The sequence below is a fragment of the Lactuca sativa genome, chromosome 5 (assembly GCF_002870075.4).
Source record: "Lactuca sativa cultivar Salinas chromosome 5, Lsat_Salinas_v11, whole genome shotgun sequence".
NCBI classification, from domain to species: Eukaryota; Viridiplantae; Streptophyta; class Magnoliopsida; order Asterales; family Asteraceae; genus Lactuca; species Lactuca sativa.
This window is the reverse complement of record NC_056627.2, coordinates 342321963-342394051: the sequence shown is the minus strand read 5'-3', so window position 1 is coordinate 342394051 and position 72089 is coordinate 342321963. Positions and strand designations below refer to the sequence as shown.

At 36.5% G+C, this 72089-nt stretch overlaps 1 protein-coding gene and 1 pseudogene across 1 annotated transcript; both read left to right on the top strand.

The window, feature by feature from the left end:
• The first annotated feature begins 34655 nt into the window (after nucleotides 1-34655).
• On the top strand, nucleotides 34656-36718 carry LOC111916505 (AP2/ERF and B3 domain-containing transcription factor RAV1-like; annotated as a pseudogene).
• A 2172-nt stretch (nucleotides 36719-38890) lies between these two features.
• Nucleotides 38891-41197, top strand: LOC111916523 (expansin-A6). Its single transcript, XM_023912190.3, has 3 exons — nucleotides 38891-39107; nucleotides 39351-39669; nucleotides 40472-41197. The coding sequence occupies exons 1-3, from the start codon at nucleotides 38963-38965 to the stop codon at nucleotides 40779-40781; spliced, it is 774 nt and encodes a 257-aa protein (XP_023767958.1). The 5' UTR covers nucleotides 38891-38962; the 3' UTR covers nucleotides 40782-41197.
• Nucleotides 41198-72089: the final 30892 nt, after the last annotated feature.

Genomic DNA, 72089 nt, shown 5'->3' with positions numbered 1-72089 from the left:
CAATTTCATATTTATTTATCTTTGAAATCGAAAAATTCAAACTTGAAAAAAAAAGTCAAACTCAATTTTAAGTGAATAATCAATGAATTTGAGGCTAAAATTAGTTTATATAAGTTGGACATGGGTTGTGGATGTCGAAATCAAGCTTAACTTGGGGTTTTTATTTCGAGTCGGGTTGTATTTATGTTCTTGATTTCGAAGGTTACTGTCAACACTTCAATGATGTTTGACTGATTGTGGATAGAGAACGAAGGACTGGATTCGACTTATGGATTTGTGAACAAGTTGGAAAAGCTATGGATTTGAAGTTGATGTCAATGTCGAACAATTTTGGTTTGATGGACAAAGTCAAGTTCGACATATGTTTTGGGTTAATTTCTTTGGTGTCGAACAAGAAATCTTTTTGGGGTTAAAGGTCAAAAGTGATAACGAAGGCTGTTAACATTTAATTAATTAGGTAGAAGTCGAATATTCGTTATTTGAGGTAAAATTTTGAGTTTAGAAAAGGACATCAAACATGGCTTTGTAGTTGGAGATTAGTTTGATATCGAATGAGTATGGTTGAGAATCGATGGTCATTGAAATGGTATTGTGATTGGGAAGGTCTCAAAATGACTAGTTGATGTCGATGGTACCTTCGTTGTGGGTATCAACAAAGCTATAGTCAAAGGTCAATTGGATCGCATCTGAGAACAAAGGCTCGAAATGGGAGTATCGACTGGGAATGATTGATTCCGAAGGTTCGAAATGGGAATCATTGAAGGTCCCTTATTGCATCTGATCTTCGAATTACAGTGGAGAATAAACAAAACTTGTCGATTCGAATCCCAAAATTTTCAATGAAATGACATTTTTCACCCACCTTCGAAATGGGGACAAAAACTTGAAAAATGGTGTTAAAAGCTGAATTTTTCATTTCGAATCCCTACAGTTTATGCGAATTGGTAGAATTTACCCAGTTCCGACCTTGGGCTGAAAAATCTGAGAAATGAGAATATTTTCGAAACATGCCCCTGCAGTTAATGCGAATTGACACTTTAAGCCAAGTTTTGCAATTGGGGTAAAGTTTCGCATCTTAGGCTATTTTGGGCACATCGGGTCACTGCAGAATTTCGAAGTTGACAGTATTTACCCAAATTTGAGAAATTTCGTCAAGGTAGGTCCGAGAACGAATTCGAAAATTGAGATATCTTTGGATTTTCCAAATTTTTACAAAACGTTTATGCCATATGTTAAGGGGGAGTTTTGGATAGAAAAATTATGAATTGATCGCTTTCTCATTCCTTTTTGTTTTTATAATCATTTTCTTATTATAAAAAGGGGGAGATAATTAAATATGAGAACTCAAAAGTTGAATTTTTCATATTACGTAGACTTAAAGACCAAAGTGATCTTGAGCAATTGAAGTTTATGAAGTGATTTGATTTGAGATTCGGAAGTGATTAGTTCATGATGGGTTTGGACTTATTGAAGATTTTTGGGGTGTGCTTTTAGGCTCAAATTTTGGTAATCTTGTTGAGGTTTGGATACTCCTAATTTCCTTTTGATGCTCGGTTTGTATAGTTTCACACCCTAGAACCCGGATTGGAAGGTCATTGAAGAATTGAATATTTGAAGTTCATTTTTACATGTGGCATGCTTGAGGCTTGGTTTGTGAAGTTGCTCGATTTTGGAAGATTGAAGCGGGTCATTGTGACATCCCCAATTTTACGGCCAGAAAATACTGATTTCGTTTATGCTTTTTAAAATAAAATCAGAGTAATCCTTTTAAAAGATGTTGCAGAATTTGTTCCCAAAACAAAACATGATAAAAAATTTTATCAAAACCTTTCTTTAAGAAATATATAATTTCCTTTTATATCAAAACCTCGGGATGTCATGTTCCGATACAAATCAAAAGCATAAACAAGACATTATAAGCCTTACACAGTTATTTACAACTACTGGCCTATAATCCAAAAATCACACATCATCATCATCCGACTATGCTCGAGGTCCACTACCTGTAATATAAAAAGCTGAGTGGGTCAGGCTTGGAAGCCTGGTGAGCATATAGGGTTTTCAACCCACAATAAATAATAAACTCTTTAAGTTTATCAATCAACAAATAATTTATTAATTTCATCCTCCTAAAACAACCCTATTTACCCATACCCGTTATCCTTACCTTACGTCCCTAAAACAACTATCACAAGGGACCTAGCCTAAGGATTTTCATTAGGGGTGACAACTTTGCTTCGGGGGTTCCTCAACAATTATGTCAAATAAGGCAACCTACATGGTGACAACACTGCTTTCCTCAGCAATTTATGTCAAATAAGACAACCTAACATAAAACGACCAATAAGGTGACAACATTGCTTTCTTCAGCAATTTATGTCAAATAAGGTAAACACCGGGGTGACAACATTGTTTTCCTTCAACAATTTATGTCAAATAAAACAACCACCAATAGGTGACAACATTGCTTTCTTCAGCAATTTATGTCAACTAAGACCACCTGACATAAAACAATCAGTATGGTGACAACATTGCTTTCCTCAGAAATTTATGTCAAATAAAACAAACACCGGTGACAACATTGTTTTCCTTCAACAATTTATGTCAAATAGGCACGAAGTCACATCGTCGCCAAGGTTTATACAACAGGCACTAAGTCAATAGCTGCCAACATACTAAATCCGTAGCTACCAACGTACATTTATATTGTACTAAATTCATAGCTACCAACATACATCTATATTGTACTTCTATCCCTCATACTTTATCTACCCATGTTTTACCCATCAAATTTGAAGATAAAATATATATACATTTTTAAATCATTTTTGACATGTATAAAACATTCATTTAACACCCATCTCGAATAAACAAACAACATATATACACATAGCACGTATTTTATATAAAATACTTCATATCTTTGTGTAAGATGAAAGTGACTACACACTCACCTGATTTAATGAAAATCGGGTAGCAATTCGTTTCCTAAAACGATCGTTTCTAACAAAACCGGGAGTTTTATTGAGAAACCGAGCTCTGCGAAAGGTCGGGCTTCAAAACCGAAAAGATAAATTATAGGGGTATGAACTCACTTTGATAAGCGGTGATTTGGGTAGCGTTTCGTTTCCCGTAAAGAGTTTATTTAACGAGAAACCGGCTAAAATTGGGCAGAGTTTCGACAGGAGAGAGATTACTTCTCGGGAATATCGGGGCTTCGAGCCTTGCTTAGGGTTCGAGACTTAATATCAGGGCTTTAGGGGTTGTATATGAGGTTATGGGAGTGGAAAATGTGAAAGAGGATGAAAATTGGGGTGAAAAAGTGTAAAAATTCGGAAGCCCTCGCATGCATATATATAGTCCGAAGGTTCGGACCCGGAGCTATGCGAAGCTGACACGCGTCGAACAGGTGGCTTACTTCGGACCGAAGGCTCGCAAGGTGCTAGGCTCGGATTGGATCACACCTCGGTCCAATGGGAAGGGGCCACGTGCCAAGAAGGGTGTCCGAGGGGTGCTCCGGGGCATCTCATGTGAAGCTGTTGGCTTCTAAGTGGACCTCGGTTGCGGTCCAATCAGGAGGTGCCACGCATGGGTTCGGTCCACTCAGCAGCTGCCACGTGCGAGGGTGACGTGGCATGTGAAATTGCCCGGTTTTTCCCATTTTTTCTTTTTTTTTTGTGCCAAACTTGCGAAAATCATAACTTTCGCATACGAGCTCCATTTTTGACGTTCTATATACGCACGCGTAGAGAAAATTATGCTCTACAACTTTCGTTTAGACTTCGCGGCTAATTTTGACTTTAATTTTTTTATTATTATTTTGAACAGACCGGGACAGGAAATCCGTTAAAAATTCATAACTTATTCATCCGACGTCCGTTTTCGTCAGACTTTTTACCGTTGTGTTACTAATGACGAGACCTTCAATTCTCATTTAGGTTGTGTCGGCTAAAAATCACTCAATCTAAAATTCGAGTTTTTTAGCTATCTACTGCTAAGTTGAAACTTCGAAAAATCATAACTTCCTCATACGAAGTCAGATTTAGGCATTCTTTTTATCGAACTTCTCGGTTTAACGAATACTACGACTTTCGTTTAGATATCTAAGGATAAAAAGTAGTTTATCAAAAACTCACTATTTACGACATTCAGCACCATGTCGGTTTTGTCGCGAAACTTCGACAGGTCATAACTTCTTCGTTATAACTTGGATTTCGACATTCTTTATATCCCCGAAATCCTTGTTTCGACCACTACAATTTTATGTAAAGATATCGGGCTTATCTCACACTTTAATTTTGATGCTTATTTTTATTCTTAATTAATTAAGCCCTAGTAATCAAGCATAAAACACATAAAACACATAGAATTCACATAATTCCTTTTTCATTTCTTCAAAATGAGTTACAAAGGTTAACCTTGACTATCACCTTAATATTAATGCCTAGCCTAGAAACACGGGCATTACAGTCATCCATTCACAACTTTGAGGGGGAGAATGTTGGAGTGCAAAGTTATGTATGTATGACTTTGTAATGGTTGAATCTTGTAGACCCACTTGCATGTGGTAGTATTGCCTTGTGACATGATATATATATATATATATATATATATATATATATATATATATATATAGAGAGAGAGAGAGAGAGAGAGAGAGAAATGTAAACACCTCTATATATAGTGGGTTTCATACTACTTGTAGAGGTGTGCCTGAGAGATGTAACATTAAGAGTGTTAGTGTGAGCTATTTATTGGTCTAGATCTAGCTTATACTTTTTTATAACACCTTTCATGATCGAATACATCTCTTCGACACCCAAATCACCGTGTTCTTTGTGTTCATTTTAAATTTTCATGCCAAAATAATGCTCTTAATTGACATCAAAATAACTTATCTCCACCTCCTTTTTAAAGATCCAATGGAGTTCCTATTCCTCCTCAGTTTTGTCGTTTCCATTTTACTATAGAGTGAGACATATAAATTAGTGATGACTTATTGTCCTGTATGGATAAGCCATCTAACTATAAGGAAGTGATGACAGACCCAGAGGCTACCAAATGGGAAGAGAGCATGGAGAGTGATATTCAGTCCATGTATGATAACCGAATTTGGAATTTATTTGATCCAACACCTGGCCTTAACGTCATTGGGTGTAAATGGATTTTCAAGAAGAAAACCAAAATGAATGGGTATGTGGACACGTTCAAAGTTAAACTGGTTGTGAAAAGTTGTACTCAAAGTCAAGGGATTGATTATGAGGAAACCTTCTCACTAGTAGCTAATATTAACTATATTAGGATATTACTTGCCATAGTTACCTTCTATGATTATGAAGTATTACAAATGTATGTGAAGAGAATTTTCCATAACAAAAAACTCATAGAGTATGTGAATATGGCAAAACATGAGGCTTTCATAGATCCTAAATATAAAAATAAAGTTTGTAAGCTTCAAAGGTCCATCTATGGACTTAAACAAGCATCTCACAACTGAAATCTTTGCTTTCATGGAAAAGGTAAAAGAGTTTGGATTTTCTAGAAGCTAAGATGAGTCGTGTGTATATGTCAAAGTTAGTGGGAGTGTTTTAGTCCTCCTAATATTGTGTGTATTAAAAGAGAGTGCCCACAGTGACAACAGTTGGTAATATTACTATCAATACTATGATCCTTTTGGGTTACACACAAGGATAAAAAAAAATAAGCAACTAATGACACGATAAAATTATAAGGACTAGGTTTTTAAATTAATTAATTCTTTAAATAATTAAATGAAATTTGGAGATCTAGAAGGTTTTAGATAGAGGAATTTAAAAGTCAGATAATCACCAAAGATAAGGACAATTATTATTTGACTAACTAATTATATGTTAATGGTTTAAATCATTCCCTATAAATAAAGTAGTCTTAGGCTAGATATGATGATGATTTTCTCTCTAGAAAACCCTAGAAATCAGCAAAACCCTTCTGATCTCGAAACCATTCCCCTTATCCTCCTACGCAACGCGTAAGGAGTTCTATGTGACATGTCGGCGTCAGATCAAGTTTTTGGTTTGTGGCACTTAGCGTGTTCATCCATGGGGATAATTCAGATGTTGCTAGTATGTTCCTTGGGTGCGACTATGAAAGCGTAGCTCTTTGTTGGGCTCTTAGCACTCACCATTTAATCAAGATTTGTGAAGGATTCAAAAGACTATAAATAAATGTATTCTAGTTTCATTCTCTTAAGGTTTAAGTTGCAATTAATTGGTTAAACATGGATCCATGTCTGGTTTATGAGGTTACTGCTTTTTGTTGCTTCTAGTGTGCACCTTTGTGGCCTTTTAGAAACTTCATGACCCAACATTGGTATCAGATCCACTTGTTCACGTCTATTGCACCTAGGATTTTCGTTCTTGTTCTAGTATTCAATTTGCATACTATTTATCAAATTAGATCATATTATTAGAAGGTTTAATTTGTTTTAAATAACTTGGATTTACACTAAAAAAGAATTAGATTTTTCTAACTTTCGACGATTACGCGACTCGTACGGTTTCCTACGCGACACATAGACAACGCAAAAACCAAAAACCCTAATTTCAAAATAGCAACGTGACTTGTTTGTGAGATGAGAAGCATAGGACTTCCTACGTGGTGCATTGGTCATAGTTCATTGTAGTTGTATATTTTTTATATGTTTCGAGTATGCTTTGGTTATTCTTGTTGCATCTGACTCGAATCTTGTGCAAATTGTTCATTTTACAAAAGTTGAAAATCACCTTTCTTATTGGTTTAGTTAATTGATTAGATGTTTATTTAATTGATTAAAATTCAAAGACTGAGACCTTATCGATTGAATCCTTGTTAAATGAATTATTGAAATTGCTGCATCGCATGTCCAATTTAAATTAATAGACATATAATTTAAATAGTTTAAATTCTCTTATATACATACATACATACATACATACATACATACATACATACATACATACATATATATATATGACATGAAGTACAAACATTGCATCCTCGCATGTTTGAACGCATTGTTAGTCTTATCGTGACTACGCTCACGTACTCTAATGTTATAAGGAAGGTATAAAGAGGTCTCAATCTGATTCTAAATGAGGCCGGTTTTTAAAAGCTTAATGTTTACCACTCTCGTCATCTTCTTGCGTTTTGAGTGGAGTTACTGAAGGGTTTGATAGGACGATGTGTAACAACCTGTTATTTCGAATCAATGTAGTAGTATGGATCAATTTGTAGTTCTTTAGAAAATAATAAAGAGAAATTTTTGTATACTATGTGCATTTACATAATCGACCCTCAAAAATGAAATGTTAAATAAACTTGTTTGGGATGAAGATAGTGGTAGAGATCGTGTCAAGGATTCCAAAAATATAAAGAACGGCCAAATCCGAGTTCTAACGAAGAAGTTATGACCTATCGAAAATCTGCGACAAAACCGGCAAAACACTGTTTAACGAAAAAAGTTAGTTTTCAATAAAATGCTTTTTAGCCTTTGTATCTAAATGAAAGTTATAGTATACCATAAACCGAGAGTGTCCATAAAAAGAACGTCTAAATCTGACTTCGTATGAAGAACTTATGATTTTTCTAAGTTTCGACACAACAGTACGCAGCCCGAAACTCGAAATTTAGATCGATCAACTTTTGACCAAAACAACCTAAACGAGAATCGAAGACCTTATCAAAATAAATCCAACAGTAAAAAGACAGACGAAAACGAATGTCAGATGAAGAAGTTATGAATTTTTAACGGACTTTTCTAGTCTCGACCTGTTAAAAATATAACTTTAAAAATTAATTTAAAAATTAGCCGATGGAGTCTAAACAAAATTTGTAGAGCATAGTCTCACCTACGTGTGGATATAAAGAACGTCAAAAACAGAGTTCATATGCGAAAAATATGAATTTTTGAAGTTTGGAAAAAGGAAGTACGCCCCGTGTACAAGAGTACGCCCAACGTACTCGGAAACTAGGCCTCGTATTGGCCACGTCACCTCTTTCTTCACATGCAACACGTATCTCGCTCAATCAATACGTCCGAAGCCAGGTACCCACTACGCCCCGTGTACGAAAAGATTACGCCCAGCGTAATGGAACTAGCTTCAACGCATACCTCGTAGCCTCGCTACGTCCAAAGATCGGATAAGACTCAAACTAGTATGCCCCGCGTATGAGAAGTATGCCCAACGTACTAAGGTTTTCAGTTGTACGTACAACGTACATGAATATTACGCCCAACGTAATACTGGACCTCAGCATCCTATAAATAGGATGCGAGGCCTCCAGGTTTTGTTTAGAATTTTCAAATCCTCTCTCCACTTAAGCATTCATTTAAGCCCATCTAAACCCTTTGAAATCCTGGGAACCTCCTTACCACCTGAAGCAAGCCCCGAAGTCCTTAATTTTAAGCTGAAACTCTGCCCGCGTGAAGCCGACTTTTCATCAAGTAAACTCTTTTCTAAAAACGAAACGTTGCTCAAATCACCACCTATCAAGTGAGTTTATACCCCTATATTTTCACTATTTTTATATTGTTTTAGGGGGGAAATACAAGTAAAATACAAGGAAATCTTGTATAAATACCAAAATTTATTCAAATAATTTACGATTATTATTTTTACTAAAATAAACATACTATTTTACACGTTCAAGATTTCATATAAAAACAAACATATAAACTATAATAGGTATAGTTTATGAATCATGCATACTTATGAATACAGTTGATGGAACTTGTATAAAACAAAAGTCCTAAAAATTATAACCAGAGTCTCCTTGAGGGAGAGTGTGACACTTGTGTATAGATCTATACGAGACTGACAATCCCGCACCAAAGCTGCTTGCAACAGCTAGGTTGGCAGACATGTGATGACAATTGTCGTATCATATTTCGATGCCTGAAGAACGTCGTGTTTCAAACGAGACTTAGGTCATCAAGCATGGTTATGATAACTCACAATTTGGTATTAAATAATACGTTTATTGTAAGAATAAGTAAACAACTTCACATAGTTTTGTATAAATAAAACTATAAATGGTGAATCTAGATATTTAGAACTTCATACAAGTACAAATACAGAATATTAGTCTAATACAGAAAAAAAAAACTTGCTTTTCATGGTTTTATGGGAATCTAAAACTATATCATACTATTTCAGAACACAAATACATATACAACAGAAAATATAGGATTTTCTGGGGAAAACATATTTACATTTTTCGAAGGAACAAATTACAAATTTTAATTACAAACATGCTTATGAACTCACCAACTTAATTGTTGACACTCTTTTCAAAACTACTTTATTTTTCAGGAAATCGATAAACAGGTACCCATAAGTTTTGAGGAAGACAAAGTTTCATATAATTATGTCTTTTAATTATACTTTTTTGGTGTCAAATATACAATGATTTGAACACGAATGTAAAGTTATATTTTATCAATGTAATAAATGTTGTATTTTGATTACTATTGTACATTGTTGTAATACTACATATGAAGTCATCCATCCCCGAATGTTTTCACCATTCAGGTTTGGGGGTGTGACACGATGTATCAAGTTAAAATTGTAAACTTAAAGTATTAAAACAAAATCTTGTTTTTAAAATAAGTAAGAACATAAATCATACGCTAACCATGAAAAACACATATTTTTCTTTATATTTTTTTTGATAGGGCGTGTGCGGTTTACCGTCAAAACAATGTGAAAATATAATTGAAGATTTTTCAGGAAATCGATAAACATGTACCCACAAGTTTTGAGGAAGACAAAGTTTCATATAATTATGTCTTTTAATTATACTTTTTTGGTGTCAAATATACAATGATTTGAACACGAATGTAAAGTTATATTTTATCAATGTAATAAATGTTGTATTTTGATTACTGTTGTACATTGTTGTGATACTACATATGAAGTCATCCATCCCCGAATGTTTTCACCATTCAGGTTTGGGGGTGTGACACGATGTATCAAGTTAAAATTATAAACTTAAAGTATTAAAACAAAATCCTGTTTTTAAAATAAGTAAGAACATAAATCATACGCTAACCATGAAAAACACACATTTTTCATTATATTTTTTTGATAGGGCGTGTGCGGCTTACCGCCACGTCAATACGCGATTAATTTGAGTTGGGCATCACGTGTGTTTTTGCATGATTGATTTACCATTTGGATTCATGATCCTCGGCTAATCCATTCATTAATGTTAGATTAGTGTGGAATAGATTAACATGCTATTTACATAAGTCAATAAATCTCGAAATATCTAGGAGTTTCATAAAGATTGAAACTGGTGAATAGTTGAATACCTAAATAGCTTCTTGATGTGATTTTTGGCGAATCCACTACACTTTGTGGATTGAAATATGGATCCTAGCCTTATTTAAATAGATTTAAAATTGTCTAATTATTCTTTAAGGATTAATAAAACAAATTAGGATAAACCTTTTATTGAATGATGTCTATACTCAAAATTTATCCACTAAAATTTTATTGATATAAAATCTCTAAAAGGATAAGCTAAAAGGAAAGATCAATCTTGTCTAGATTTGTAGCTTGAGAATCGTTCTCATTAACGAAAAGAAAGATCGTACCTTTGATAAAGCTCTCCATGAGGTTCATCCAATTATTTTTTCTTTAGCAGTAGGAAGGAGAAAGTGTCAAATGTATTTTGTACATTGATAAAAATGAAGCCACATGGAATTCCATCATGTTGGGAGTTGACTATGCTCATATAACCAACTATCTAACTTGTGCATATAACAAGGTGATTTTGATTTTAATATGAACAATTTGGAAAGATCCATCATTGAGTTACATTGCATGTTGAAGACCTTTTGGAACTAACATGACCAATCATGGAAACTCCAAGATTCAAATGCTCTTATATTTGCTATCATGAATAAAGTGTCAAGAAGAAGAAAACTAATTGTCCATGGGTAGAGGATGGTTAAACTTGGTATACCAAACCATGACACCAAATGCTAGGGACAAAAGGAAGGCTTATTCTAGGACATATTATGACAGACTATTCGTTTCCAATACAAGAAAAGGACTAAGAAATCATTAATTCCATATATATATATATATATATATATATATATATATATATATATATATATATATATATATATATATATATATATATTTATGTATATAAGAGACTGAAAAATAGAAAATAAATATTGATTAAAGATAACGAGCCCCTACTACCATCCTTATGATCAGGAGACACCTCATTCTCATGAGTATTTAGTCTATAATCAGATTAATGAAACCATAACACCATTGGAGTGATTACTTCTAACCCCTTGAATGTTTCATTAAAGGATAATGTTGTGATATTCTTCGGATCAGCTCCTTCTCTGTGAGGGATGGAAATGAAGGGCCTGAGAATCATAGAAAAGAAAATAAGATCGTCAGTCGTCGTCCGGGAGGTTGTCCCGGAACGAGGCTCTGACGATCAAGTTAGTTTGTTGTTCTAGTGAGAGAGTGAGAAAGTATGAGACAAATGGTTAATGTTGTGAATGTCGGTCCTTTCTCTTGTAGAAGAAGGGGCCTTTTTATACCTGAAATTAGGGGGACAGAACCCTGACCATATTTTCTACTTTTTCAGGTTTGGTAGGGACAGACGACTTCCGATTGGTAGATCATGCCCCATGAGTGGTTGTTTGCTATTGGTGCAGGCTTGCCAGGAGATCAGTCTGAGCGTTACACATGTCGCTTTGGAGGATGACCGGTACTATTTTGCTTGACACTGGCTTTGGCACTTGGGCGCCAAGGAATTAATACGGGGTTACGACTGGCGAGGGCTAGGACGCGGAGTTACGCATACACCGTCTTTTACCCAAGCTTTCTATCAAACTGACGGTTTCATTATACCTAACATATTCCTAATGGGATACATCAACAAGTCCCCTAGGCTAGTAGACGTCCATTTTCTTAAGGTAACTGAGTTGTTCTAGTTTGGATTTGGACACACGTTCGTTGGGGATGGCTTTTTGACAACTACTGATGTGACGGAGGCATTTTCGCAGGCGTTTTTCATCATTGTAACCGATTGGACTTCCCGCCTGCATTTAAAACTTCCTCCATTTGAGTCTGACCCCCTTTTTCTGGTTCTTTTCACTTCTGCTGCTTCTTTTTCTTTTCTCTCCTATTTCTACTCTTCGACGGACAACGGCTGACTCAAATACTGGAATCATTCCTTCTTCGAGCGATTTCATCGCTCTTCAAGAGTAGTTTGGTTTCCTTCCTGAACATAGTGTGGAGTATCCTCTGAAGGGGGCTATAATTGCTCGCCCGCTGGAAGGGGAAGTTGGGGTCCTTGTTTCGATCTTCGAGGCTGTTCTGAGGGTACCAACAACGGACTTTTTTGACAAGATAATGTGCCAATATGGATGTCGTGTAGACGACCTGACTCCAAACGTTGTCAATAAGATTATTGGCTTTGAACTCGTCTATCTGACCCTTGGAGTTCTGCCACAATTTTGGGCATTCAAAGCTTTCTTTAATTCTTCTACTCAGTCCGGTGTTTGGACTTTTTCCCAAGGGTGGGGTGTTCATGCCTTCATCATCAACCAAAAATCTTTGAAGAAGAACTGGCAAGATCGGTGGCTCTAGAAAAATCGCAACCTTATGGGTTTTGGCTATCCTCGCTTGACTACTTTTTTTGATCGAGCGTTGGAACTGTTTGGTGCCAGCGCCACTGTGGCCCAAGCACTAAAGACCATTTGTGTCAATGGAGAGGACTGGCAAGATCATATGTTGGCTGCAGTTAAGAAAGACGGTAAGTACCTCTCCTCCCCCCCCCCCCCCTTTGGATTGTTGTTTTCTTATGTTTTTTTGTGTGTTTTGTGAACTATGTTGGCTTGTCTCTTGTTTTTAGGTCACAATAGGATCCTTCCCTTTGAGATGGTGCTAAGGGGCCACTTTCAGGGTACCTGTGAATATCAGGAAGTTCCCTTGGTTGAGACGCTCCCTCCACCGGTCAGGACCGGTCGTGCCTTGGCTCTTGTCGGCCCTCCTGTTGTTTCCCCACTTGGTTCTGTTTCTACCGTTGGCCAGATGTTGGTTGACACACCTGTTAGTGGTGTTTCTCGCGAAGATCCCTTGCTTTCTTATACGGGGGAGGATGAGGCGTCGACTGGGCTGGCTCGGCGTAACACTCGTGCAATTTCCAAACGGTGATTTTCCTGGATGGATTCCCCAATTGTAGAGTCCAAGGAGGACAGCTCCTTAGAATGAAGACTTCTCAAGAGTTTCTTCCTTTGGGGGGAGGACTCCGTGGTGGTTGACATCCCCGATGATGACACTCCAAAAAAGTCGAAGGGGATGAAAAAGGGGGCGACCAAACTGCCCTGTGAACCCACAGAAGAGCCGGTGGATATTACTGCTCTTGGTGAGGATGTTTTTGGCATTGACTCAAACCTTGTTCACGAAGGTGTTCCGGACCCCAAGATCCTGCTCTTTACTGGGGATAGTACTACCGGGGGTCCTGCTTCTACTCTTCCGACAGCGTCGACCATATATGTTCTAGGGTGGGGAATAACCCAGGAGTCTCTCCTTTTACAGCATGCAGCAGCGTATGATTGGGTTTGCCATGCTTTCCTCATGCTATCGTTGAGGCCTTGGAGCTCCTTTCTAATATACATCTTTCAAACGGTCTTTTATATGTAGCTATGCAGGTTGGTTCGTACATGACGGTGACTACCTCTCGCCTTCCTCAGGTCAGTTCCAGTTCTAGTGAGCTAGCATTGATTAAGTCCGAGCGGGACGAACTGAGGGCAAGGTTGCTGGAGTTAGAGGGGGAGAAGCGGTCATTCGAGGAGTGTTGTCTTTGGGCGGGGGAGAAGGTGTCTTTGGAGGAACAAGTAGCTACTTTGGATGGGTCGGTGGAACGCTTTTCTCACCAATTTAAGGTCTTTGTGGAGGAGAAAAGGGTGTTGGAGGGTCAGGCGGATTGTTCTAACAAGAGGCTAGAGGAAGAGATTGCGAGGAAGAAAGTTGCGGAGTAGAATTTAGGGTGATTGCTTCAGAAGGGTATTATCCGGGTGGTGGATAAGGTTGTCGAGAGTGCTGAGTTTGTGTTAGGAGTTAAGCAGATGAAGATGGCATGTGTGGCCGCCGGCATGGAGAATGGAAAACAGGTGATCCGAGAGCAGGTTGCCACCAAAAAGTTTGTCTCCAAGGAACCAGATGCTACTGTGGAGCATGCTCAGGCGATGCATGTTGCTATACAATATTTCATGGAGACGGACTTTGCCTCTTACCTTTGTCTGGGTGAGCTGGACATAGGGGGCTTTCTTCAGATGTGTGATGATCCTGACTCTAAGGAAGGCCATCTTGAAGGTGGCATTTCTCACGCCGGACCTTCCTCCACCCCTCAGTAAGTGATGGCTTTTACCCTTTGTTGTTGTTTGATGTTTAAGATAAAATTTGCATCTTCATGTTGAGTTTCGAACAATTTTTGAAACAATGTCTAATTTTCTTCTTTGGCCCTATGTGGTCGTTTGAAAATCCTAGGAGGTTGTCCGGGTTGAACAATATGTTCTTTTTGTTTTGTGTATGTTAAGTTTGCTTTTATTTCATCACGTTTCTTCCCCCTTTTTGTTGTCTTAGATGGTTTGTGTTGGCCAAACTTGGTTTGGATTCTCCTAGAGGTTAGTGTTAGCCTTTGGGGGTCTTGGTCGTGTTTATCGTTTGTTTAACAAGCTTTGGGGGCCAAGGCTTCTGATCTAATGGGATCGGCGCACACCCTCAGGTTAGTCTCTGTGATTCGAGGCTTTAGTTAGCATGTAGGTGCGAACTCTGGCTGGTTCTAAGCCCTGGGTCAAGGAGAGTTATACTATGACCCTAGTCTTCTAAGCAAGATCGAGGTCTTCATCTCTGGGTCTAAGAGCACAGGCATTATGTATTTCGAGGGAAAGGTTGATCCTTTAAGGCCTCTTACTTGTCGTGATCAGGAACTGTAGCTCTCCTGACCTCGTCGACATGTTTGTTAGGGATAAGTGATGAGCCTTTGAGGCCTATGATTGTGTTTTTCTCATTGGTTTTGTGTTGGGTGGCACGGGTGATCAGTCTGTTATTATTTTCCATTTGTACGAAAGTATGTCGATACTCGTTCGCTACAAATTTTCTTTTCATTGCATATTTTTGGTGCCTTGGAGGCACCTACATTGTCATATAAGTATCGGAAGTCCGATAGTTTTTGCTATTCTAGGTTTAACTCATGGGCTGACTAGTTGGGGCGTGATTATCCATTAGGAGTTTGATCATTTGGCCCCTTCCCTTGATTCCCCTCGAGCTAATGCTATTGGCTTAGGATATGGGGCTCCCAAGTCATTGGGAAAAATTCTTCTTCTTCGTCTTCCTTGGCATGTGTCCTTTGGCGGCTCGAGTCCGTGAGCTTTCTAGCGTTCGTGCTCGTGCACGAGTCGTGATTGGTTGTTTCTAGGTTGGTTGTCTTTTGGAAGATGATTTTTAATTTCCTCCATTCTCCAGTTTTGGTCGCTTGGTCATCATCTTTGGGCGGTTTTACCTGCTTCTGCATGAGTTTTTCTTTGCTAGCTCTGTTTTCTGTGAGGTTATTGACTTGGTGTCGTCCTGGGGAAGCCTCTGCTAGATGCGGACTCTTATGGCTGTAGTGAGTCTCCTATCTACGTTCTATTTTTTGAGGTGATTGCCTATCTTCTCTACTCCGGTACCGGCGGCTCCTTGTTTGTGTTTCCAGTCGAGATCCATGACTTCGCTCATGTGTTCCTTCGCTCCCTTCTTTTCCATGCTCTATGACCTTGATGCCCTAAGTCGTATAGGCATGCTCAGTGATGTCCAACCTCGTTTGGTGTTCATGATGACGATCCTTGATGTTTCTTGAGTAGTAATATTGTTGTTATCGCCCCCACCCCTCGGGTTGTTCGTTAGGGGTTGGCGTCCTTTCCTCTTATCTTGAGTGTGGGTGTTCGTTTTTTTGCACTTGACCGTATGGGTGTTAGTTGTTTTCGTGCGCCACTTTCTTAGGATGTGCGCAGTAGCCTAAGCAGCGATTGCCTGAAGTGGTTATTCCCATGTGTTTAGGGTTGTTGTTGTTGTTGAGCCGTTTGTTGTTCTAAACTTCACTGTGCCATGTATTGCTGATTGGATGACTTGTAGCCGGAAGAGATCAGGTTGCCCTAGGATCATATCGTCTTCACACTTGTGTTTAACTACCGAGAAATCAGTTATCCTTGTTACCTGTTCCTTTCCGTCGTGGCTGAGTAGTGTCAACGGGAGGTTTATGGTCCCGTGTGGCCATAATTTGTGTCCCGTGAAGCCAATGAGTGGGGCTCGGATTGGTGGTCTTAGGCTTCTCTTCCAGGATGGCAGGAGTCACTCGAGGCAATGCTTGTAGAGGACGTTGGTGCTGCTACCTGCGTCGTACAGGACTCGCCAGATCTGATGTTGTTATATGAGGGCAAAGATTATGATTGGATATGTGGGGTCCCAGTTGGGCGCTCATGGGTCTTCCGATGAGAAACTTATGTTGAGAGTATTAATAGGTAAGCCGTCAACGCCATTGGTTGGAAGTCGACGTCTGGCTCTGTTCCCAAGGCTTGTGATTGCGAAGATTTCTTCCTTTTTGATTGGTTGTTTGTTCGTCTCCTTCTGGGTTCTCCCTCTTTCCGTTCGGCTTCGAACTTTAATCATAGAGTCTTTGTGAGTTATGTTAAGTCTCCACTCAGCCGCTTGTATTCTACTTCTTTTTTGAGAATCACGCACTCTCTAGTGTCGTGGGTTTTGCTCTTATGATATTCGCAATATTTGCTTTTCCCCTTTTCTGTTTGCTGAGGGGTTTTTTCCATTGCGTTCACTTCCATATTATGGCTCCTGGGCTCATCCTTGACGAATGGGCAGAATCTAAGAGATGAGTGTCTCGAATGTTTGTTATGCTTATCTTGGCTTCCATTGTTGCGCTCCTTATGGCTATGGGGTTAGTGGGAGCTGGCTGATTTATGTTTAAGGTAGGCGTTCAGTATGGCTTTTGGATTGGCTTGTTTACGTTCTTCTCCCTCGATATGCATGAGGTATTTTTCGACCCTGTATTTGAGCTCGTCGCTAGATTTTGGCATTGTTCCTTGCATTTTCCTTGACAGGGGGCCTGGGAGTAGCCCCTGGGCGAAGGCGCCCGTGACTAGAAATTCCTCATGGTCGGGGACGCTCAGGGTCGCGAGGGTAAACCGATCATAGTATGGTCAGGTGGATTCTCCCTCTTTTTGCTTGCATGTCATGATAGAGTTGGCATCTCCTTTGACTTTCCTCAATTGCATGAAGTTGTGGATTAAAAGGTACCTAAAGTGTTCAAAACTGGAGATACTTCTCGGATGTAGTGCCCTGAACCATTTGCTAGCATTTCCCGATAGTGTGATCGGGAAGTAGGTGCAAGTGAATCTCTTGTCCATCCGAAGGGATGTCATGGTCCACTCATAGGTGTCTATGTGTTCGTCAGGATTCGTCGTACCGTCATACTTTGGGATGTTTGATATCATGGTGTAATGCGATATTTCATATTGTAATAGCTCTTGGCAGAATGCCAAGCTGATACTTGTTACGAGGTTGTTCATATGTGGGTAGTTGAGTGCTCTGCTAGCCATCTCATGTTGTACGTGGTATGGCCAGTTGTACCCTTGGCCATACTCGTAATGGTACATGTGGTTTTACATGGTTGCTTGAGGCATATAAGATATTTGCCTAGGGTATGTGTGCATTAGTTGATTCGGTTGTGAACTTGACTCTGTTAGTCCCGTAGTGTGTGCTTTCATCCGCTGTGTTGGCATGCTTTGAGTGTTGTGGGTTTGTGTCTTTGTTTGAGGGTATATGCCTTAGTAATGGTATGAATATGGGTTGAACGGTGGTTCCTAGGAGAATAATGGGATATGCGACATGGCGGCCGTTGGGGAAGAATAGTGGCCTGCTGTGACATCCCCAAATTTACAGTCATTTTTAGAAAATTTATTTATGCTTATTTGAAAATTAGAGTATTCATAATATTGCAAAATTTTCTCCCAAAAAACATGATAAATATTTTATCAAAGCATTTCCGAAGAAATGTATTTTGTTTATATTAAAGCTTTGGAATGTCATCGTCAATACAGAAACAACATAAACAGACCTTACATTCATCACGTCCTCTTGGTGCTTGATAACAGGAATTGGGGAATCAGGTTGGGGTTCCATTCATGAATTGAGGTCAGTTTGGGTGCTCAGTCGAGTGCGTGCGCGACTCTGTGTGTTCAAATTGATAGATTAGGGGTAAGGCATTGGGCTGCGTTTGTGTTGGGGAGAAAGTGTTGTAAGACTGTAGGGGAGCTGTAGCATTCACTAATGGTTAGTTAGGGCGAAAGTCTTGTAAGACTACGGGGTGTGAGTGTTGTAAGACTACGAGATAGCCCGTAGCATTCACTGGTTCCTAGACAGCGGTAAGATGGTGACAAATCTGTAATTGCTCTCGGGTTTCTTCGGTAAAGGGTATCGTAGGAAGTGATTGGGATCATTCGAATGGTTAGTATTACAAGAGTATTCTTTAGGATTTCTATAGCTGAGTGATCATTGTGTTTGGCTAGCAATGGGGCGCTTGTATTGTTCAGCGCAGGATTTGGGCAGTTCATGCTAATTGAGGAAAATGGATCAGAGATCCATAAGGTTTAAGAGGTGAGAGAGCATCTTCGGGTCCAAGTGGGGGAGAAATATGAGGATGCTTAGGCCTAGGTTGTGTTGGTGGGAGTTCAGGAAACTCCCAACCGCTGGTCAGAATCGCCTTGATTATGCATAGTAGGCAGTGGGAATTCTTAGGCATGACCTGAACTCCTAATGGGTTACAGGATTCGGCTCGAGAGGTGCGATGTTGTGATGGTTCGAGTGTGGTGAGGCCATGGGTGGTAAGTATGGTCGGATAGAAGTAATGTAAGGCTGCGATAGGATCGTAGCATTCTTCGGTTCGAAGAAGATTATTTATGTGATGGTCTCGAGTATGGAAGGGGAATCGGTTCGTGCCTAGGACACGTCGGCAAGGTTTTTCAGGGAATTATTCTCTGTTCTAGGTTGAGGGTCTTTGGGGTCCGCGGGCGAGCCGGGTGATTATGAAAATTCAAGTTGAACTAGCAGAGGTTGTTGAGTCAAGGGTTTGGATCTTGAGTTGTAGTACATGTAGGTAATCAGTGTGTAACGCAGAGAGGCTGAGGCTGGGTAGCCTGGTTGTTGGACTCTTGGGAACTTGGTGGTTGGACCAGGTGCGAGATTGGGAGTCTCGGAGATGGTTTGAGTATACCTATTTATCTTTTAGGTAAAAGGGTTGGTAATCAAAAGGATGTGGTATGAAATGCAGGTGAAAATTCGTAGATGTTGGGTTATGAGTGGGTATCGAGTCGGTCTTGGGTAAAATCTCGATTTGGGTATTGAGCACGTTCTGTGTAGGTTTTTTGTTTCAGTGTAATAATAATTTGGGGCATCATTATGCCAAAGGCAACAATCGTAGGGTTCAAGAGTAAGGAATGGGTTTAGTATGACGCCGGATGAGCCATTATGGTGTGTCTTTGGATGGTACGTACTATCTGTGGAGGGACCACAACATGTTCGGAAGCAAGAGAAGTGGATTTGATGGCGGGGTGGTGTGGAGAAATTTTCGTCAGTCGAGATCTTCTTTCGGGAATCGTGTGGGGCTATTGTGTGTTTTTGTCTTTTAGCCCAACAATCAGATAGGAGTCCGGTGTTTCGAGTAGTTGACAGATAAGTTGGGGATCAAGGAGGTTTCGACTGCTTTTGGAAAGCAGCAATTGGCAGTAGGATGAGTTGGAATGGTTTCAGTGATTTGGGATTTGTGTGTGGAGTCACTTGTTATTCGGGGTATATACTAAGTCGTTGTAGTTGGATTATATTATCTCAAATTTCATCTGAGTCTAACCGTTTTAGGGATGAATTTTTTACTCGAAAGATTATCTGAGCCTTCTGACAAGTATAAGTGTTCTGTAGCTGTATATGGTCAGTGACCTTATTTCATTCGAAGCGTTTGTTGGTTCGAATCTCTACGAGGTTAGCATGGTATCGGTTTGGTGTGAGAGATCTGACACGGAGTCAGACCATTAAGACTGTAGGTTTCGGAATCCAGGCGAGATAGGATTGAGTTTTATTCAAAAGATTGAGGATTCGTTCTTCACCGGACTTGAAGAACTATTTCGAGGATGGTTTCAGTGGACCCGGATCGGTCGTTGTATGATCATATTTGGACGCATTATGATTGGTTGTTTTCGTTGAGAGTTGACATGGGTTGTATCAGCGTGGGCAGTCAGTTAGGAAATTAGCCAGTTAGGAAATTAGGCTAATGATGATTTCGGGTCTCAGAAAGGTAAAGGTGGTTGCAAGAGCTGAAGGTTTGGTTAGTGCCTTCGGGATAATAGTTTCATTTGGGTTTTGGTTATTTTGAGAAAGTAGTCATATGCGCAAAATCTTCATTTGTGTTCCTCAGGTTGTTTGTTTTGAGATGAGTGTTTGTAAGGAGCGACATTGAGGACGAAGTCTGATTCAAGTGGGTGAGATTTGTAACGCTTGGTCCATGCATTATTCATTTCTCAAAAATATTGGAGTTTTTGTGGGAACTTGACGGGTTGGGGAGCTCCAACTCGTTGTGTTGAGAATTTTGTGTCTACGGGTTTTATTGACTCAACTTGACGAGTCGGGGTGTCCCAACTTGACGAGTTGGCGGCTGTGAAAGAAACCCTAATTTTAGGGATTGGTACCCTATTTAAAGACCTTAATCCTCTTGGTTGGCCTCTTTACCAGCCTCCTTGTCCATAACCCTAATTTCGTGTGATATCCTTCAAGGTTGAGTGTATGAGCTAGTTGTGAGCTTGGAGAGTGGGTTTTTGGTGTTCTTTGGAAGGGGCTTGAAGATTAAAGGTGCTTGGTTTCGAAGGAAGGCTTTGGATCCAAAAACTCTCCATTTTTTGTAGTTCTTTAGAGGTATAAAGTCGAAATGTTGTTCATCTATTACTTAGATCTCTTCATTGGAAGTTTATTGTCATATTTGACTCATTTTTGGATTGTTCACGGGGTTGATCATTTCATGAGGTTATCACTTTAGATTTGGATGTTTGATGGTCTCTCTTGACTTAAAGTTGCAAACTTTATTGGATTCGAGGCCTCGTCCATGCATTAAGTTCTCTATTGTATGAGTTTTAGAGCTTCGTTTGGCAAACATGAACGTAAAGTTGGGAACTTTACATGGTATTCTAGCCCTACAGGACCAGATCTATATCTTGAAGCATAAGATTCAATGAAAAAGGGTTGGATGTGTTAAGAGGTGGATCAACTCGATGATAGAGGGACTCAGCGAGTTGGTGGGTCAACTCGGCGAGTTGACTTAGTTTTTCCCAATCTGTGTTGTTTGTTTTGGGTTTTTAGCATTCTCACACTCCTATGGTGTACATGCAACCCTATAAACATTGGATCTATGTTTTCTCTAAAATACATGAAAATAAGAATTTCCAAGGTTTACATCCTAACTAGCATGGCATGGGGAACTTGAATCATAAAAGTACTAGTAGAATGACATACCTTTTAGTAGTGGTTGATTCCTTGGAGTTTGAGAGCCTAGCACCAATAATGTGGATGCCTCAAATGGAAATCACAAATCACCACAAACTTTGGAAAACTCTTGAGAGAATAATGCACACTCTTGAAATGGCCACCACTCTTGTACACACACAACTAGTGCCAAATCAAGTGCCAAGGACTCCTATATATAATGCGGAGGATTAGGGTTACATCCATGTAAACCCTAATACCCATGACTCTTCCTTTCCAAGGATCCATGGGTTAAAAGCTCCATGGACCATCCATGGACTCCCATGCAAGCCTAGCCCGTTCCAAATGAGTATTAGCCCACACTATATAAAATACAAGAGCCCATATTTAATTAGTCACCTTTTTTATCACCAAAATAATTCTAAATTAATTTATGATCAATACTAATTAAATAATATGATTTCATATTAATATATTATAACTTATAATATATTAACAAATCATAAACATATTATTCTCAAAAGGTTATCCAAATCGTTCGGATGAAGTGCGACCCAAATGGACCATGTCGGGTCGGGTCAAGTGTATCTCAAATATTGTTATGGACTTAGACACATTATCCAACAGTCCCCCACTTGGATAAGTCTAATAACTATATTTGCAGATATGACTTCAGGAACCAACCGGCAATCATAGCTCTCAAAACTCTGTTGAACTATGAAGCGCCATTTTAGATAAGTGATCATACAATCATCTATTCTCATGATATCAGCCAGACAAATACATGGAACAATGTTGTACTTATTGTCCAACAGTCTGTTTCCCGATTTCCAGTTTGTTTGACATAGAACTAAATTGAACACATCAATTAGGTTCTGACCGGGCCCGGTACATAGTTCAAAACAAAATCATCGAGGGGCCCAGATATCGCTTCTAATCCTCCAAGGACTAAAAGGAACAGATAAACTTCGACTCATATACTTGTTCTACTACTTGTTGAATTATACACAAAGGCACATTTTATAACATCAAGTTACTGATGCGTTTTCGTGCAATCAATGTACAACCAACTCATAGGTAACAACTCATATCTCTAGGTTTGAAGACTTATATGATATTACCGTCTCACGATCACTCGAGATAAATTCCATGAAGTGATGCAAGTGAGCGTGGGTTTATTCCAATACTCAGAACTTATGAGCACTCATGAATGTTGTAGCAACCATTGCTATGGCTAAACACCTTTAGTCCTCTACAAGCCCAATTCATGACAGTCTTTATTCATACCTACTTCCGACGTATGACCGACTGTGGAATTTTGAATAACTTAGTCATTCGGAAAGAATAACCTAGCTAATATGGAAGTCAAAACATGAAAGGTGAAACACAAGAATAATTGAATCCAATATTGTCTCAGCACTTATGAATATGAATATAACACATTTTATTCATCACCATATTGATTACACATTATTCTGTTTCGATTTATCAACTTAACACTTGAATTAAAACAATATCGTCCCATGCTCCAAGCATGTACGCTATGTTTTTCTAAACAACAGTTATGCCATACTCCAAGTATGCAAACTATGTTTGTCTATGATCTTTACTTTGTGAAATAGATCAATTGAACATGGTTTCAATGATGCTCATTTCACAATCCCAAATCCTTACCGTAAATGTGAGAATATCAAATTCTTGTCGTAATCTGTTAGATTTTAAACTCATATGCATTGATCCTCTTGCAATGACTATGCACAAAAGTCACAAAGACCTGGCAACAGACATTACAAAGTATACGAGTAGAGATCAATTCCATGGATACGAAGTCTCATATTCAAAGTACATTCCTTTGAATATCCTTCTTGCATAAAAGTTTCTAACTTTCTCATAGATTCTTATAATCCAACTACCAATCTGGAAAACATTTCCATATTCCCATTTTGACTATCACTTCTGAACAAGAGCTACCTCTTTTCAGAATATCTCAATATGGCCCTTTCCAAAATTTAACATCGAACTTCCAACTGTCCATGAGCAACCAATCTTAGGTAAACCTCAGATTGTTCTCGAAAATTGCTTAATCATTTCACTCATATCCGGTTCTATCCCCTTTTCACTCTTAATGCTCTAGTCATTTTGAAAATTTAGAACGGATAGATATTATAGCACATGTGATCGATCCTATACCCGAAGCATATGGGACACGATTCATAATGTCTCACATAAATACATGATACTAGATCAGTCTTTTGCTACAATATTTTTATTTGCCATGTTTTCAAAAATCGACTATGAAGAGGGATGTCGTAATCATAATCGAATTTTTTTGAGAACGCAATATATATATATATATATATATATATATATATATATATATATATATATATATATATATAATTCCCTTATGTTGAACCATTCCAACATAAAATTCATATATATATATATATATATATATATATATATATATATATATATATATATATATATATATATATATATATAATCATTTGAGAACTCAAATTTTCCTGAGAACCCGAGAACCGATTGTGAGCCTTTAGTTCAAATATTATGCCTTTCAACTGAAAAGCTACATCGAATGATTTATGAAAATCTTGATTGAGTTATTGCATGTTCTTCATTTATCTTTTATTCTATTAGTTTTCATTTCAAATTTAGTAAGGTTGATTAAATGGTCATGAATTTTAGTGCTTTAAGTTCTTAGATACAATGAATAAAATGAACATAAATTCGATCGGTTTAGTAAGTCACTTGATTAATGATGAATATTAAAAAAGATATCATGATTAGTTTTGATATATATATGGATCAAAACAACATAGTTTAGAGGGTTCTATATATAACCTTAGGTACATAACAACCACATATTCCCTAAGCCCATATATATATATATATATATATATATATATATATATATATATATATATATATATATATAATCATTTGAAAACTCAAATTTTCCCGAGAACCCGAGAACCGATTGTGAGCCGTTAGTTCAAAATAATAGAAGGCTAGGATGCTCGATGGTGTTTTTCTAAATAGTTTGAAAAAAAAAGACACGGGGGCATCATAATTATTATGAATAAGGGGCATTTTAGTAAAGAAATAATTAAGACCCCTTTCTCTCTCTCTCTCTCTCTCTCTCTCTCTCCCTCTCTCTCTCTCTCTCTTCATCCCGCCTCAATGACATTCCTCACCGATGGTGATATTATCTTCGACAAAATTGGTGGAGCTCTCGATGATGCTCGTCTCCGGTACAAAGCATCTGTCACAGCTCTCCGGCTATGATCGCTCCTGGAAAAATAAATATCAAATTTGGAGTTGTCAATTGTTCTCGTAATGCTCAGGAATAACCAAATCCTAACACAAGCATGTCACCAAATCTTCTCTCCTGCCGATTATCCATCGTGATTTTGTTTGGTAGAGACTTTCAATTATCGAATTCGAAGGATGATGGTTAGATCTCGTACTTTTGTTATTCACTATATTTACTGATTTTCTCTATCCCTCATGTTCATCTTCATCCCAGATTTAGAGATGAAATCTCCGAATCTCACCTCTACATCATAATTCTTACTATGTTTTTGTTCTATGATTTCAATTTCTAATTCTCGATGGATTTGAATTTGTGGTAAAGGGCTCGTTAGGTCATACATTTAAGGATCTTACCTCTTATATCATTAGAAATGGAAAATTATCCGATTAAATGTGTTTGAAGTGATCCAACATTGGATCTCAAGTTCATAAGATAAAATTTGATGGATCTACGTGGTTGACTTTCTTTGACTGCAATACAGTGAACATTATGTCTTATTTCCTTTTACTGACTATGAAAATTCCAACAGTTTAATCTCCTATTCACTCAGATTCCAAATAGATCTTTACAATGCACAATGCAGCTAATAAATCAAACTCTTTCTTTCTTTTTTTAGTGACACCACACCTGGAGTTGTAGATGATGCATTCAACACGTTCTTTAGTGAAATTGGAGTAGGAAAGCATGTTCCAAGAGCAATATTTGTTGATCTTGAGCCAACTATCATTGATGAAGTTAGAACAGGAACTTATCGCCAACTCTTTCACCCTGAAAAACTTATTTTTGGAAAAGAAAATGTTGTTAATAACTTTTGTAAATTTGTATGCTCCTGCTGTTGTTCCACCTGAACTGCTCGTTAAAGGTACAATATGTAGTTTGCTAATATGTCTAGTTAATATAACTGTATACCAACTAAACACAGTAGTTTATTTGTCAGTGTGCGCTGTCTGCATGTTGCTAATAGAAAGTATTAGCTATCGTACACAAAAGTTTATATAATTTATTAGGAAAACCTTTTCAGAAATGTAATGTATTCATCAAATTTTTGGCACATGTGTATGTGTCCAACAAGTATTAGCGTTAGCAGCTACCTTATATTTCTTGTTGCATTCTTCTAAAGTATTATCATCTGATTTGCTAAATGTTGACATATGGGACATGAAAAATTCACTTGTTTTAGAAAACAAGTTTGCAGTTGGGGCCTTTTCATCTTCTGTGAGGGTTTGGCTCAGCTTCCTAAAGATTGCCTTATCTTGAGATGCTTGTCCATAATGCCTTAGAATTTCATGAAATTCATAATCTTATCTATTCATCAAATCAAATATATACTTTAGCCAAGAGGATGCTTTAACTCATGTACTTTAGGCAAGAGCCAATATAACTTATAAGTTCGTCTCTTACTATTATAGAACATTTAGCTTGTTAGGACAATTGTTATTTGTTTTTTTAATACAACTATATCATGCATAATTTCTGGAGCCACTTTTATTGGGATTTATATTTATTTTTTTTACTCATGTACTTTGTGTCTATCTCTCTTTATATATATATATATATATATATATATATATATATATATCATTTATCTTAATGTGTGTGTTTAACTGTGTCTGTGTTTCTTGATCCTAAATGCAGGCCTTACACAATATGTTGAAGGAGCGATTCTTTCAAACCAAATCCTCCCCTCTTGTTGTTGATGACCGGCTGAGCTTCAACATCTAAATGGTGAAGAATCAAGACTTGATAAGTGTATACGATAAACACAACACCTCAACTCTATGGAATTTGATGATAATCAAGACTTGATAAAGTAATTCCATTCCTTTACATGATTCCATCATACCAATTAAATGTGATTCACATGTAAATCACATATGAATTTTCATGTGATTCACAAGTGAATCACATATGAATTACATATGATTCACATGTAAATCACAAGTGAATCACATGTAAATCACAAGTGAATCACATATGAATTACATGTGATTCACATATGAATCACATGTAATTCACATGTAAATCTTTACATGTGAATCACATATGAATTACATGTTATTCACATGTAAATAACATGTAATTCACCTATGAATTACATGTAAATCATATGTAATTCACATATGATTCACATGTAAATCACAAGTGAATCACATATCAATTACATGTGATTCAAAAGTGAATCACATATGAATTACATGTGATTCACAAATTAATCATATATGAATTATATGTGATTCACATGTAAATCACAAGTAATTCACATATTAGTCACATGTAAATCACAAGTATTTAAGTGTGCATGAGTTTCTGCTAAGAAAGAGGCACATGTGAATTTCTTGACTGACCCGACAGAAGGAAGGTCAACCCTTAGACCGACTGACATTTTGATTTTTAGATGGGTCGGAGGGAAACATGCATGGGTGGACCTTACAAGGGGTATCCCCTCTCGTGGGCTTAAGGGTGGGGGGTTTCACGGCAGTACTGGCTGCTTTAAAAACTGCTACAGGCAAAGTCAACAAACATGAGAAATCATGCATGGAAAATCATCACGTGTTCATACCATTTGCGTTTGATACGTTTGGTTTCCTCGCACCGGATGCGGTAGAGCTTCTTAATAGAGTACAACGAATCATGCATTGCAATGGTATATCCCCTAGTTCTATGAATGTAGTCTTTAAAAGATTGAACTTTGCTATACAAAAAGGCGTAGCGACGCAGCTTGTTGCCCGTTTGCCATCTCACTTGTTGTACGATGATAATTAAATTTATTTAAAGTTTAGAGGTTAGTTCCAAACAAATCACAAGTGAATCACATATGAATTACATGTGATTCATAAGTGAATCATATATGAATTATATGCGATTCATATGTAATTCACATATTAATCACATGTAATTCAGATGTAAATTACATATGCATTTTTGTGAGTGTTCTTGCATTAATTAAGTTTTTTTAATTTTCTAGTAGATTTTGAAGAATTTGTGGAAAATATTGAAGAGGTGAAAAGTGATAAATTAAAGAAAATATGAAAATTTTGATATGAAGAAATGATAACAATGTGAATCTTCGTAACATTTTTTATTTTTTATTTTGTATTGAATAAAATACTTGTACTATTATTTTATAGATTGATTAATAAAAATGAGATTTTTTATGATTTACTTACAAATATTATAGTATAAGAAATATGCATATATTCATTTGAAAAACATATGCATATATGCACCTAAAATGTTGAGATATTTTTGTTAAAAAAAATAGATTTTTTTTTTAAATAATTTAGTTTTTATTTATAAATTTAATAATTTTTAAAATTTATATTTTTTTAAAAAATGCACATTTTTTAAAAACAAAATTTGCAGTTTTTTTTTTTTTTAAAATTGTAGTTTTTTTTTTTTTTGAAAAACTTGCACTTTTTTTGAAAAAAATTGTAGTATTTTAGAAAAAAAATCAATTTTTATGAAAAAATTAAAGATTTTTTTTTAAAATAAAAACTTCAGTTTTTCTTTTAAAAAAAATTACAGTTTTTTTAAATGCAATATTTTTTTATTAAAAAAATTGCAGTTTTCTTTTGAAAAAATTGCAGTTCTTTTGAAAAAAATTCAAAATTTTAAAAAATTATGCTTTCCAAAAAAGTTAAAAAATCTGCAATTTAAAAAAAAAACGAATTTTTTTTTATATACAAAAAATCCGAAAATTTGTTTTATAATGTTAATTTGAGAGCTTTTTATAAATATTTGCAATAATATAAAAAATTAAGTTGGATTGATATGATGACGATCATGCCTTAATGAATTAGTTTTGATTCAACGCTCCACTTTTTGTTCTCGAGTTCTCGGGAAACTATGAGTTCTCAACCGATCATATATATATATATATATATATATATATATATATATATATATATATATATATATATATATATATATATATATATATATATATAGGAATGAGTTCTATGGAAAACAAATAACTAGGGCAACATACGCTGGAACCAATAATCAAACGACACGTGTCCATTTCTTTATTCACAAGTAATGTATTGTGTAAGTTATTTATGTAGTTACCCTAAAGTGATGTGTTGTCATGTTTTCATTGGTTCAAATATGTGTTGCCCTAATCCTTCATTTTCCATATAACCCTTCCCTATATATATATATATATATATATATATATATATATATATATATATATATATATATATATATATATATATATATATATATATATATATATATATATATATCACATTAGACAAATAAATATATTTATTCGTAAAGAGACAATGTATGAACCGAAGAAACTTGTAAAATTCGAAGAAAAAATACAATGTAAAATTCCCTTTTTTTTTCATTGCACACCTAAATCCAAATTTGGATAGGAAACAAACCAATAAGCAAATTTATAATTTTTACATTTGTGGCAAAAAAAAAATTTCTATTTAAGGCATAATTCAATTTTCGAGGGAAACGTCCATAAACATATTTCTAAACTAGAAATGAAGTCCGTGTGTTGCACAGGTCGGATTTTTTTGTTAATGTTTGGCGGGTCATAAAAGTAGGATGCTATAGTGTCATTTAAATACAAAGCAACCAGATAGATTGAATAGAGTATAATGTCCTAATGTAAAAAATGAAAGTAAACAAATAAATTAGTGTACGTTGCTATTTTTTGCATTTAACGCATTTGGATGATGTTGAATAAAGCCACCTAAAGAAGAAAAAAAAGAACATATTTTCTATTATTATCATATTTACATTTTTTTTGGATGCAACCGTGCATACTAAAAAGGTTACAACATCTATCTTTATCCATTAAGAATATGCTATTTAAAAAAAAACAAAAACAAAAACAAAACTTTTGGGACCATTTTCCCCAATTGCCATTTTTGTAAATTAAAGTTAAATGAAACGCGTTTGTTGACTACAATTAGAATCTACCTCAAGGTATTGAATATTAAAAACTTTGCTGGTTTTCTCAGCTTGAAGCTCATGTGGCAGAATAACTGCAGCATAAAAAATAATTTTTTAGGGAAAATTATAGAATAAAAATTACAATGTCTCATTCCTACAACAAAATGAACTTTTTAAACTTTGGTAAATGTTGTTGTCATGTTACAACAAAATATGCCATGATTAGGGTTATAAAAATAGTTCTCATAAAACTGTTAATACTCTAGATAATTTTTTAAGAGGTGAGATTTTTGGATAGTTAGTGCAAATCATGAACAATATAGTCGGCAGATACTACCTTTTGGATGGTGATACAGAGACAAAAAGTGGTTCAATGTGGCTGCATTTTTGACGAATAACACTGCAATAGAAATATACAAAAAGATTAAGCAAAAGAAAATGAAAAGATTTTGACATTTCGGAACAAAAAATAAGACTAAATGTTATAATAATATTACGATATTAGGCATAAACCTTAGAAATGCTTCAACTGTATTGAGATAATGAACAATTTTTTTTTTCATCAACATTCCATGCTTTACCCCTCGATCAACAATGCCTATGAGGAGCTGTGTCAAAATAGACAATTAAATATGGGACCATTACTTTCTTGGTTGCAAACATTTACACATAAATTCCATTTTCAATCCATTTATGAATATGATATATGTGGAAAATAAATTAGTGTAATACCAATTGGTAAGATTTGCACTCCTCCAAATCACATTGTCTGCCTCCTTCATCGCATCCGGTGTCAAAATGAGTTTAAAAAATAACATATTTCTTCATTAAATTGTGGATTTGTTGGTTCATGAACAGTGACTTGTGAAGTTGACAATGAAAAACTTAGAGAACTGTAACTCAAAATTTTGTAATAAACACATGAAAAACATGATCTTTAGTTTTTTGAATTCCCAAACCTTAAATCTTAGAAACCCGTTGTTGTCGAAATCAACTGCTTTCCCTTCTTGTTTCTTAAATTTAGAAAGAAATTCAATAATAAGGACCTAGGAATGACGAATTGAAGAAGTTAAAGTAAAGAAAAGGCTTATCGGATGGTAATTAACCTGATCATCAGCAATTTAGCATCATTTGTCACATAGGTCAACTTGAGTTTCACTTTCTCTACAAATGCATTGACATGACCTGCAGTTAACATTAAAAGCAAACCATCTTTCAATTTCTTGATTTTCATTTCTCAACCAAAAAGAAGTATCATCATAAACATAGTGAAAATTTTGTTGTGCACAAAATTAAGGTTACCTTGAACAACAGACTGCAAAGTTTTTTTTTATAAACATGGTTCAAGAAAATTAGAATAATAGATAGCATTTGGCTAGCAGTTATTACTCTAAGAATTGGAATTTGGAGCCGTTATCAAAATCTCACCAAATATTTACTTTTTGCATCTTTTCCTTGAAAGTAACAAATGCGTGTTCTGTGATTACCTTCCTTTTTTTTGGCGTAATTCAGGAACTTCCCTCGGGGGCATTTTCGGAATTCTTTCCTTGTTCCTTTCTTCTTCACTGTGCACTGTAGAGTTTTCTTTCTTGATCAATCACTTACTCTAGTTTAGTTAGTGTGAGAGATCGAATATAATTTAATACTTTTAAGGAAACAAAATCAATTTGCCTATATATCAGCACTCTAGTACAAGAACCCAAGACAAAACAACAACCATCAACATGATCAAAATGTCAAACAAATAGTGTTCTCATATAGATTATTCTCTTATACCTTAATTTTCCAGTTATGCTAGCTAGGATCGGTATGAATTTATATGAAATGATATTTTCATTTCCCATACAATGTTGGATTAGTATGAATTTATATCAAATGATATTTCTATTTTTATCTACTAATTTGATGTAATCTAAACATTTGTTTCTTTCCATCTCACAAATTACTGCAGATCTGTTGCACAACATTTTTCATCTTCATTTCATTTATTTTCTGGTGATACCCGGATTACCCAAACTCAACAAAAAAAAATCGACATTTTTTGAAATTTAAATGTGAAGTTTGTTATATATGTAGTATTTAAGTAACGGTGAACCAAAAAATAATTACAATGAACAAATATTTTTTTTAAAATAATCGGCAAGTACATTGCTTTTTTTTTCTGAGCTTACCTGGAATGACTTGTGAGCTTGATAGCTTTTATCACATCTAGTGGAGAAGCCGAATAACTACAAAAGCGAACCTTTGAAAAACCGCACCAAACAGTTTCTAGAATTCAAAAACCACACCAACATACAAGAATAAGGAAATTGTGATAACAGGTAAATGGTCATTAATAAAAACCAATATAAATTCTTCAAGGATTCATAACGATGAATATTACAATTCCAGTGTAAATGGTCTATATTTTATTGAACTTGATGTTGGTTTGGTTAATTTCATATTGGCTTGATATGATTATCATTGTTTTCTGTAGACTATTTATTCAAATTATATACCAATAAGAATTGAATTAGATAGAACATAAAAAAAAAAAATGCCAACTAAGGTTTGGTGGAGGAGCAACCGGTTGTGGGTTTTAAAAGATTTCTTTTCTTTTAATTCAAATGTGGTTGCTAATGGGGTACTAATATGAATTTTACATTAATTAAAAATCAAAACATGATATATATATAGGAAATTGATTCGATACCTGAGAAGGAGAAGGCGATGGTAATTTCTTCTATGGCGGTCACTAGAGCTGGAGCTAAACTGTAGCGGAAGAAAAAAACGTAGAGATGGATAATAGGATTTATGTAAAAGCTATCGACGTATTAAGGCACCCTGTTTTTTTTTTTAGAAGTCAACTCTTTCAAGAAACATGAACCATGAGAACAACCAACAGCAAGGACTTCTGCTAAATTTAAATCAATAGATAAAATAGATCGATATCATTCATATTAGCTTGAGAAGAAAAACCGAGAAAGATCAACTAATCACAAAAAGAAATATTGATGACGGCACAGAAGAAATATTGGATGAAGCAAAGAATTCTTACAATTTCTTTGGGGAAAAGAAAAGCTCGTCTCTACTCTTTCAAACCCTCATCGTACGTGTGTAACCCTCAATCTTTCTGTTTGTCTTTCGCCTTTCCTCCCAATTTCTGGTAACGGTGGGTAGTGAACAAACGAAATTATGAAGACATTTATGGAGAAAAATTATGACCCAACCCACCCTTTCGAAACTCATCAACCGAGAAGGTAATTAGGTAGAAAGCATATAACAAACGCTGCCCTACCGTCGTTGATTTCCCGCTGATTGATCAGACGAAACCAAATTACATACCTGCAATCGTGAGATGAAAAACGAAAGGGACAACCGAACTGTGTCCGGCTCCACTGCGCCGAAAGATGACCTAGAAAACGCAGAGCATCCATGGAGAAGCGGAGATAATGACGGTGGGAGAAGGAAAGACAGCGAGAGAGAGGGAGAGCCGATAAAAGCAGTCATAATCAGTCTAGGAGAGGAAAATGAAGCTGTGAAAGGATGGATGTAAAAGGAACCGGATATAGAAAGTCGTAGAAAGAGGCGGTGGAATGTGGGATTCAACTAACCCAGGTATACTAAGTAACCCAAGGAACAGTAAGGGTACTGTTCCTAACTTTCATATCTTTTATATATATATATATATATATATATATATATATATATATATATATATATATATATATATATATATATATATATATATAATATGTAGGGGACACGTTTCAAAATTATAAGGTGCAATTCAACTCAATAAATGATTGGTTGATTAATGCCACAAATGGTTATATCTTAAAGAGAGGATTTTATAAACAACTAGATTATAACCCGTAGAAATCACGGTCGATATTTAAAATTAAACTTTTTTAATAAAAGCTTATAATTATTAATCAATTGTTTTAAATAAAATATTAATTAGAATATTTGAGTTTTTTTATTTATGTAAAATTATAATTATTGATACAAATAAATATATAAAATTATTTTTCAAGATATATTAGACATTTTTTATTTGTGAATTAATTAGATGAAGTTCTACCCTTTAATCCGATAGTTTTATTTTTCATTTTCCGGTTATCTAAACATAATTTCTTTTTTTTTCGCCGCTCTTTAGCATAAATAGAATCCACATTAGTTTATAAATCTGTATAAGAAAATAAGTTAATTAAGAGTGTTATAGGATTGTTATATGAGTTTATAATGAATGATTCAAAATAAATATGTGAACTTATTTTTGTAATATATAGGATATTATTCATGCGTACAAAAATTTAAAAAAAATATTAATAGCGTATAATTAAATATCTTAATATAAAGATAATCCACCACAATAGTGACCATCTTCAATCAATTACACAAAATTTATTAACAAATATTGACATTATAATATTTAGTCATTTTGTATATTTATAAAAATTAAAATTTTAAAATTAAACAATAAAAGAAAACATCCATATTTGTTTATTTATTGATTTTGTCAAAATTAAAAGTGTATCCTATACCCCAAAATTATTGCACTATCTTGTACATCATAACCCTATCAGCCATTTCTTTGTTTTGCACCACCAGATACAAACGATCGACGAATGTTTTTAAACTACAATCAATCTCAACCTTTGCCGATTAAAAATCAACATCTTAGAATGATTGGATTATATTTCGTACATATAAAATTAAAAACACAGAGCAAACGATTGACATCGGTTGGAATTGAGGACGAAAATTTTGAAATTGAAAGTTTTATGGCTTCGATGAAGGTAAGATTCAACCCAGTTCATAATAATTTTCCCTTCTTTTTTCTTGAAATTATGAACATAAAAGTGTTTATGGGATCAAACATTACATGTTAAATATGCGGTACCAATCCCTTTGAAGATGATAACTTGCGATTTCTCCAGACACGATATCTCAAAGACTGGTTGCTTCAAGAAATCATTAGGTACTTTTAAAAGTTTTAGCAAAATATAATTTCAAATTCCAGAAATTCAAAAATGCTAAAAATTAGGCCAATTTTGTTGATTGTATATACTCACAAAATTAAAATGGATAGTATTTTAGTGAAATACATTCCATAGTTTTGAATTTATGAATCAAACACGACTATTATTGTAAATACGACAAAAAGGGACCAAAATTACTATTTTTCTGCCAATAAGAGGGACCATTCATGTAATTATTTACAACATGGACCAAATGTGTAAAGTTGTCAAATCAGGAACCAATCTAGTAAATAAGTAAAAAAAGGAACCATTGTTGTCAATCTATCAAAAACAGACACAAACCATTCTTTTAAAAATGACAAATAAGGACCAAATGTGTAAAAATGTAAAATCAAGGACCCTTAATGTAAATACGTCAAACATGGAACAAACGTGTAAAACTGTAAAAGTAGGGACTATTATGGTAAATAATTAAAACAGGGACCATTTTTGTAAATTTGGAAGACACATACACAAACTATATAAATGACTAATATACCCCTCCTCATTCACAAACTAACATTAATTAAGTAAAGGACCAATATTATTTGGGTAAATATCACTATAACTCATTCAACTATCGTCATTTATCTTATTTGGTCACTAAAGTATTTTTTTTGCTCAACAGGTCATTAAACTTATAATTTACATGTCTATCAAGTCATTTTCGTTAGTTTTTAACAGATCTTTCGTTAACCAGTTATTATAATTTACAAGAATGATCCCTATGATTTCAATTTTTTTCATGGTTGGTCCCATACCAGCATAGTTCATCACCAACATAACCACCATTCAATTCCGACAACCACCACCCTTCACCTCGGGCAACCCCGTCAACTATTATACTCAATCTTTCTCTTACACCCATTTCATATACATCATATTTCTCTTTCTATATATAGAACCTTATTCTTCTTCCTGTTTCTCTCTCCTTCAAGAACACTAACTATAATGGAAGGAAGTTCCACTGATGATCAAAGCACAACTATAGAAACAACTTCAACAATTGCATCACCAATGACTACGCCTCCACTGATCGGCAGTGGGGGCAGCATGGTTCTTGTCACCGATGAAGCGAGGATGGAAGCTAGTTTCTTGAATTCTCATTCAAAAGCTGATATCGTCGATATGTTGAGGAAACACACATATAATGATGAGCTAGAACAAAGTAACAGAGGTTGTAGCTTAAACAAAACCCCTTTTACAAACGGGTTTAGATCGGGTGACAACTTGGTCAATGCTCGAGAACAATTTTTTGAGAAGACAGTCACCCCAGCGGCGTCGGGAAAACTGAACCGGTTAGTGATACCAAAGCAGCACGCAGAGAAGCACTTCCCGTTGCAAATCGGAAGCACTTCCAAAGGAGTTCTTTTACATTTCGAAGACATTGGTATGAAAGTATGAAGATTTCATGATTTCGTTACTCATACTTGAATAACAGCCAGAGCTACGTTTTAACCAAAGGTTGGAGCCGATTCGTGAAGGAAAATAACTTAAAAGTTGGTGACATTGTGAGCTTTCAAAGATCCACGGGTTCAGAAAAGCAACATTACATCGACCGGAAGACAAAAAATGGGTCAGGTAGCTCCAATATTCAAGAACAAGCAACTTTACAACATGTTCAAGAACGGTAGTGGTGCAGGTGACGAACGATGCTAGTAAAGGACCAACCATGAAAGAAATTGAAATCATAGGGACCATTCTTGTAAATTATAATAACCGGTTAACAGAAGATCTATTAAAAACTAACGAAAATGAATTAATAGACATGTAAGTTGTAAGTTTAATGACCTATTGAGCAAAAAAAAAAATACTTTAATGACCAAATAGGATAAATGACGATAGTTGAATGGGCTATAGTGACACTTACCCATATTATTTCATTAACAACTTTTTATGCTTCATCATTATGGAAGGTACAATAATAGTGAGATACCAAAAGTTCAAAGTTAACAAAAAATGACCATCTGTCGCTGCTCATACAGAAACAACAATCACAAACAAAGAAACAACATACAAAAACAACAGCCACAAATAAAGAAACAACAATCACAAACAAACACCCCACATGTAACTCAAAATAGAATGCTATTAACAGTTTCAAATAATAACCATTCCAAGCCCATATTTGAATTACTTGTTGACATCAATAAAATGTTGTAATGGGTAGATCTTTCAAAAGGAAAATGAAAGTAGAATGCTGCAATTGCATAAAAATTGATTGAACTTATAGAATCAGCTTAACAGTAACTTATTTAAAAGTAACTTGCTATCTCTATTGATGGTTTTATGCTTTTTCTAGTAGGATTCTATAAAATGATATTTTTCTGGAAAGTAGGGTGCTATAAAATGTTGTATTTAGTCCCACATAAACGTTATTAAAGGGAAGGAGGCTACATGGAGTTAAATTATAAAAACGGAGATGTTACATGGTTTTTACAGATCCCATTCAGTATTTAACCTAATTTCTAACTTTCACCATAAAACCATTAAGCAACAACTATTAGCCATAAATTTCAAGTTTATGATTAGACTAATTGTGTACAAATAATATTGTTCTTGGTCTCATGTAATACCGGTTTACATTAATTCAACTGATCAATACTTAGCAACGTGTTTCCTTAAACCGTGTTGTATATACTGGTTTCCATTAATATTGTCTTTAAAACTTTAGATCTGAAGGTACTACTACCATGTTCGATTTGATTGATTCGTTTTTTGGATTCAATGAAGCAGTATGCTGAATAAGTCAGAATACGTACATGGTGTGAACTTCTTGATACATTTATAAGATGAATAGTTTATATTTTCTAGAAACGATCAATCAAAACACATATTACCTGACGGAGAATTAACCAATTCAACTTATGCAGAATCCGTATTGAACTTGATACCTCACAATACATCACAAATGTAGAAAGCGATAACAATTTTGGAGTATGGTACCTCGAAGAAAGAAGGGAATCAAATAAGATATCAGTATTAATTTTTTGAGAAGATAACAATAGTTCCTGATTTATTGGCTAATATTATATCGATTTCAAATTCAAAATAAGTCAATGATGTATTTTTCCTGAATTGAAGGGATAATTGTATAGTTTCCAATTTAAAAAGATTTTGAAATCGATATCTATTCGATTTTAAATTTAATGGCTTATCAAATACAAACTGATTTTATAGGAAAGGTTTCATAAGAAGACAAATGACATATGCTGACGTGACGTGGTAGGCTCACAAAGATAACATGTGTACTATTGGAACTATTGTTTTATTAGTAAGGATAGATAAGAAAAAAAAAATATTACTGTTGAAATTTGTTAAAATTCATTAGCTCTGTTCTCGTTGCAAAAAACTGTAACGATTTCTAAACCTTTAAAGAAAGTACTATTAATGGCTATTATTTAGAGGATACATTAAGTTACAAATTCCTTTACTCGTAAGGTTAAAAACAACATTAACAACGTCATGTCATTTTTTAGAAATCATGTAGATTATGTAACCGACTTTTAGACTTGTTGGTTACAAAACATGGGCGAAGCTTTATAGGGGCAACCTGATTTTTTTTGTTAGAATTAGCCCATCTACTTTAATTTTATACATATTATGTCTAAAAATATAAAATTTTGATTATGACCCCCTTTTACCGATTTATATATATATATATATTATATTTTCAGCCCCAAATCAAATGTTGAAGCTCGGCCCCTGTTACAAAAGATTATATTAGGCACACTATAATAAGTTTATTACACAAACATATAATAATCGTTTCGGCCATTCGAGTATAATATTCTTTCTTAAGTTTGATATAAGTATAACAGGTGGGTCCCATTCATATCCGCATACAACATCAAGGAACAATTTTACGGTTTCATTATTATTATTATTATTATTATTATTATTATTATTATTATTATTATTCCATTTTCTTTTAGTGTGTTTGTTTGAATGGAACGTATGCAACCGATTCCAATACGGCATCGTATCGGGAAGTTAAATTACATAGTTACCCTCCTGACACCCCTAGGCTTTCCTCCATAAGTACTCCCAACACCCCTAGCCATTTCTCCTCACCGCATAATCCACCGTTAGTCACTCTCTCATCGCCTTTCCTCTGTGCAGTTGAACCCTAAATGGCGGTAGTCTCCAGCATTGTCTTCATCATTTTCTCGGTGTTGTCCGTCGCCGAATGTAGAATTCAAGGAAACTACGCCGGCGGCCCTTGGGAAGGTGCTCATGCTACCTTCTACGGTGGAAGCGACGCCTCCGGTACAATGGGTATGTCACAATTCCTTCGCATTCTCTAACATAGTAATGGATTTCACAAATTGGATATGTATTTAGCTATACAGTACAAGTAGACCATCTACATCGTCCACAAAAGCTTCGGATCCTAAATTTCATGTACATATGCCGTATATATAGTCGTATAGTACAACTGGTTAATACACATCATCTAGAAACTTCGGATTCCGGTAATCCTTACGAAATTTTAAGCTTAATTTTACTCCCCTGTTACAGGAGGCGCTTGTGGCTACGGGAATCTTTACAGCCAAGGATACGGAGTCAACACGGCGGCGCTCAGCACCGCCCTCTTCAACAACGGGCTAAGCTGCGGCGCATGTTTTGAAATCAAGTGCGCCGACGACCCTAGGTGGTGCCACCCTGGTAGTCCCTCCATTTTCGTTACCGGGACCAACTTCTGTCCTCCCAATTTCGCTCTTCCAAACGACAATGGTGGGTGGTGCAACCCTCCTCGAACCCACTTCGACCTCGCCATGCCCATGTTCCTTAAGATTGCTGAATACCGCGCCGGAATTGTCCCCGTCTCCTACCGCCGGTAAGAACCTCCCTCTGAAATGAGGATATATCATATACAACTCTCTTTGCAGCAAGTACATGTTACTTTTCCTCAAAATGTTAAGCTATTTTACTGAAATACCCCTGGAATAAATCTTTTTACCGGGAACAGATACCCGAAATTCCGGCCACTTCAATTTTTTTTTTCTCTATCCCTGAACTAGTTTGGATTAAACGAAAACGACCCTCTAAATACATATCGTTACAAGCTAGCCCTTTTTGTTTCAAAATTAATTATTTTCGATACCTTCATTTTTTGTGTGTTTTGCCTCAAAACACTGCTTTTAAAGAAACGTAGGATTTTCTGGCTAAAGTACAAGCATAGATGCAAGAGGTACAAGTGGAGAGTGACCAGTCGGTTTTCAACTGTCTATAGGGGGTAGTTATTTCACATGGGCTGATTTTAAATGTTTTCAAAGATAGGTGAATTAATTGAACTAGAAAATTTAATGCTTACGGTGTCGTTTGGCTGAATGCATGTGCGATGCTTAGCCACGTGATGTACGTAAGTTTTTAGGTCCCACCATAATTACCGTAGATCCTAGCGCGTGATTTATGATTACATGTCTGCCGTTAGGAGTATCTGATTGATGAAATCACGGCCGTTGGTTTCACTATAGTAGGGGCAACAATCTTGAATATGCGAGCAAGATCGCCGTACTGCGTGTTTTCTCATCTTCCCTACGCTTCATGTCCTGTCCCCCTGTTGCATGATATCAAATCCACTTTTGGGTATTTGTAATTTGACGATATTGACCTTATGGTTGTTGGATTTTACACAGGGTGCCATGCCGGAAAGCTGGTGGAATCAGGTTCACGATCAACGGTTTCCGTTACTTCAACTTGGTTTTGATCAGCAATGTCGCGGGTGCAGGGGATATCCAGAAAGTTTGGGTGAAAGGAACCAAAACAAATTGGATGAGTATGAGTCGTAACTGGGGGCAAAATTGGCAATCGAATGCAGTTCTCATCGGACAATCTCTTTCTTTCAGAGTCACCGCCAGTGACCGCCGTACCTCCACCTCGTGGAACATTGCTCCGGCGAATTGGCAATTTGGTCAGACCTTCGCCGGAAAGAATTTCCGGGTGTGAGGTTAAAGTGAAATCCCCGTATTACCCTTATTTAGGAAAAATGGTTTTATTATTATTGTTTGTTTTTTGCTTTAATTGCTTTTATCGGGGGTGGTGAAAGTTGGTATATGTGGAAAAGATGGAGGGGTGGAATAGACATGTTTTGGAAACTTTTTCAGATTTCCGAACATTTAGGGTTTGTGTTTTAACAGTGACGCTGAGGCGGCTGCAAAAAAGAAAAATGCAGCCCGCAGCAAAATGCTGCTAAAGAATTTTAGTGAAAAAGTGGTGTTTTTATTTTTGTATTTTGGTTCTAGTTTCTAAATGTGAACTGTATTTAGGGTTTGTGTTGCTACTAATTTACATCTTGTAAGTCAGAAAAATAGACTTGGTTTGTTTTAATCTGTAATCCAATGTATTGTTGAGAATTATCTTAATCTTATTGTTTTACAAGCTTTATATATATATATATATATATATATATATATATATATATATATATATATATATATATATATATATATATATATATATATATATATATATATATTTTAAAGGAATCTATGAATGGTGGAAATAAGGATAGTTTTATCTTGTTAGATAAAACTATGGCAAACCGGCAGAAATTAAAACAAGGGATTTTTGTTAAATTATTTTTTGGTTTATGTTATTTTATATAGAAAAGGGGATAATCATTAAAGTGATTAGAATAACTACTGAATAAGCAAGGTTAGGTAACGAAATCTTTAAACGAGAACAATCGCAAAAATTAGAAAAAGTTAATGGGATGATTTCGCAAAGAAAAATAATTTACTAAGACTATTACTAGATAAGTATTTATTTTGTGATATTATCTGAAAATATGATAATATTAGGGCTGTCAAATATGTGCCACGGAGAACCAATCAACATGTTACCAACCGAACCAAGAAAGTTTGTTACCAATATATTTGGTAGCCAACATGTTTGGTTGGTAGTACCGTACCAATTCAGTAATGATATTAAATTTTAAATACCACGGTATTACTGTACCAACCAATTCATATATATATATATATATATATATATATATATATATATATATATATATATATATATATATATATATATATATATATATATATATATATATATATATATATATATATCGTATTTTTAAATGTCAAGTGTTTACTGTTTACGATTTTAAAAATATGATTAGATTTAGTCAATACTTATTACCACATTAGATTAAAAAAATTGAAAAATTTCTTAGTAACTATAATAATTAATTTACTAATTTATATTACTAGACGAGAAAGTGTCTCATATCATGACTGGTCTTTAAATATTACAATTGAAAATTAGATCAAAATTGTTAATATATCATTACTAATTTGTATCAATCAAATTTGTTGGTAGCCAAACAAGTTGGTATCAAGTATAGTTGGTACGGTACTGGTAGCAAAAAATTTATACCAATTATAGTTGGTATGGTACATGGTTTGAGTAAAAATCAATTGGTATCGTACCATATTCAGCCCTAGATAATATTGTTACAAGACATCTCTCATGTTAGTTTTTATTTTTTATTTTTTAAAACGGTAAATAATTTAATTCTTATTTATTCCAAAACACCATTTATGTTTTATAGTGAGACTTGAACCCAAAACTTATGATTTGAAATAATTATTTTTTATCATTAAGCTAAAAGTCTTTATTTTAATGTTAGTTATTTAATAGAATAGCACTTTGAAAAGAGGTGGGTAACCAGATTAAAGTATTCCAGTTAAAAAAGGTTAAAAAAATTAGTTCAGATGTAATCAAATCATTATCGATTTCTTAATTTTATTACTATTATTTTATTAGTAAAATTGTATATAGTTGATATATTCATTACTAATAAAGTTAAAAAAGCAAAACTATATTAACAAATCAATAAAATTAGAACCAAATCTCTATTTATGACTAGAATGATGTTTTTCAAAGCCACAACAAAATGGTTAAACAAATGTATTTGTATTTTACAAAAAAATTGGCGGCATGAAGTGAAATACGAGGGAAATTGTTGAAATTTCTTGATTCCAAAGCATTGAAAAGTTGAGTTGATGCTTTTAAAACTTTTAGGGTAAATTTTGAATTAAAGTGCAGTATGAGGAGAATTTTAGACAACTAAATAGTAGCCCCATGTGATGTGGGGAGCAAAATCATACCCATTGTGGAAATCTTCAAAAGGAGACATACAATTACTTCTCATCTCAAAAGTCAATTTAATTGCATTGTATCGGCTTTTACTCGATCTTGAAATTTCAACAGGGTTTAATACATGCAAACATAATAACCGTAAATTTGCACATATAGAAGATTCAAAATTCAAACCCTAACACATTAAAAATAAAATATTGTCACACATCCAAATATTGTTAGTGTTATGTGATTAACTTTGTATATAGTTTTGGAATGGATTCATACGAGCATTTCAAATAATATGGTTTACAATTTTTGTTAAAGACAACATTTACTTTAGTGTACAAACATATGTGATTATAAAATTAGAAATGGCAAGGAAAGATTCAGAAGACACATGAAAACCTTGGATTCTTTACCTCCCCTAGTACCAAAGAGAAAAAGATTTTCTTTTTTCAGAATAACAATAGGAGTTGGGATACCCTACAATACATTACCCAGCCCTACCCTACCTTACCCTAACCCTTTCTCGGTTTGTCCTTTATTCAACCAACAACACCACACCACTCAACTTCTGACAATTTCGTTTTACACCACACAAAACTCTACAACACATTCTGCATCGTTGCCCATTTGTCATTCCGCGTATGAACCAGTCCCCACAGGGCTATTATTGACTTTTAGTAAACCCTCTTTCAAAACCGGATATAAAATGGGTTCTAAACCGGTTTTGAATTTTAACTAACTGGTTTTGACTTTTGAGTAAACCCGATTGGATTGAAATCAGTTTTTACACTATAATATTCGATCATATAACAATGTATAGATGGGATTGAAACAGACTTTAAAAAGGATTAAAAAAAAGGATTAAAAAAAACTTTGAAAATTGGTTTAAACCACAATTTTGATGGGTTCTCTAAGTTTATTATCATAAACCCTTCGTATTTGTCGGAAATATTCGGTATTATTTGTTCACGAGTTTTGGGTTGATTAAAACCAATATTCTAAATAACATAAGATGTGATTTTAAAACAATATCAAGCCTCAAGTTTTTTGAGTCGTGGCGAGCTACGTCGTTTGTAAAGCGTGACTTAAGGTGACAATTTTGTATAATATATATATATATATATATATATATATATATATATATATATATATATATATAAAAGAATCATTTTTCCTTTCATTACATTATTTGAAACTCCCATGACTTTTCAATTCTTTCTAATAATGATTATAAGTGGGTTAATAAAGTTAAATAAATATCAAACCTAAAAGTGTAATCATATATAAACTAAATTTCAATATTAAAATAATATCTTTACTTCTACTTACAAAGTTATGTTTTTTAACTTTTTACATATTATACTTAATTTATTAGTTTTAATATATTGTTGGATGTAGACCATTATCATTTTAAAACTATAACTTTTGAACAGTTTGTATAAAATATTTAAATTATAAACTTAAATATAACATTACAGGACAAACTTAAATATAAATTTTAATTTAACTTAAACAATCCAAATAATATTTTCTAAATAGTTAAAAGTGATAAATTGTAGTGTCTTTCTAATATCGATTATAATTTTGTTAATAAGGTTAAAATATCAAACCTAAAGTGTAATCATAAATAAACTAAATTTCAATACCAAAATAATATCTTTACTTCTACTTATAAAGTTATGTCTTTAACTTTTAACATATTATACTTAATTTATTAGATTTAATATGTTGTTGTATGTAAACCATTATCAATTTAAAGCTACAACTTTGAACAGTTTGGACAAAATACTAAAACTGTTAAATTAAATATAACATTACAGTGTTAACTTAAATATAAATTTCAGTTCCACTTAAAAAACCCAATGAATATTTTGTGAATAGTTAAAAGTGATAAATTGTAGTGTTAAATGCAAAAACTAAATTAAAATATCAATTTAACAAAAATATTTTCTAAAGATATTTGTATAATCGTTAAATGTTTTCAAATAAGTTACTTAAAATAACTTACAATAACAACAGTTAAAAATAGAGTAAATTACACGAATAGTCCCTATGGTTTAGGGTAATTTGCGCGTTTGGTCCCTAACTTATTTTTTTAACTCGGAAGGTCCCTACTGTTTGTCTTTGTTACACGCTTGGTCCCTGACTTACCTAAAAATATTATTTTTCCCTTGATTTATTTATTTATTTAAATAAACACACCTCCAATCCCACATCCTTCACCTTCCTTACTTACCCCACCATTTTTTCCTATTTAAATAATAGTCTTTTTAGGTAAGATAGGGACCAAACGTGTAACAAAAACAAACAGTAGGGACCAAACGCGTAATAAAAACAAACAATAGGGACCTTCCGAGTTAAAAAAATAAGTTAGGGACTAAACGTGCAAATTACCCCAAACCACAGGGACCATTCGTGTAATTTACTCTTAAAAATAACTCTATACAAATGATTATTGTCACATTTAAAATCAAATAAACAATGTCTGATGTTTTAAATAATTATAATGATAGAAATTAAAACGTTAAGAAAATACACTTTAAAAAATTAATTAACAATAACAAAAACTATAAATAACATGAAGCCATATATTATATTTAATTTTATTCATGACTAACTCGCTGCTAGAAGTCATTCAAACAGTTGATATTATACAGTTATAATGTGTGTGTGTATATATATATATATATATATATATATATATATATATATATATATATAATCATATAATTCAAAATAATCAATATATTATATCGATTTAATATACAAATTATTATATCAAATTTAACAACAATGTTATTGTTATATTTAAAAAAACATATATTTGTAAAGATTTCAACTATATAGGTGTTTCTGTGCAACGCGCGGACATATAAAGTTATGTTTTTAACTTTTAACATATTATACTTAATATATTAGGTCTAACATGTTGTATGTTAACCATTACTATTTTAAAACTAAAACTTTTGAAAAATCTGTATAAAATACTTAAATTGTTAATTTAAATATAACCTTACAGGATCAAAGTTAAATATAAATTTTAGTTCAACTTAAATAACCCAAAGAATATTTAGTAAATAGTTATAAGTGATAAATTGTAGTGTCTTTCTAATAATGATTATCAGTTGGTTAATAAATATCAAACCTAAAGTGTAATCATAAATAAACTAAATTTCAATATTAAAATAATATTTTTACTTCTATTTAAAAAGCTATGTCTTTAACTTTTAACATATTTTACTTATTTAATTAAATTTAATATGTTGTATGTAAACCATTATCAATTTAAACCTATAACTTTTGAACAATTTGGACAAAATACTTAAATTGTTAATTTAAATATAACATAACATGGACAACTTCAATATAAATTTCAGTTGCACTTAAAAACCCAAAGAATATTTTTTGAATAGTTAAAAGTAAGAAATTGTAGTGCTAAATGAAAAAACTAAATTGTAATATCAATTTAACTAAAATATTTCCTAAAGATATTTTTATAATCGTTAAAAGTTTTCAAATAAGTAGCTTAAAATAACTTACAATAACAATAGTTAAAAATACCTCTATATAAATGATTATATTGTTACCTTTAAAATAAAAAGAAAATTGTTTGATGTTTTCAATAATTACAATGATAGAAATTAAAACGTTAAACAAATAAATTTTAAATAATTAATTAAAAATAACAACTATGTAACGACCAAAAATTTCAACCAATTTAAAATTTTCGAAAACAACCCGATTCCGTTAAAGTTATTACAAAAAGGTTTTCAATACAATTTATTTTAAGTATTCCCAGAATCTCATCACAATATAAACATGAGGAGCAGTACGATCACGTCTTCGCCTTGCCACGGTCTCCTGAAGAACCTGAAAAACATTAAACCACAACTGTAAGTCCGAAAGCTTAGTAAGATATCCCCAAAATACCAACCACATATAACATACACGCATAACATGCCATAACATATCCGATCACAGAACAACCATGCACTTCGGGTCTACTACGGGACTGGTCCGCCGCACCGGCCAACAGTCCACCTGGTCCACCCTCCGAGTCTAGCCATATACCTCGAGTCTATAGTGTGATTGGTCCGCCCGCACCGGGCCTTCAATCCACCTGGTCCACTCTCCGAATCTAACCACATACATCGAGTTTGCAGTGTGATTGGTCCGCCCGCACCGGGCCTTCAATCCACCTGGTCCACTCTCTGAGTCTACAGTATGACTGGTCCGCCCGCACCGGGCCTTCAGTCGGCCTGGTCCACTCTCTGAGCCTCGGCACGTCTGGTCTGCCCTCTTGGGGCCTACAGCCTATCCGGACCGCTCGCTGGGCCTTCGGGACAACCGGTCCGCCCTGGGTATCTTGGCCTACAGCACAAAGCAGGACCCGCCTCAACCCAACTCCAGTCCAAACAACCATGTGCACATATACATACAATCATATAGCAATTCACAGTCAACAAGCAGATCAAACATATCACATAACATATCATCATCCTAACCAGGATACCGACCTAACCGGTCACTAGCATAGCATCACCCTATCTCTCAGGATACCGATCTCAATCAGGTCTCTAACATATACCATCCTAGCTACCAGGATGCAAACATATCAAAGCAACAACATAACAACAACTGCCCGGATCTCAATCCGATAAGGTCCGGCCTTGGTGCCGTAGACCCTGTTGATATAGTGAGGATAACTCACCTCGAAACTGCCGGCTGAAAGGATAAGATCCCGCTGCTCCAAACTCTGACACGAACTCCTCCACTGAACACCAAAACACTCTACTTAATAAATACCCTTAATTACCAAAATACCCCTGGAAGACAACTGGTCAACCCTTGGACAAGGTCAAAGTCAACCCGTGACTGACTCTACTCGCCGAGTCAACCCGATGACTCGCCGAGTCCCCAAGCTCAGAACTTCCCTCAATCCGCGACCTAACTCGCCGAGTCACCCCGAGACTCGCCGAGTCCAACAACTCTGAGTCCACTCGCACACAACTCACCGAGTCATCCCTTGACTCACCGATTCTCGACTCAACCAGAAAATATTGGGACTCTTCGACAAGACTCGCCGAGTCTAAGGCTATCTTCAAACATCCCCCAGGATGAACCATCACTACATACAAACATCCCCCAGGATGAACCATCACTACATACACAACTCCTGGATCAGAATCAAGCTGGGAGTCCCAGACTCCATCCCTACATCCATCCTGAGACTCTTGGCTCTACACCCGCAGAATCCCTTTCGCGTCCTCAGCAGACATCCCATCATGATGTCATTCCCTACCACCACCGCAATCACGCTGCTCAATGACCACCGTCGGACCACTCCGATCATAACTCTACACTGCCGCTTTCACTTCCGTGAATTTACTCTTTCTCCCCCACTTAAATTAGGCTTCGCCCTCGAAGCCTACAACAACTCAACTCCAAAAATACTCCCACAACGCGCCACCTGGCCTTAACCGGACCAGGTCCCTCAAGGCATAACCATCGAAACTTGAACGCACTTCCTCTTTCCTTGCGGTGTCCTGTCCACCGTCTCGAGCCGGCCACCGGCTTTACCCTCTGATAACTCCACTTAACAACTGAGTACTACTCATGGTGCAACACTGCTCCAAATCACAACCATCACTCGACCCATATGAGCTAGAAAATAACCATGCACCACCGGATTCCTGATCCGAGTCCAACTCTAATCATTCTGCTGATAGAAAGACACATTCTTCAGAGCAACTTCCATGAGTTCTCCTCTTGCAATCACATACACATGCTGAACTAGCTCTAGCACCCTCAGGTTGGGAAAACCCGATACACTGATGACATCTGAAAACATCCCCCAGGATGAACCATCACTACATACACAACTCCTGGATCAGAATCAAGCTGGGAGTCCCAGACTCCATCCCTGCATCCATCCTGAGACTCTTGGCTCTACACCCGCGGAATCCCTTTCGCGTCCTCAGCAGACATCCCATCATGATGTCATTCCCTACCACCACCGCAATCACGCTGCTCAATGACCACCGTCGGACCACTCCGATGATAACTCTACACTGCCGCTTTTACTTCCGTGAATTTACTCTTCCTCTCAGAGCTACACTCCTCTCTCCCTCCTTCCTTACCAAGGAAATCCACTTGGCTGCCTTGTCACCACGACAAGTGCCACGGTGCTTACCCAACGCTGCACCACCCCTTTATAGCATAACCGCTATCCATGCAACACACATGCTCTGAATCTGCTTGCAAGGACTCTCGAGTCCATGCACCATCTCCACTAATCAAGATCAATACACGGGGCCAGACCTTCTGATGCTAACACATCGCAACATACTCAATCCATATCCTCAACCGGACTAACAATACCTGCAGAGTCTTCAGCATGACTGGACCGCTTTACCAGGCCTTCAGCCAATCTGGACCACTCTCAGAACCTTCAGCCAATCTGGACCGCCCTCCCGGGCCTTCAGCCTGGCTGGACCGTTTCCCCCCCCCCCCCCCTCGAGCCTTCGACTTGACTGGTACGCCCACCGGCCTTTAGTCTATCCAGACCGCTCAAGTAACATCCATCATTCTGAGATATTTCCCTCAGGAAATACTCCCATGCATACTGTTCTAGCCCTTTAAGGGTTCCGAACTCTATCTCAATCGCACATGCTCGATCCCGGCCTGATTCCAGGCCCTCCACAATCGAATGCCCTAGGTCTGCATTCTGCCCCGCATGCCTGCCACTTACTCATACCAGCCTACGCTCTTGGCTGACACAACACTGCTGAATCCCAGACAGCTCAACAATCTCACATACTCATCGATCATCCGGAGAATTTTCCAATTCTCCCCCACTTAGGGCACTGACTATCAACCACCGGTCGCTATCACCGACCTCCCAAAACAACCCTGCCCAATTACACGCAGACTGATTTCCCACTAGCACTAGCAACCTTCACAAAATCACATTTCCACACTGATCATCCCGCTCGAAAGAAACTTAATCTGCAGCTAACCACTCCTCAGAAAGCAGATGCTACCCGACATTCCGACCAATGCCAGATTCCCACTATCAACCCCATGAATGATAACCAACGAAATTCCCAACACTAACCCATAACCATACCATAACTCTTAAAAACAAAAAATACCACACCAAGAACCACACAAAGATACTAGCACATAAACAATACTCCACAATAATCATAAGATAACAAGACATTAAGGAAGAAACATACCCGCAGCTGCATCCGGCACTGCTCCGACCTCCTCTGCTGCAAGCTGAAAAGCACGACCCTGAGCCCTTGGGGGCTCCGCTCCACCCTGACCTCCACCTGCGATCCTCAAAGTGGCCGGTGCTGGAGCTTGCACCGGTCCTGCAGCAAGCTGTGGACAGTTGACCCTCAAATGTCCAACCTGATGACAATGGTAACAAATCCTCAAATCCCGAACCGGCGCTGACTTCCGACAATCCCTCGCATAGTGCCCCTCCTTTCCGCACTTGCGGCATGCACCCCCGGACCTACAAACTCCGGTGTGACTCCTTCCACACTTCCCACAAGTGTGGCTACTCAGATCCCCCACTCTAGAATCAACGGTCTTGGACCGTTTTGGCACCGGCTGCAACTACATCGGAGCCTGCCTCAGCTCACGCAACTGCAACTCAATCTCTAACTCACGCCGCCTGACGGCCTCCTGCAACTCCAACAAGGTCTCGCACCTCTACGTAGACACAAACTGTCTGATGTCCCTCTTGAGCATGCTCAGATATCGAGACATCTGAGCCTGCTCCGAAGCGAACTCAGGTAAGGCGCACATTGACACATGGTTTGGGCACCATGCTTAACAAACTCACATTGGAGGTTTTCGTAATGGCTACACCACGTCTCTCATTATAGCGTGTTTTTTAGAACCATGATTAAATTTGAATGTTTGCAACTTTTTTTTAGTTTTACTTTTCTAACAAGTTTACCCCGTCACAGGTGCATGTGGACGTATAACATAAACACTGAACATAGCAGTGACGTAGCGTCACATATGCGCTAACATGGCAAGTATTGTTTCCTTTATTTAATTACTTAAAAAGTGTCACATAAATGAGAGAAAAGGGGGCTGAGGCGTTGGCGTGATGATTATCATTTCTTTCAATTAATTACTTAAAAAAACGTCACATATATTGGAGAAAAGGAGTAACCGGATTTGAACCCCCAACATACCATACACAAGGCAACAACTTCATAACTAGGTTGAAAGAAGTTAGTTTTATATATTCTTGAACTTTAACATATATAATACTTGAATAAGTTAGGTGCATAAAATGTACATATTTCATGTTTATTTCACACATTGCATTACATATTAGCTTAGTTTTACATGCATTTTTATATTTGGTTGGTTACTTATTGTCTATCAAAGGAACACTTTTGTTTGCACACGTTTTGATGGATTTAAGGTACTTTTTATGATCGGGATGCGTTTTGGGGATGCTAAAGGAACTCGACACAAAATTTGGAAGCAATCGGTCGAGAAACAAAAAATGTTGGAAAAACTATAGGGATCCAAAATAGGAGATTTCACACAGAGCGTGTGAAAATGGGCATCAAAGATCACACGGGGCGTGTTGGCTAGAAAAGAAGGCGTTGACTGCATTCCATATGGGGCGTGTGCATTTACACTGAATCTATACGGGGCTTATGGAACCTGATAAGGCTGACTTTAACATAATACTTTGGAGGGCTTCCCGATTTTGGCAACATACTTTCACCCTCCACACATGGTGTGTGGATTTGTATTGAATTCGCACAGAGCGTGTGGAGCCCAAAAACTACCTTTTGGCAGTTTTCATTGATTTCTTATTTTGAGACTTGGATGCCATTTTAAAAGGAGAACTTATCTTGGACAAATTAAGGCGAATTTTTATTGTGGTTTTTGCTAGTCACTTAGATATTGTTTGGAAACATTATTTTGGTTTATTGTAAGTCAAATTAACATCTTAATTTTCATTTGTAAATTTTGATTTTCAAGCTTTAGTCATGTTCGACTAAAATCTTTCTATTCTGATTCTGTAGTACGATTGTGTTTATGCATTTAAACATATAAAGTGATGGTTTGTTTATGATTCTATATAGCAATTGTAGTTTTGTTTTAACCTAATGTTTGATTTGATTATGATTCAAATTGGTCATTTGAATTAGGGTTAGATCATTCTTATTATTTAATTTATAGAATTTGTGATTGTTTTAAGATATAATATCAAAGTAACACACATCAAATTGGTTTTGTGACGGGATTAATTTCCGTGTAAATTGTAATTGCATGTTTTTACGATTTTGAGCTTATGAGAAGTATCAAACATGTTTGGGAACATTCACACACATAACACAATGCGATCTTTCAATATAACTCTAAGTGCTTGTTTAGATTGGGTTAGTAAAACTAGGTTTAATTCAAAGAGATTATTTTGATTAAATACTTTGGTGAATGGAGAGTAATATAACTTGTTAGTGTTTTCAAGTACCAACTTGGATAGATTACGACTTAACTTTATTTCATGATTGAATTGCATGACATATATGTATATTATACAATCAGAACCTCTTGAGTTATTGAATCACATCCATCCTTTTTTTATTTGTTTATTGGTCATTTATGCAACTAAACAAATCCCATTTCGTGTGTGTAATAGATCTTGTGCAAAGATGTATATTCAGTTGTCATGTGTCTTTGTGGACCGACCCTCTTTACCTTGTACTAGTTTTTTAGTGCAACATAAAGTTATTTTAATATCTAGTTGTACCCATTTATTTGTTGTGTTTGACACCCTAACAAATATTTTAAATATAATAATAATAATAATAATAATAATAGTAATAATAATTATAATTATAATTATAATTATAATAATAATAATAATAATAATAATAATAATTATTATTATTATTATCATTATTACTACTACTACTACTACTATTATTATTATTTAAATATTTTTATGAATGTCTACAAATATTTTTAAATGTATAAGTGTATTTTAAAAGCTAAATCATATGTTTTTGCAAAAATATAAATATATTTTATATGTATTTTGTAACGCCCGGTTCCTGGTATGTATTAAATTCAAAATTTTATTCATTTTTATATAGAAACTCGACGAGTTGGAGGCCCCATACTCGTCGAGTAGGAATGGATTTGGACGGGGGTTGGATAGTCTACTCGACGAGTTGAGAGCCTTAACTTGACGAGTAGGACAACCATAGTGAAACCCTAATTTTCAGGGTTGAGCACCCTATTTAAACACCTTAACCTCCAAAGGCTAGCCTCATTTACAACCTCCATCATCCCAAACACTAGCCACAAAACCCTAATGCTTTGTATGAGCTTGTGAGATATTTTGAGTGAATCTTGTGTGTTTGAAGCTTGTGAAGGAATGAGAATCTTGGGGATTCAAGAAGAAGCTAGTAGATCTAGAGACACCATTTCTTTCTCATCATTTTTTGGTAAGCAAGTATCAAACTTGCTTAGTAAATTCTTAGATATCCTTATTATCATTTTATGGGATTTTTGGTCCAAGAAGCATAACCTTTAAGAAATGGACGTCCCAAGTGAGTATATCATCAGATCTGGAACCATGGATGGCTTTCATGGCATAAAGGTGCAAACTTTATGGCCATTGAAGCCCCATGCAAGCTATAGGATGTCATTTTGGCCTTTTAAGATCCAAAAGGCCATGCATGGAGAGAAAGGTGGAAGCTTTACGTATTCATGTAGTGTCTAGGGTCCATATCTCATTTTATATGCTTTAGCTTGGAGCGCTGATGGCTTGTGGACCAAGATCTAGGTCCTAAAGAGTTAGGGTTTGAGCTAAACCCATTCAGGAAGGTTATTAACAGGTAAAGTTGGAAACTTTACCCTTAAAAGGACATTTTTAGTATTTAGATGGAGTATGGAGCTTAGATCTGAAGGATAGGAGCTTAATCTATTAAGATGTATTAATATACTGAAGAACTCGTCGAGTCCATAGAGGAACTTGACGAGTTGGGTCGAAGTGTCCCGATTCTGTAAAGGGAAAAACTCGACGAGTTCAAGGATAACTCATGAGTTGACTGGAGAAGTCTTGATTCTATGGATAAGGAACTCGATGAGTTGTGAAAGAACTCAATGAGTTGGATCACGATTTCAGGGTTTATGATTCATGGGACTCGATGAGTTGATGGACCAACTTGGCGAGTTGGGTTAACCCAAGATGTTGACTTTGACCAGAAGGCCGACTTTGACCAGAGTGTTGGCTTTAACTTTGACTTTGACCAAAGTTGACCCTTAAGGGGTTATGAGTAAGAAAGGGTAATTAAAGGAGATCCTTTATGTGTAGGGGTTTGATTGGAGTTGATTTCAGAGCTGATGACGGTTCACCTACTTCACGACATTTGAGATAAGTTACCTTCCAGTAGGAATGGGTCGAAGGCACCAATGTCGGCTCACTAGTATTTGATTATAGTTGAGATGATTGTCTTTGTGATAATTGTTTGGTATGCCACTATCTGTTATGCTGTATGTGCTAGTGTGTTATGTTATTATGCAATAGTAGTAGGAAGGGTAGGATAAACCTTGTTATCAGTTGAAAGAGACCAAAGAGGAGGCCAACACCAAGATATGCTAGATAGTATGTGATTTATATGTATATGCTAGGGTATTATGTGGTAGTGGTAGGGGTGAAATAGTCCCTGGTTACCGGTTGAAAGAGACCGAAGGGGTAGGCCAGCACCCAGAAAATACTAAATGATTTTTTGTTAATTTCTGTAAATAACTATTAATCTCTTACACCCGTGTAAAGCATATCTCTTGTTGAGTTTCAGTAACATTTAATGGTTATAATTTATATAACTTGTATAATGTCTTGAGTTTTTTTTATCAAGGATAAACAAAAATATTATATATATATATATATATATATATATATATATATATATATATATATATATATATATATATATATATATATACTGAAAGATCCCATTCCTGAACAACCTCTGCCAACCAGTCATTTTGATCATGATGCTTTGATGAAAGCATTATTATGATGATGTTGATGTGTCTCACATCATATTGGAATAATCTCCCTTGAATCGTAAAAGGTATTGTACAATTATGTAACATATAAGATGTCTCATCAAGTAAAGCGGTTATTCGATTAGAACTGTAGAACGTGCTTCAAACCTGTTCAAACATTAAATAAAAGGAAGGTCTAAGAGATTGTGTACTCTAATGGACTTAATAATGAAAATACTAAATGATTTTTTGTTAATTTCTGTAAATAACTTTACACCCCTGTAAAACATCTCTCTTGTTGAGTTTCAGTAACATTTGATGGTTATAATTTATATAAATTGTATAATGTCTTGAGTTTTTTTTTTATCAAGGATAAACATAAATTATATATATACCGAAAGATCCCATTCCTGAACAACCTCTGCCAACCAGTCATTTTGATCATGATGCTTTGATGAAAGCATTATTATGATGATGTTGATGTGTCTCACATCATATTGGAATAATCTCCCTTGAATCGTAAAAGGTCTTGTACAATTATGAAACATATAAGATGTCTCATCAAGTAAAGCGGTTATTCGATTAGAATTGTAGAACGTGCTTCAAACATGTTCAAACATTTTGTGTACTCTAATGGACCTACAGTTCAGTTAAGGGAAACACAACATAAACTCATAAATTAAGAAATGTCCAAAATGATCAATGATGTTTCTATAGTGGAAGAAAATGGACACGAATAGGAATTGCTCCTCTTATCTCACTAGGATGAAGAAGCTTGGCATGAGGAACTCTTCAAGTATCTATATGACAGAACTATTCATTTTTCCATCATCCACTTATGTTTGTTATATTGCAAGTGACACTAATAGTTGATATTATGTGTTGATGTTTTGGAAGAAATAAACAACTGATTACAGACAAATGGTATTCCATGCTAAAGATATAACAAGTGTTGTTATTGATGTTGCTCGAGCTTTTGATGAGTAATTAGTTTGTATTTGAACAATAAATGTTTGTACCTATTCGTATAGGGACATGTAACAATTGAATGTTTTTTGAATAAATCCAGATTTGCTTATCATTTAATGGATGTTCACATTCATGTTCTAAAACGATGTATTCTATGTTAAGAATATATTCTCATAGTGTTATTTATGAAGTAAATCTATAAGTTTTCATTAAATTAATAGTTCTAAAGATAACACAAATATTGTAACATCATAAAATTTAAGATCGGGTTCTTAAATTAATAAAGAAAATAAATAAAGATGATTTATATAGTTAAATCAGCGAGGAATAAACATATCATTAATTGATATGAAATACAGAAAGTTAGAAGTGAAAAGAATAACATTTTAAAAGTTAAAAGGGGTAAAAATTCCAAATTGATGATGAAATGGGTTTGGATTCTATGACCAAGATGATATTGTTGGGTTTTGAGCATTCTAACACTCCTAAGTGTACATGCAACCCTAAATACCTTGGATCTGTGTTTTCTCTATTATACATGCAAATAAGAACTTCCAAGGTATTATCCTAATCTAGCATATAAAATAATGAATATAACAAGATAGAATACATACCTCTTTCATGTAGAAAGTCTTCATGAAGCTTGAGTGCCAAGTGCCCCAAGTGTGACACCTCAAATGGTTCACACAACACCAAATACACTTGGAATAACTTGAGAGAAATCTACAACTCATGAAATCGGCTAGCCCTTCATTACTCACACTAGTGGCCGATTTTTGTCAAGAATAAGATCTTTATATAGTGTTACAATTAGGGTAAACCCTAATTGTCATGACTTTCCATTTCCTTGGATCCATGGGTTCAAATACACCATGGAGCATCCATGGACCATCCTATGGGTTTTAGCCCAACTTGATTATCCATGGAGCATTAGCCCACTATACAAGTATGGATGATTTACACAATCAACCCATATATTTAATTAGTCTTCTTTTGATCACTTAATTAATCCTAGATTAATTCTTGATCAATACTAATTAAATAATCTTATTATTCTTATTATTAATATACTAGAACTTATAATATATTAATAACCATAAGTGTCTTATTTCTCTCATTATAGTCTATCCAAGTGCATGATGCCATGCAACCCAAATGGACCATGCCTGGTCGGGTCAAGTCTTACCAATTATAGTTATGGACTTAGACATTAATCCAACAGTCTCCCACTTGGATAAGTCTAAAACTAATATTGTGTATGACTTCAGGAACCAACTGGCAATCATAGCTCTCAAAAGCTTCTGTCGAACTCTGACCTTGTCGATGAACTCTGACCTTTGTCAGTGACTTGTCCATTAGATAAGGGATCATATATTCCTCCATTCTAGATATCATATGGACTGAGACATGGATTATAATCATTCTCTCTGTCCATTTGTTGTTTCCCGATTTCCGATTTATGACGACTGACTAATTGAACAAATCAAATCAGTCCTGGCCCGGCCGAGCACTTCCATTTGTCATCATCAAATCATCGAGGGGCCCACAGATATCGCTTTTATCCCGAAGGTAAAAGGAATGGATAAACTTCGACTCATATGGCTTGTTCTACTACTTGTTGAATCATACACAAAGGCACGTTTTATAGCACCGAGTTACCAAATGCGTTTTCGTGCAATCAATGTACAACCAACTCATAGTAACAACTCATATCTCTAGGTTTGAAGAATATAAGATATTATCGTCTCATGATCACTCGTGATAAAATCCATGAAGTGATTCCAATGAGCGCGGGTTGAATCCAATACCCAGAACTTATGAGCACTCATGAGTGTTGTAGCCCTTTGTCCAACACCTTAGACCTCTACAAGCCAACCCATGACAGTCTTAATTCATATCTATTTCCAACATATGACCGACTATGGATGGTTTGAATAACTTAGTCATTCCGGAAGAATAACCTAGTTTATTCGGGAAGTCAAAACATGCAAAATGAAACACAAGAATAATTGAATCCAATATGGTATCAAAACCTATGAACATAAATAAAACACCTTTTATTTATCACCATATGATTACACATTATTCATTGTATACTGTTTCAGCTATCAACTTTATTCTTGAATTTAAAACGATAGTTGTCCCATGCTCCAAGCATGTACACTATGTTTTCTAAACACTAGTCATGCCATACACCAAGTATGCATACTATGTTTGTCTATGATCTTTACTTTGTGAACTAGATCCATTGAACATAACTTCAATGATTCTCTTTTCACACTCCCAAATCCTTACTGCAAGTACAAGAATTCCAAATTCATGTCATTTACTGAAATCTGTTAGATTCTAAACTTATATGCATTGATCCTCTTGTAATGACTATGCACAAAGTCAGAAAGACTTGACAACAATCATTACAGAGTATTCCAAAGGAGATCAGCTCCTTGGAAACATCCTTCTTGCATTAAGTTTCCTAATCTTAAACAGATTGAAAATTCTAACTTTGAAACATTTCCAGATTCCATTTTGACTATCACTTCTGAACAAGAGTTGCCTCCTTACAGACTATGTCAATATGGCCCTTCCAGAATTATCACTATACTTCCAACTGTCCTTGAGCACCCAATCTTTGGTAAGCCTTAGATTGTCCTCGACAACTATTTAATCCTTTTTAGTCACATCCAGTTCTAAACCTTTTCACATCTTAATGCCCCAGGCATTAGGAAAATTTTAGAATGGATGAATATAGCACATGTAATCGATCCTATATCCGAAGCATTTGGGACACGATTCATGATGTCTCACATAAAGACTAAACCAGTCTTTTGCTATAACATTTCCATTTCTATTTGCCAAGTTCTCATAATTCAGATTATGAAAAGGGATGCCGTACTCATAATAGAATTTTTAGAACGCAAATAATGGACCCATATACATAATTTCCTTATGTTGAACCATTCCAACATGAAATTCATATCTATATATATATATATATATATATATATATATATATATATATATATATATATATATATATATATCCTTGACTAAATGATTAAAACCTCACGATCTAAGCTTATAGATTTGAGATGAAGTATAATTTCCTCTCCCTTAATTATAGCAAAACAACTCTTTTTCCCAATTGAAACCTTTTGTTTTCTATAATTAACATTGCTAACTTGCAATACTTATCATAATTATCATGCTCCCACTAACATGATGATTATTAGCATAACACTTATGCTCCCACTAGCTTTGACATGTACTCAAAAATCAGCTGACTTTCTTACCAAAGTTCAGATTTCTGATACTAGATTGTTTTGATAAAACTTTATCAAAATCATACACCTTCCCTTAGATAGCACACTTGTGTGTCTAAACAATTATGAAGAGGGATGCCGTAATCATAATGGTTAGACCTTTTTGCCACTTCTCACAAGTCCAGGTTAGTGTGCCGGTAAACCACACATGCTTCACTAACGACTTTGAGAATGCAAATATCACAATTGCTATCTAGCTAAAATCTACTTAGTGAAAGTGTTTCCTCACCATCATTGTCATGAATTAGAGAGAAACCTTATGACACTTAGATTTAATGGTGTATGTGTTCTTATCCATGTGAATTGTCAAAACCATAGACACAAGACAAGGATAATGACAAATCCACACTCATATGGATTGAACTCAATCTTAATTTCTTGCCACCTGGCAGCTCAAGGGCCTGCCATTGCTTCCAAGTTGTTGTGCAACACATTGAGAACTCTAAGAACTCATATGCAAAACCAACTTTAACTGGAATGGGCATAGAATATGTCAACACGATAGGTTATAAACCTCAAGTCGTGTGCTAGTGAAGAACTTCAGGTTTTATTCTTGATTAGTTCTTGAGACTTTCAAGACCTTTAAGACTCCCACTGTCCTCTTGACATATAAGACTTTCTTGTCAGATATTCAAGAGATAGTGTGGGTTCTTATCAAGACAACCACTTCACACAATCGGCCTAAGTTGGTCTTTGTTTTATCCAAAACATCACAACTTACCAATTTCAAATGTACAAGAGTAGAAAACTTTTACTCTTACATTTGACAAGTGTTTTAAACCTTCTTTAAGACATGTCACTCAAGTTACAATCTTGGATTATGACTCTAAGACTTGTATTGGAACGAAGTATGACTCATTTTCTTGATTTAACCATTTCAACAATTCAAGATCCCTCTTCTTAGTCATAATAATGCACTAAGATTTCCTTAGAGAACTAATTGTGCTATGGTTTCTTAATCATTAAGATGATCACAAAACTGATACTAAAGTACTCTCCCATCTTTTTAGATTTGAGAAACTTTTATCCTTCTGCCTAATTTGATTCTTCTTATTCGCTCTGCCATACATTGGAACCTTTTCCAATGTCTCAGAGTTACACTTAAGCTTGTAAGTATAATCATGTTTACTGAGCTTTAGTAAACTATGACGAATAGTCTTATCAATCTTTTGTGGTGGACTTAATCAGTACACAAGAATGTGTACTCGATCCCTTAGTCCTTTACTTGACTCACACATCCATGTGAACGAGTAATTAGTCTTAATTTTCCAATACTTGAAAATTCTCATTCATCATGCTATACAACTTGCATGATTCCAAGTTCCAGTCCAATTGAAACTTGGGTGATGAGAATCTTTCCTTATTTGGTAAATTTAGACATTACCACAAATGAAAGAATCAATTTCATACTTCCACTCTTGCTATTAATGGCATCCTATAAGCAACAATTTTTCCTCAAATGCCATTGTAAGGATATTTTAAAAATAAATAAAATCAAAATTTTTCCTTTTATTTTAAACTTTGGGGAAAACTTATCCTTACAATCCATATGAAAACTTGTTGTTATCTATTCCTAAGCAATATCTCATAACTCCTAAGAAGTAGCTCAAGAATCCGATCTTCAAACTACGCGATAGAAATCCATCTATGCGATCAGATTCAACATATTCTTTCTTTAAGTTTCTTCACTTTTTCTTTGATTCTTAAAACATCACCATGTGACCCAGTCACATCATGTATCAAGAATCTCATAATAGAAACTTAACAGAGTTAGATAGTGGACTTTACCTGAAGTAGAGTCAAACTTATTGACTTTTAACGTCCTTAGGTAAATTTGGCAGCTTCGCAACCAATGCTCCTTCCTTTGGCAATATAAACATATGGACCCTTTGATAATGGTACACGAGACTATCACAGACTTAGCTTTTCTCTTTACCATTTAGTCAACCGAGTTGACTATGGCCGATCCCTTTCCATTGGGAAGAGAATGCTTTTTCTGGATTTCCTTTGTCAATGTCCATCAAGTTTTAAGGAAGTTGATCTTAACAAATAAATAAGATCATTAAGGGTCTTGTCATAGTCTGTTTTATAGGTGTTCCAAAAGAAATCACTATGTGACTTAGAAAGTAGTTGAACCACCAACTTTCTCAAGACTTTGACACCCAACTCTCCCGGCTTGTCAATATGTGACTACATCTCCAAGATGTGACCACACCTAGACCTTGCCTTGCCACTTGGGCTTGAGTGACCTTAAACTTTTCAAGAATTTGTGGGTTAGGGAGAATAATTGGAGGAGGTGAATGAAGTATGATTTCCAAGGGACATCATCTTCATTTAGGAAAGCTTGTTTCAAGAGATTTGGGGAGATCATAAATGTCTAAACCAGACATCTTTTGGGAGATATTCAAGATAGTTGATCTTAAGTCCTTAATATGACACCCAATATGAAATATTAAGGCTAGGACCCAACAAACTATTTTATAACTTAGAAGAGGTATGCCGTAATCCAAGCTATAAAATATTTGAAGGTAGGTGAATGACGATTCACCAATTTCCACCAAGATAAACGAAATGTATTATTAGGTTTTAATTGGTTTTGAAACTCCTAGATCTTTTGAGATTCATTGAACTGTTCAATGGCATGTTTCAATCTCGAGTGTGCCCTTCAGGTTTTGTGACTGGGATGCCGAGGATCACAAAACAAGGTGTGAAGTAACCATGCAAATTACTTGGTACCCTTAAGTGTTTACCCCTCAATCGATGTGCCGGTTAACCACACACGCTCCATCGATACTATGATAAACATTAAGTTACCCTTTGCCTACCTTATTAAATACGAGTTAGTGTGCCGGTTAACAACACACGCTCCACTAACCGACTTAAACAAAGTGCAAAGTGTAATTTCATGTATTAGCACCTTATTCACATTTTCCTAAGTAACTAAGATTGGGTATTATTAAGAGTTTAGTTACTTAGTATTTATCATTAATACTTTTAATGAAGGGAGAATTCTAGTCATGTCAAACCCGTTCGGCTAACGACCCTCCACCAGTCAAGCAAGCGGTAGGTGAGAGTGGACACCCATTAAGTTGCCATTTTATAGGCAACAACCTTATACCCACCTTATAGACCGGCTTCGTGAATGAGGCGTACTAGCGGTAAGACTGACTTTACTCTTACACACACACACACACACACACACATATATATATATATATATATATATATATATATTATTAACTTATAATATTATAAAGTATAAGGGTTGAATTTTAACTTTTAAAATTCTAAGGGCTAACTTGGAATTAAAGTATTCATAAGAGAAAACTTTACAAATTCCAAAACTTGAGGGCAAGTTTTGAAACTATTCAAAACTAATTAATTCCATAACTTATGTGTTTAAAGTAGATTTAATCCAAAAACTCTTCAAGTTCCATAACTTGAGGACAAATTATGGAAGACTTTAAACTAATAAAAGAATTAACTTTTCTTTATTTTATAACTTATGGAATTAATTAAGGTTACACTTTTTTTATTTATTTATTATTTAATGAAGAGAATCTTGGTCCTCCATAACTTGAGGACAAGTTATGAAGTCATAAACCCATTTAATTAGAACTAGACTCTTCATTTTTGTAACATTTGCCAACTATTATGAGTTTTATGAAACTTAAATGTGACTTTTCATATAACTTGAGGACAAGTTACAAAAACACATTTTAGAATCAACTCTTAGATTAATTTGGATTGAAAACACCTATTTCACTCAACTTTTCTATTAATCTAAGCAACTCATAAGAACAAGATAATTCAAATCAAACTTTTTCATGTAATTAGTCTAAACCTTAAACTAATACAAAACATGAATCTATTGACAATTATCTTTGAAATTGGATTAGTATAAACGTTACCACATCAAAAACAAGTTTATAAGTTCAAAAACATCTTAGGGTAATGTTCCTAGTCCAATTCCAGCCAAAAAAGTCGAATTTATGCTGTCTGGGGGTCCAACTTGTCGAGTGCATGAACAAACTCGGCGAGTTGGATGCTTTTTGCCTTGGACTCGGCGAGTCTGCTGGGCAGACAGCATCAAAACTCGATTTTTCAGCTCCATTTGCAAGTATAACAAGAAAACAAGCCTAGGCTCTGATACCACTGTTGGGTTTTGAGCATTCTAACACTCCTAAGTGTACATGCAACCCTAAATACCTTGGATCTATGTTTTCTCTATTATACATGCAAATAAGAACTTCCAAGGTATTATCCTAATCTAGCATATAAAATAATGAATATAACAAGATAGAATACATACCTCGTTCATGTAGAAAGTCTTCATGAAGCTTGAGTGCCAAGTGCCCCAAGTGTGACACCTCAAATGGTTCACACAACACCAAATACACTTGGAATAACTTGAGAGAAATCTACAACTCATGAAATTGGCTAGCCCTTCATTACTCACACTAGTGGCTGATTTTTGTCAAGAATAAGATCTTTATATAGTGTTACAATTAGGGTAAACCCTAATTGTCATGACTTTCTATCTCCTTGGATCCATGGGTTCAAATACACCATGGAGCATCCATGGACCATCCTATGGGTTTTAGCCCAACTTGATTATCCATGGAGCATTAGCCCACTATACAAGTATGGATGATTTACACAATCAACCCATATATTTAATTAGTCTTCTTTTGATCACTTAATTAATCCTAGATTAATTCTTGATCAATACTAATTAAATAATCTTATTATTCTTATTATTAATATACTAGAACTTATAATATATTAATAACCATAGGTGTCTTATTTCTCTCATTATAGTCTATCCAAGTGCATGATGCCATGCAACCCAAATGGACCATGCTGGGTCGGGTCAAGTCTTACCAATTATAGTTATGGACTTAGACATTAATCCAACAGATATTTGATAGCAACAAACCAATTAGAATGCTTAAATTCATCAATAATGGTAGAATCAAGTATAAACATTAGTTTTAGATGATTTTGGGGGGAAATGGTGGTGAAAACAATGGAACCCTTGGTATGCGAGTATTTGATGAGTATATGATGCTTATAAATATGATTTGATACTAAAAACATGATTTGAATGCAAGAACTAGAAGGCTACAGTGATATATAGTTGAATTTATGGAATAATTGGTCATAAGGGTTGTAACGGTCAGAATTTAGGCAATTACCTTTCTCTCCCTTAGAATGAGTTTTCTTTGCAAATGGGGTCCCTACGTATGATGGGCGTACATAGTTGTATGTTTAGCGTACTGGGGGAAAGCTGATTGTCGACATGCACCATGTACGCGGGGCGTACGTGGATCGAGTCTTAAACCCTAACTTTAGGGTAAGGCCCCTATTTAAACGTTCTTAAGCCATTTGAACCTTACCTAACCAGCCTCCATTACTTTCAAACGTTCCTAAAACCCTAAATCCTTTGTGAGCAACTCTTGAGCTTGAAAGTGCCACAAATACCTCATGTTTGGTGTGTTAGAAAAGAGAAGGAAGTGGAAGCAAGCTTTGAATGTGGGAAAAGCTTTTGGATCTTGCATTTGGAGAAGCTCAGGAATCTTGTGGAGGTAAAAAGGTTTCACCTTTCTTATCCTTTTTTCTTGTTGAGATAGGGTTTCTAGAAGTTCACTTTTGAGTCCATAAACCCTCTCTTGGGAGTTTGGGCAACTCCAGAGGTTAGGGAGATTAGATCTGAGGTCCTTTGGCTTGATTAGAGCATAAAAATGTCAACTTGATGACTTTTATGGCTCCATGCATGAGTTAAAACCCTTAGGTCTTAATGTGACATAATGGGTTGTTGAGAGCATTTATGGCATGCAAGGGCATTAAGTTGCCAACTTTAAGCCTTATGACCCTTGAAACGTTTAACATCTGAAATTTGAGCGAAAAGTTTGCATGCATTAAGAACTTAATGGAGTGGGATGCAAGTCAGCGTGTACGTTGGACGTACTATGTTGTACACTAGGCGTACAACCACTAAACCCAGTACGTTAAGCGTACTGAAGAAGTACGTTGGGTGTACGGTCTCAGAGAGCTTTGGGCCTTCGGCGGACTTTAAACCTTTGGGCCCTAATTGTTTTGGGCCTGGACTTGTTGTTTTTATGGGCCTGAATTTATCATTTGGGCCAATATTGGTATGATTGGGCCTATTGGGCCATCTGGACCAATATAGAATTGGACTTTGATGCTAGGCCCACTAGTGAAGGAAATACTTTTGGGCCATCATGGAGGGACTTAGACTTAGGATTTTTGGGCTCTTTGACTAGGTTGAGTTATAATCCTATTAGGGTTATTTGTATATTTGTTTAGTGTGAGATTTTGGACTGGTAGTCGAGCAGCTATTGTTTTCAGCAGACTGAGGTGAGTCTTCTCACTATACTAATGGGTCGAAGGCACCAATGCCAGCCCATTACTTGATATGAGATTTCAATAGTTGAATATGCAATGGTTTTGTTATTTGGTATGTATTAACTTATGTGAAGACCATGGGGGAGCCCATGCCACTTGGTAAGACTATGGGGGGAGCCCATGACCCTTGGATATAAGACCATGGGGGTAGCCCATGGACCAACTCTCTGTTCGGGTGCGAGGGCTAGGATACTTCTTCAACAAGGTTGTTCTGGGTTTCTGGATTATGTCTCGAACTCAAGGGAGGAAACCACGACAAATTTGAGAAGGGTGCCTATTGTGCGAGATTTTTTCGATGTTTTTCCAACGGAGTTGCCTGGGGTGCCTCCTGAGAGGTAGGTAGAGTGCTGGATAGATTGATGTCTGGTGTGGATCCAATAGCCAAGGCGTTGTATCGTCCGAGTAGTTCCCCATGGGGAGCACCGATCATGTTCTTGAAAAAGAAGGATGGGTCACACAAGATCTGTATTGATTATCGGGAGTTGGACAAGTTGACGGTGAAGAACCGTTACCCGCTTCCAAGGATCGATGATTTATTTGATCAGCTTCACGGTGCATCTTGGTTTTCAAAGATTGATATTCGGTCGGGGTATCATCAGATGAGGATTAGGGATGAGGATATACCGAAGATAGCCTTCAGAACTCGTTATGGTCATTACGAGTTTGTAGTGATGCCATTCGGGCTCACTAATGCCCCAACAACATTCATAGATCTAATGAATCGGGTTTCCAGGCTGATGCTGGATCGATCTGTAATTGTTTTCATTGATGATATCTTGGTCTACTCTAAGACCAAAGAGCAACATGAGCAACATTGAGGAAGGTGTTGGAGACCTTGAGGAGGGAGAGGCTATATGCCAAATTCTCCAAATGTGAGTTTTGGTTGCGTGAGGTGCCGTTTCTGGGGCACATCATCAACCAAGAGGGTATCTTGGTGGATCCGGCCAAGATTGAGGCAGTGATGCGTTGGGAAGTTCCAAAGAACATATCCGAGATCCGGAGTTTCTTAGGTATGGCGGGGTACTATCGGAGATTTATCCAAGATTTTCTCCAAGATTGCAGTACCTTTGACCCACTTAACCAAGAAGAGTGTGACCTTCCGATGGGGTCCAGATCAGCAATTGGCATTTGAGACCTTGAGACAAAAATTATGCAAGGCCCCGATTCTGGCGCTACCAGATGGATTGGATGATTTTGTGGTGTATTGTGACGTTTCTATCTCAGGTTTGGGAGCTGTCGTTACCTATCCCCTGTAGGAAGGTCAAAGCGGAGCACCAGAGGCCTCATGGCAAGGTCCAACCGTTACCCATCCCCATGTGGAAATGGGAGAATATCACCATGGACTTTCTCATAAAGTTAATTAGGACGACGCAGGGTGTTGATTCTATTTGGATTATTATGGACAGGTTGACCAAGAGTGCTCATTTTTTTCTAATTTCTGAGAGTATCTCCGCTGAGAAGTTAGCGGATATCTATGTGCGGGAGGTGGTAGTCAGTCATGGAGTGTCGGTATCTATGGTCTCGGACCGCGATGTTCAATTCACTTCCAGGATCTGGAGGAAGTTTCATGAGGAGTTAGGTACTTAACTGCTTTTCAACACAACTTACCATCCCGAGAATGATGGGCAAAGCAAGTGGATGATCCAGACGTTTGAGGATATGCTTCAAGCATGCATTTTAGACTTCGTAGGGAATTGGGATACTTACCTTCCACTATCAGAGTTCTCACACAACAAGAATTATCATGCTAGTATTGACTGACCCCCCTTCGAGATGTTGTATGGTCGGAGGTGTAGGACTCCGGTAAGTTGGGGGAGGTTGGCCATTGAGTCATGGGAAGCACCGAAGTGGTTCTTAAGACCACCGAGTTGATTCAACAGGTGCGTGACAGGATTCAAGTCACGCAGAGTCGCCAGAAAAGCTATGCTGACCAACGGCGATCGGATCTCGAGTGTCAGGTGGGAGATTTTGTTCTGCTGAATGTGTCGCCCTGGAAGGGCATCATCCGCTTTCAAAAGAGGGAAAAGCTGGGGTCCCGATTCTGTAACATCTCGAGTTCAGGAGTGCAAGTTCAGGGTTCAAAGTGAAATTGTGAATGGTCAACTCGGTGAGTCCATGGGTGGACTCGGCGAGTAGGGTCGCGATTCTGGTCGCGTGTTAAGTGGCCAACTCGGCGAGTTGGCGGCTGAACTCGGCGAGTTGGTGCTGTGTGGAGAAAACCCTAATCCCAGGGATTGAGCCCTATATAAAGAACATAATACCTTCTCCCCAGCCTCTTTGCTCTCCCTTGAACTCCAGAAACCCTAATATTCGTGTGTGAGAGAATTAGAGAGCATTTGGATCTTGAAGGAGTGTTTGTTGAAGAAATCTTTGAAGATTAAGAGGCTTGTAGCAAGGGGCTTTGCAAGGTTTTGGCTTATTCTTCTGTTGGAGTCTTCTTTGGAGGTAAGGATTCGTTGCTTGAGCTGTTATCCATCTAGATCTATCATTTGTGGGATTTTTGGGAATTTATCTAGTGCTACCTTGAGTTTGGAGGTTGGATCTGAGGTTGCTACCTCAGATCTAGAGTAGTGATGATCCAAAAGAGCATAAATTCCCTGTTCAAGAGCTGTTGATGAAGCCTTTTAGTCCTAAACCTTAGCCAAGAGTGTATTATGCTTAGATCTTGTAACAGCCCGAAATCCAGGTATTCTTCTTTTGGCCTTGCATCTTGGTTAAGTTTGTGAATTAGGGTTTCCATGGGTGGCGAGTACGCTGGGCGTACAAGGTGTACGCTGCGCATACTCGCGCGCCTCATTTTGGACGCGTTTTCCCTCAGGTACGTGGGGCGTACCCAAGGTTACGCCCGGCGTAATGTATTCAGACCCAAACCCTAAATTCCTTTGATGGGGCTATATAAGGAACATGTGGCTGGTCTTTTCAGCCACCATCCCTCAGAGTGAAACCCTAAAAAGAGTGTACCCTCGTTCCTAGGCCATTGTGTGTGTATTCTAAGCTTGGTGGTGCCATTTCAAGGTTGCATAGAAGAAGAAGAGCTTGTTGGAGAGGCTAGAAGTGGTGATCAAGTGTAGATCTGAACTTTGCAAGGGCTAAAGCTTCATTTCCAGGTATAAAGTTCGGATCTTGTCACTTGGTTCGTGTTGTATGCTTAAAAGGTCATTTTCTAGGGTTTAAGTCCCAAAGGTGGAGACTTTTGTGCAAATGGCCTCCATAAGCTTAGATACTTCATATTTCTGATCTATTGGAGTTGTAGACTCATAAAAATGGCATCTTGGACGTGGGGATTTCACCATGCATGAGATCTAGGTCCTTGAGTTTGAATAAAAGGTTGTATTGTGATGTTGGAGCCTTTACAGTCGTGCCAAGGCTTAAAGGTCTCGACTTTATGGATTAAGACACATTAGAAGAGTCGCATCTAGAAGTGGAAGTAATGGCTTAACCGATTAAGACCAGAAATGGAGAGTGGCTGATTCTGGGGGTTACGCTGGGCGTAACTCCCAGTACGTGCAGCGTACTGGGTGGAGACCCCGATCAGGGAGGGGTTGGTGACGTACGCCCCGCGTACATCTAGAGTACGCCCCGCGTACTCTCAGGGTTTGACTTTGGTTGACTTTTAGGGTTTTGGTCAACTTGAGGACTTTAGGTCAAGGAAGGGTAAAATGGTCTTTTACCCTCTGAGGAATGATGATAAGGAGTAAAGTTCTAAGTGGTGGAAGTCCTTGTGTAACATATGATATTTTTATGTTTAGGCGAGGTTGAGCCGTCGTTCGGGGTCGGTGAGATCTTAGACTTTCCACAAGGTGAGTCTTCTCAATATACTACACCCGGAAGGGTTTGACTGTGTGACCGGAAGGTCGGATTTGGCATGAGATATATGTGTTGTGTGTGATAAGTTAATCGTTATATGTGCCATGTATGATATGCTTGATATGGGCCGGAAGGCATTATGTATGGGCCGGAAGGCGAATATGTTATTGGCCGGAAGGCATTGTAATGTGGACCGTAAGGTTGGCATGGGTAGGACCGGAAGGTTTACCCAGTCGGGACGGAAGTCCCCTGAGACACAGGGACCGGAAGGTCAGGGCCTGGAAAGGCGTATGTGCGTAGGTTGTATTTTGGGGAACTCACTAGGCATTTATGCTAACAGTTGTTGTGTTACGTGTTTCAGGTACCAGCGAGGACCGTGGGAAGGCGCCGGCGTGATTTGTACACACTGATAGGGGATTTATGATCTTGGGATTTGTATGACTTGTTCTATGACATGATACATTGGATTTTTATGCTTTATTTTGGATGGAAATACAATTTTAAGAAATGAAAATTTTGTTTTAAAATTTACGTTGTTACAAGTTGGTATCAGAGCCTTGGTTTGAGGGATTTGGGTACACCTTCGGGCGTAACTGAACTCAAACCGAGGATTTGAGAAAATCTTTCAAAAACAAAAGCATAAAATTTTTATAAGGGATTTTGTGGTAATCAAGAAGGACGCAGTGTGTACGATCAGCCAGCGCCTGAACGGTAAAAACCCCCAAAATACTCTTACAATATGTGTTATGAGATATGATATGATATGATACGATATGAAATGCCTGCTAGAAGACTAGGTATTCATATTAGGACTAGAGTGGCCTGATTTGAGATGCCTTAGTCTAGGAAATCTGTTGCTATGAGATGCTTTGATAGTGAGCGGGTAACTAGTGCATGGAAGGAATAGAGTACTCAGAATCTGGGGTTTGGGGAGGAAGACTTGGGGTGAATGCTGATGCGGTGTAGTCGGTAGTATTGGGCCCGTACTACCGAAGACACCGGGTCAGTGGGCAACCCAAGTAAAAATCCCTGGGTATCGGGGACTGAGTAGGGTTGCGTTATCGAGTGTGATTATGCTCGATAGAGTCTCTGATATTTCTATGTTGTATTTCAGAGGCATCATGGTTGGACCACGCCACAGACCTAGTACGAGCAGTGTGAGTGACGAGGAGATTCGTCAGATGATTCATGAGGAGGTGGCTGCAGCGATCCGGGCTGAGATTCCGGAGATGTTCGGGTCTATTAAGACCACTCTGATGGAGACATTTGATGAGCGGTACGCCGCGTTAATTGAAGCTGCAGTCGTTGCAGCTACCGCAGCTGTGGCCGCTGCCAGAACACAGGGAGGTGACTCGTTGCTGTTCCGGGAGTTCAGCAACACGAAGTCACCTGAGTTTGACGGGACGCAGGATCCGATCGCTGCGATGAGATGGATTGCTGATACTGAGGGATGCTTCTACACTTGTTCATGTCCGGAGCATCTGAGGGTACGGTTCGCCTTGAACCAGCTCCGCCTGGGAGCGAAGGATTGGTGGAAGTTCGTGACGGCGAACTTCACCTTGGCAGAGGCTTCAACTGTGACATGGGAGAGATTTACCGCCATGTTCAGAGACGACTACGTTCCCCCGGTGGAGAGGGAACGGTTGGTTCAGGAGTTCTTGACCCTCAAGCAGGGTAATGATTCTGTCACGGTGATCACACGGAAGTTTCATGAGAGGGCGATGTTCTGCCCTGAGCAGGTGTCCACGAAGCAGGCTCGGATGAGCCAGTATTTGGGTGTGTTGAGGAGGGATATTCGGGAGTTCGTATCGAACTCGACATATCATACTTTTGCTGAGCTTCAGGCGAATGCCAGGAAGCGCAAGATCGATTTGGAGACCCAGGCCAGGGAGGAGGCCGAGTCTCAACGGGTGGATCGGCGGCCGGCTCAGTCTCAGCCGGCAGCCAAGCGGACTAAGTCCGCCGATTCGAGGTCGGGAGGTCAGAAGGGCCGCACTTGCGGAAAGTGCGGCAAGGGTCACGAGGGGACATGTCGATCAGGTGCTTGCTACAAGTGTGGCAAGGAGGGGCACATTGCTAGGGATTGCCCCAAGGGGTTTATGGTCTGCTTTCATTACAACCAGACCGTCCATCGGAAGGTCGAGTGCCCTCAGCTTCTCCAGGGATCTACACCAGCTGCTAGGACTACTGAGACTCGACCAATGAAGGCCGAGGCCCCGAGGGCTCGTGGGAGAGCTTTCCAGTTGACTGCAGAGGAGGTCCGCGCGGCGCCTGATGTTGTGGCTGGTATGTATTCTTTCATATATTTATTATTCTTTTATGAGATGTTATGCTTAATTCATGATATGCGTAGGTACTTTCCTTGTGAATTTTGTACCTGCCTTAGTATTATTTGACTCGGGTGTGAGTCGGTCTTTTGTATCTCTGGCTTTTAGTCAGCACCTTGGTACTGATCGGGAATTGATGACTCGACCTCTGAGGGTTTCCATAGCTGACGAGAAAGTGATATATGCCACGGACGTGATTCGAGGATGTGTGCTCGAGATTTTTGGTATCGAATTCCCTATAGATTTGGTTCCTATAG

What these genes read in the sequence shown, in the direction of transcription:
- LOC111916523 (XM_023912190.3), top strand. Translation starts at nt 38,963, where the DNA reads ATGGCGGTAGTCTCCAGCATTGTCTTCATCATTTTCTCGGTGTTGTCC. An exon ending in CGACGCCTCCGGTACAATGG is followed by an intron (nt 39,108 to 39,350) that starts GTATGTCACAAT and finishes CCCCTGTTACAG; the next exon opens with GAGGCGCTTGTGGCTACGGG. An exon ending in GTCCCCGTCTCCTACCGCCG is followed by an intron (nt 39,670 to 40,471) that starts GTAAGAACCTCC and finishes GATTTTACACAG; the next exon opens with GGTGCCATGCCGGAAAGCTG.